The 72,089-nt window shown below is 37.8% G+C and overlaps 1 protein-coding gene and 2 pseudogenes across 1 annotated transcript; 1 reads left to right on the forward strand and 2 right to left on the reverse strand.

Moving 5' to 3' along the window:
* Positions 1-12,720: 12,720 nt before the first annotated feature.
* Positions 12,721-53,841, reverse strand: LOC140872701 (chorismate synthase 2, chloroplastic-like). Its single transcript, XM_073275571.1, has 12 exons — positions 53,565-53,841; positions 15,654-15,804; positions 15,273-15,349; positions 15,094-15,152; positions 14,824-14,919; positions 14,647-14,727; positions 14,341-14,472; positions 14,111-14,213; positions 13,870-13,967; positions 13,707-13,772; positions 12,986-13,067; positions 12,721-12,858 (listed from the first exon to the last, which is right to left on the reverse strand). Exons 1-12 carry the CDS (start codon positions 53,839-53,841, stop codon positions 12,791-12,793), a joined length of 1,290 nt encoding a protein of 429 aa, XP_073131672.1. The 3' UTR covers positions 12,721-12,790.
* Positions 53,842-61,263: 7,422 nt separating this feature from the next.
* LOC140872702 (protein UNUSUAL FLORAL ORGANS-like) lies at positions 61,264-62,551 on the forward strand (annotated as a pseudogene).
* A 481-nt stretch (positions 62,552-63,032) lies between these two features.
* LOC140872705 (protein CHROMATIN REMODELING 4-like) overlaps positions 63,033-72,089 on the reverse strand; it is a 13,562-nt pseudogene continuing 4,505 nt past the window's right edge.

A 72,089-nucleotide genomic window follows, 5' to 3' on the forward strand; every position in this document is an offset into this window, starting at 1 on the left:
TCAATCCTTGGCAGTGGATACTTGTTCTTCACAGTGACCCTGTTGAGCTCTCGGTAATCGATACAAAGTCTTATGCTACCATCATTTTTCTTCACAAACAACACTGGAGCTCCCCAAGGAGAAAATCTAGGACAAATAAAGCCCTTCTCCAACAACTCTTGAATCTGCTCATTCAACTCTTTCATCTCAGTAGGAGCAAGTCGATACGGTGCCTTAGAGATAGGCACAGTACCTGGTATCAGATCAATACTGAACTCCACCTCTCTAGCTGGTGGGACTCCCGAAACGTCCTCCGGAAAGACATCTGAAAAGTCACAAACCACCTCTATATCTGACAATGATCTGCTAGGTGGTTCTGATGAAGTGACTACACTGGCGAGAAACCCTTGGCAACCACGTCTCAATAACTTCCTCGCACGTGTATAAGAGATAACAGGCGAGATCTCACTGCTCGAAGATGCATAGAAAACAAACTGGTCACCTACCACTGGTTTCACTGCCACTGTCCTCTGCCGAAAATCAATCACTGCTCCGTTGACTGACAACCAATCCATACCCAAAATCAGATCGAATCCAGTCAATGGTAAAACCACAAAATCTGCTCTGATAGTATGTCCCTGTAACTCCATCTCTAAATCTCCGCAGACGCTAGTGGTAGTAAGAATCTGACCAGACGGCATAGTGACATCGTAACCTGTAACAGCAACCTCAGTCTTGATGCCTACCCGCATGATAAACTCTAGGGAGATGAACGAATGTGTGGCTCCTGAATCTAGCAACGCAAACGTGGAATTTCCTCCCACTAGAATTCTCCCTGCACGCAAAAATCCCAACAATCGCATACTAAACTTACTTTTCTCCCAATACAAGTTAAAAAATATTTCTCTTAATTAAACACGAATAAAATGAACATCCTACTCTAACCAAACAAACAGATAATTCATGCAATTTAAAATCATGAAGTAAATTCCCAAAAATTTCTTAAAAGAAAAAGTTTAGGAAATACCGGTGATTAAGGAGGTATCTGGGTCTGCCTCCTCAGCCTGCATGATGAACACCCACCCAGTGGTGTTCTTCCTCTTCGGGCAGTTATATGAAACATGCCCTGGCTCCTTGCAAACATAGCATACATTGGACCCCACTAGACACTTCCCGATGTGCGGCTTCTGACACTGCGGGCAGATCGGAACTCCGCCAGTATTAGGGGCCCCTGCCCCTCTGCTGCTGCTGTGGCTGACGCCCATGAGGCCTCTGCTGCTGTCCCTGCTGATTCGGGCCCTTAGATGGCCCAATATACGGCTTCTTCGTAGGAGGCTGCGAAGTCGCCCTCTGATACCCTGGCTGAAACTGCCTCTTACTCTGCTGCTCTCGCTGCATCTCTCGCCTCCCTTCCTCAGAACGTAATGCTCTGCTAACTGCCGCCTCATAAGTAGTGACATCCAACATGCAAATATCATGCTTGATGTCAGCCCGCAAACCATCCACAAATTGCCTCAACTTATCCGGAGCACTGTCAGCAATAAGAGGCACGAAACGACACCCTCTCTCGAATTGGGTGATGTAATCCACCACAGACTTGTCTCCCTGGCGTAGACTCATAAACTCCCGGATCATGCGACTGCGCACATCCTCAGTGAAATACTTGGCATAGAACATGCGTCTGAACTCTATCCAAGTTAATAAAGGTAGATTCACACCTCGAACCGCACCTTCCCACCAAGAGGCTTCATCACCTCTCATCATATACATTGCACACTTCACCTTGTCAGCATCAGTGATCCCCATGTAGTCAAATATGGACTCCAGTGATCGAATCCACCCCTCAGCAATGAGTGGATCAGTGGTGCCGACAAACTCCTTAGGTCCCTTATTCTGGAACCGCTCGGAAACATCCTCATCATGTGTGAGCCTAGGACGTGCCGCTTGCTGCTCCAACAGAGCAGTAATCCCAGCCATCATATTCGCATTGGCCTGCTCCATGACGAAAGCGGATTCTGCGGAGGTGGAGGTGGAGGTCCCCCGCGTCTGTTAACCTGTCTCAGAGGCATTCTGCACCACCACATATTTCTTTACGTAAATCGCAATGCATAAATTAAGGGTTCTAAAACTTTTCTAACATGAAAATCTTAAATCATTACATGTGCTCCTTATAATTCATAAGAAAACATTTAAAACTTACAGACCGGTAGTAGGATTTCTGAGCTTCACGTGGCAGTAGGACACCCTCCAAGGACCGCGCTTTGATACCAAATGAAACGCCTACTACTAATAAATGCGGAATTTTTTTTTTTAAAATAATACTACTATACATACATGCCCATACATATATGTATATAAAAATAACATACTTTTTCTTAAATAACCTGAAAAATATTAAATAAATAAATCCTTAAAAATGTTTCATGCATCAATTTAAAATAATAAACAAAACTGCTGAAAAATCTCATATGCGGAAACAATAATAAAATAAAACATGTTTCAAAATTCAACATAATAAACTAAATAGCTGCGACGGTCACGGGGTCCACTGCTCCGTGAGCTCATAAGTCCTCATCACCGGTAGGAGCTACATAAACGTCATCATGCTCACCTGCACCATATAAGCGTAGTGAGCCTAGGGGCTCAACATGTCTAATCCTTTATAACAAGGTTAAAAATAATGCATCATATAATTACTAATACATATACATGTACATGAGCATGCATAGAAATATTTTCATCACATAATAAAACTGCTGAATCATAAACTAAATCATAAACATATTATTTTTTCATCATATATAACATAATTGAGCAATGCTTTTGAAACCTGAAGATGGTCCTATCCATAAGTGTGACGCTCATGTGTCGACTGATCAGTCTCCTGAACCAACGTACGATGGCGGTGATAAATCACCTCCTATGGTAGTAAACTACCGAATCATATGGTGGATAACCACCCCTATGATAGTAAAACTACCGAATCATATGGTGGAAAACCACCCCTATGTCACACATACTTCAATTTCCACCAAAATATTTTATTGCTCATCATTTACATAATTATATACATAAGAAATTTCATGAATGCATGGACTAAAAAATATGTCCGTAATATATATTTAATTAATTTTTCATAATATAATATACTTATACTTAAAATAGACTTTATGCATAAAAAAATAATTAAATATATATTCCGAACTTAGTTAATTTTTCATGGGTTGGTCCAGACTGCTGATCACTCACTCTAAGCCCATTAAACTTAAATAAAAGCCCAATAATCATATCTGTGCCCAAATAACTTAATTAAACCTAACTGGGCCTAGCTAAAATATTTAAGCCCATTAACTTAATTAAACCCAATAAAATTCCAGACTGGCCCAAAAATCCACTGACTGGCTCAATAATTCTCATGGGCTCCCAAGCCCATAAAAATTATTAGGCTAACTTAAATAAATTATTTAAGGTCCAAATTTTCTAACTAATTTTTAAAGCCCACAATACACTAAAACCATTAAATACTTAAAAATTAAAATACCCGAGCCCGGCCCACCTAACCCGGACTCGGACCACCTGACCCGACCCTAGACACTACGGACCCAACCCGGACCCCCAAGGCCCGACCCAAACCCAGCCCAGCCCAAAAACCCGATCCCCCTTGCCCAGCTCACTTCGGCCGAGAGCAGCAGGCCTTCTTGGCCTGCTGCCGGCCAGCTCCGGCCACCCCTGGCCAGAGCGCCGCCGCCCAGATGTAGCCCACATTTGGGCGGTCCTAACCCACCATGGCTCAGCCCGAGCCATGGCCCCTAGCCCTGGACCGATCCCCTCTTCCAAAAACCCTAGTCTGCGCGCCTCTAAGACCCCCAACTGAACCAGCTTCAAACTTAGCCCAAACCAGCCTGAACCAATTGACCTTGCTCGATCCTAATACACCCTAGGACACCCCTTGACCGAGCCATGCAACAAGAAAACGTGAATCATGACTGAAACCATCAACAAACATGCATCAAATCATACATTCTTGCATAAAACGAAAAGTTCCTGATAAATTCTGAAATAAAAACCATCATGCATGATTAATAGCTTATATGGTGGCCAAGAGAAGGATTTAGACATGCCTTAGACGAAGATAAACGAAGAAACGAGACAATAATCGCGTGTACGGCGCTCCGGGACGACGAACGGATGACTAACTCTCAAAATCTCTGAAAGATCGGCTATGGAGGCTCTAATATTTCTGGAAAATGGCGTGAAAAGGTTGAAGGAGATGGGTGGAGGCGGCTAAGGGAGTTGTCGGCTGATGAAGATTTGTGTAGGGTAGGAATTGATTTGTTTTTGGTTTAATTAGAATAGATAATGGTTTAAATAAATAATAATAATCAAAATAAAGATAATATACCAACAAAACTTTATTTAAAACTCCTAATAATAATAATAATCTGATACTAAAACTCAAATCCCGAAATTAAGACTTAAGGGATTTTTAAATATTAATAAAAATCATTAAAATGACTTATTTTGGCTAAAAATTAACCCTTAATTAAATATATAAATAAATACTAAAATTTTCTTGACAAAATACCTAAAAATATTATTTTAAGGCTCATAAAACTCATAAAATATTTTTGGCTAAAAATTTTGGTATCTCGTCCGTCCACGGTCCCGTCTACGCGATCAAAACCAATAATTCCTTAAAAATCTAAAAATTCTAAAATAGCGGGTTAAATGCTAAAATAAATTAAATCGTGCATATAATTCACATAATAACACATAAATGTAATTTAACCCAAATATAAATTTTAAATAATTATTTTCCTTAATTATGCATGCAAATTTACGTATTAAAAATTTCCGGGTGTTACACATGTGACTCACTCTACCCCGCTCAGCTTCTATCTCAGTCCAGAACCTACTCTCTGATGCCACCTGTTGTGGGGACCTCGTGTTGCTAATCTCATTTTAGGGCAGCTAATGATTAATTAAATAATTAATCAAACAATTAAAGAATAATAAATCAAGAGCAGAAAAAAAAATTTAAAAGTTCAGAGCCTCGCTCGATCGGGCAAAATCAGCCGATCGAGCGAGCAAAAATACAAAAGTCTCGGGTCTGCACATTTTTGGTCTCGCTCGATCGGTCAAAACCTACCGATCGAGCGAGCCCAAAATGCTCGATTTTCTGCCTTCAATTTAAGGGCCTCGCTCGATCGGTGAACTTCACCCGATCGAGCGGGCACCATTTCCAGAAAATACCAGAAGACATTTTCTGTTGTCAAGCTTGGAACAATGGCATGAATCAACCAACAAAATTCGAGTCTAAACATATAATAAATTCTGAGAACATGCATACTTTCATATACCAAGTTCCTATCATCAAAACATGCATGTATTACATCAAATGAATAGCTTAAAAGATATAAAACTACAAGCTATTCAACATAGCATAAACAACTTCAAGTCTTAAGTTCTTGCTATGTTTGATGCTATCACTATACCAAGCTTTAACTTATAAACCCGAGTCCATACTTGCTACATCTCTCTCCCGAGCTATCAATGTCGTCTCAGACCACCTCCTGCCCCATCTGTTGTGATGCACACATACAAAACAAAACAACAGTCGGATAAACTCCGGTGAGAAATCATTCTCAGTATAATCGACATATAATTGCGTTAAATAAATTCATATCAACTCTAAACATATCAAATCAAGAATAGAGTAAATATAACGCATAATTCGAATCAAACTTCAAATCAATACTTCAATATATATAGCGCGCTAACTCAAGAATTGATTCTTATCACTTCGTTGCCATCAAGATTCTTAACCGATCTTGACATGGATATCCATCTATCGTCGTCTCATCAGACTCGAAAATAAGGTCCATCTGACCTTGGCATTAGAATCAATTCAATATCATCATATCATATCAAAAGCAATAAAGATCCACTACCTGTGATGGATCGACAAGAACAATAACAAGTTCATAATCAAAATAAACATAACTAGTATGTGATTTGGCGGACTACTCAAGATTCATCAATCTTGAGTATCATAGTCCTAAATCTCGATATCGTCTTATACCTTTCATTCTCGAGTTTGTCATGTTCCCCATCGCAATAGGAAGTAACACAACTCCTATATGAATCTGATCATTCAATCATAATCCATCTTCAATCACATTCACTTCAATATTGATCACTTCTTCTTTGGTTTCAAGTTGAGGTTCTTGAGTCAATAGTCTCCTATTAAACTCTAAAACATATCATCAAAACATTCATATCAATCTTCATTCTATTCAATCATTTCAGAATTGAATCAAAATCATCCATATAGATTCAATCAACATCATTTCAAACTTCAACTTCTTCTTATTCGGTATAACTTGGAGTCTTGCATCGTTCGTCTTTCAAACATGACTGAAACTGAGAAATAAAAATGCTATATCATTGCTAACATTTCACTAACATCTCAATTCAATCTTTGGTTATCAAAACTGATCCTAAAACATCAATCGGTGTTGTAGCGATTGAAAATCAGGAACCGACTCGGTATCGAATTCATTATGAACTTCTTATCAACTTCTAATCACTTCATATCATGCATACTTCACATATCAGCAGCTATAATCACATGTTAACAAGTCAAAAACATGCTGAAATCATGACAAGTTCGTTTCTTAATTCATTTCCAATCCGACTGCGATATCGAACGGCATACGAACTCAAAAACACAACATAGTTTCATAAACTGATCTCTGCCATATTTCATTATTCAAAACATGCCGAGATAACAAAATACTTACATCAAATCGAAACCCTCGTCGCAAGGATTCCAGAACATCTTTCGGAATTGAAATCGGACGAGCGAAACAAAAGTTATCAACGTTTGAAAATCGAAAAGCAAAGGAAATGGAAGAGGGTTTGAGCTCCTCTGTTCTCATTCTGAATTCCTTCACAAACATACACGTGAAATGATGATAATAAAGTTAATAATCTGATATGTATTGCATAAATTGCAATTTAGTCCCTCAAGTCTTCAGTAATTGCAATTCAGTCCTCGGCCTTCGTTTTAATTCAATTTCAATCCAAAATAATTTAAGAATATTAGAATTAAAATCGAAACTCTAAATATTCCCAAATTAAATATACTTGGATTAAAATAAATTAAATTCGGATTAATTAAATAATCCCGACCATTTGCACTTTAGCCCTTGCAACTTTGATATTTGCAAATCAGTCACTGATCGGGTTGTATCTTCAAAATTAATCTTCGTTAATTCCCGAAACATGGAATTTAATCTTAAATCCCATAAATATTCAAATCGAATATTTATTATTTTAATTTAAGAATTCTCGGGATTTAATTCTCAAAATCCGTAAATTCTCAAATTAAATATTTTCGGCTCGGAAATTAAATCTATCATTTCCATAAATTCTCAAATCAATATTAGCCCTTAATATGGAATTTAATTATCAAATCCCATAATTAATAATTTAATATTTTCGGGTCTTACAGCTGCTTATCTCGTAACGTCTGTAAAACAATCCTCAAATGATGTGCATGCTCATCCTTGTCATGTGAATAGACAAGAATATCATCAATGAAGACGATGAAAAATCTATCCAGATATTCTCGAAATACCTGATTAATCAGATTCATAAAGACTGCTGGTGCATTCGTCAAACCAAATGGCATAACCAGAAATTCATAATTCCCGTATCTGGTCCTAAAAGCAGTCGTAGAAATATCTGAGTCTCGTACCCGCATCTGGTGGTATCCAGATCTCAGATCTATCTTGAAATAAACAGAAGTACCCTGTAGTTGATCGAATAGATCATCAATCCACGGCAAAGGATACTTATTCTTGATGGTGACACGATTCAACTGCCTGTAATCAATACACAATCGTATCGATCCATCTTTCTTCTTGACGAACAAAACAGGTGCTCCTCACGAAGAAACACTCGGACGAATATATCCCTTATCAAGCAGATCCTGTAACTGTGGTTTCAATTCCCTCATCTCTGATGGTGCTAGACGATAAGGCGCTTGGGATATAGGCGTAGTTCTTGGTACTAAATCAATACCAAATTCAACCTCTCGCACCGGAGGAAAACCAGGAATCTCATCAGGGAATACATCAGGAAACTCACTGACTACTGGTAACTAATCAATACCCGTACTACTCATGGACATATCAACTACATAGATAAGGTAGCCCTCCCCACCTGACTCCAAGACATGACATGCCTTCAGAGTCGAAACAAGTGGCATCAGAGGTCGCGCACCCTCACCATAGAAATACCAGTTATCACCCTTAGCAGGATGAAACTGTACCAGACGCTGATAACAATCCACAGTAGCGTGATACAAAGTCAGTATATCTATTCCCAAAATACAATCAAAATCTGCCATCGCTAATATCATCATATTAGCTGACAATACATTACCCTCAAATTCTAGAAGGCAACCCATCACTAGACGCTTAGTTACTATCTCCTGCTCCAGCGGAGTAGATACAACTAAATCCATATCTAATGATACATAATGTAATCTATGTCTCTTAACAAAGCGACTAGAAATAAAGGAATGCGATGCTCCAGTATCAATTAAAACAAGTGCAGGAATACCACATAACAGAAAGGTACCTGCCAACATGCGATCACTTCCCTCAGTATCCTGTTCTTGAGACAAAGCAAATACCTGCCCTTGAGTCTGTGGACGGTAACCAGAAGAACTCTGTGGTGCTGGCTGCTGTCGTGGAAAAGTAGAAGCCTGAGATCCAACCTGTGATCCCGATCCACTAGCAGAACTCATGTGCTGATGACAATCTCTCCGCAGATGTCCCTGCTGACCGCAAATATAACAAGCACCAGTAGCTCTCCGACATGAAGCTGCAGGATGCTTTCCTTCACAGTGACTACAAAACTCCTCCTTCTTCTTCTTCTTTCCAAAACGGAACATACCTCGTGAACCACGAGATCCATATGAAGTAGTAGGAGTAGAAGAATACGTAGGTCCAGATTGCACAACATATTGAGCTCTAGGCTCAAATGATCCACTAAGCTGTGCTGGCATCAACAACTGTGCACGTCTGTTGCTGGTCTCCACAAGATGGAAACGGTTCACCAAAGTCTCATAAGATACTGGGTCATCACAGACAACAACCTGTGAGTAGATATCTTGGTTCAGGCCTTGTAGAAAGAGATCATACTTCGATGCATCACTCTCATTAATATGAGGACTGAAAGGTAACAGATCAAGAAATCGTTGCTGATATTGATCAATAGTCATTGATCCTTGCCTCAGAGTAAGCAACTCCATCGATCGTGCTTGGCGAACAGCTGGAGGAAAATACAGTTTCTGGAACTGCTCACAGAAATCTCCCCAAGTCACCTGTCCTCTCTCAGTATGTGCCTGAGCAGCTTTGGCATCCCACCAAAAATGTGCTCGATCCTCTAGAACAAATTCTAGAACTTCCAATTTCTGATCCTCAGTACAATCGAAAGCACGAAAAGTACTCTCGAGTTTAGACATCCAACTTCTTGCTTGTTCAGGATTCTCGCCTCCCACTAAAGGTTTCGGTCCTACTTGCATGAATTTATTGATAGTGTAGCAACGTATACCCTCATGAGGACGATACTGATCATCACGATGGCGATGATGACGATGATGACCACCTCCCTGACCAATACTACCGTGACTCTCGTCAGCCATATCCTGAAAAGAATTGCACATTAAAATCCCAAATTTGCAAGAATTACTCAAGACTAAACTAAATCTCAAGTACTAATTCCCAAAATCTATGCATGCTCTGATACCAAAAATGTAGTGACCCTGCATGGAATCACCTACTAACTGAAAACTAATAGCATGCATTAAACTTAATACAGCAAAATACTTAACAGAGTAAAACGTGCGGAAACATAATCCATAAATTACATATCAGCTTAGTAAAATATATCCAGGCTTAATACTGTAGTGATACAACCATATCGAAAAACTTAAAAGTAAACATTATACAGTTATATCGAATCCTGCTGTATAATTAACTCCTCAAGGCCTGCTCCCTAATCCTGCCTTGAACCACCAGCTCCGTCCATCCTGCGACCTGCCCCATGGGATAAGGTGTCCAAGATAACAACTAGGACGTGAGCGCTAACGCCCAGTACATAAACATGAGTACACGTATAAATATGATGCATGCAACATGATGACTGGTAAAGGGTCATCTGAAAAGTCATGCTCAGTATCGGCGCCACATGAGTGCTGCCACCGCACGGATCAACCTCTGGGTGCAACCACACTCGTCAAGTACACAAGAGTAGTCAGACATAAATGCCCCCGCCGTCGCAGTACTCTCAGTGATAGACTATCGAGTATAGAGCTGAGCTGCTCTATAATCAGGTATATCAAGGTATAGGCTCAACGTGTATATGCACATGACATATGAATATAGAAAGCGGTAAATCATATATCATGCCATATAATAATGCCAAATAAATGCAGCATATAAACATGTATACTCGCTGGCAATCTCAGTCAATGTGTACGTACCTCTAGGCTAGTTCAAGTATAGTAGGATCCTAGGTTCCAAGCCTATATTCAAAAGTTCACCGTATCACTACATAAATTCTATAAGCCTTAACTAAGCTAATAAGTACTCCCAAAACTTAAATAGATTCCCGGACCATACCTTCGTCCGTAGATAGCCCTTTGGAGTCGCTAGTCCCGGATTACTATAACCACTCCTTGGTTATTCCAGAACCTCTATTATAACCGATAGGGCCCTCAAGTGTATAACTCACACTATATAACTGAAGAAGAAAACTCGGGAATTCGTATTCAAATTATGACTCCGAAGAGCCCTATTTATAGGAAAAGTTTCGGACGAGTTCGGGCCCTCCGAACCTGAGTTCGGATCGTCCGATCCAACTCACTGTCTGCATGCGAGACACGTCGAGTTTGGATCGTCCGATCTCTACTTCGGGTCGTCCGAAGTGCTCTAAGTCCGACACTTGTCAAAATTCATTTCTTGCTTGGATCCTGCCTACTTGGCACAAACAAGTTCGGGCCGTCCGAACTTGAGTTCGGATCGTCCGAACCAGCCTTAACTCCGAAGTCAACAAGCTCACCTTCGGAGCCCCCTGTGGTCAAGTTCGGGCCATCCGAAGTCCTCTTCGGATCGTCTGAACTGGCTCAGACAATGAAATTTCATTTCTTGCTTGGATCTTCTCTTCCAGCTCCATCCTGCTGGGATCCACATAATACGATCCTCCGCTGCCAACCTTGGCAATGACGATCTTGGAAAAGCTTAGACATCCTGCTATTCCAATTCCTGATACTGCTATCGTTATTGAATCCAACTTGTAATCCTACAAAGGATAACCCAAAATTAATACTATGTCCCAAAAAATCTTATTGCATGCTCTGATACCATAAATGTAGTGACCCGCACCATGATCACCTACTAATCAGAGCACTTAAAATTACATAACTATTAATTAATATATTTTTTAAAGAGTTTTTTAAATAAAGTGGATGGATAGGTTCGTAATTTCAAGTGCAATGTGTAATCATTTATGTATATATATGAGTCTTTATAGAGCTTTAAAGGGCAGCTTAAAAAGTAAGAAGAGTAAGGAGGGAGCCCCATCTTTATTCTTAGTATAGGTTGGGGCCCCTCCGCTCCTTGCCCTTGATTGTACGAGGGTCGAGGGGGAAGCTATTTCAACCCACCACCGTAATGGAACTGGGCATATAGTATTTTCCTACTAAAATTTGATAATGGGTAAAATTACAATTGGGTAAGAGGCATACCAACCCAACAAGGTAGTTATTATGATAGGCACGTCATTAATAAAACTTTGAGTGTGGGATGATAGATCTAATTATAACAATCTCTTCTCTAACTAAAAAATTGTAATAGATAATTACAATATTATTATTATTATTATGCAATCTTATTTAATACATGTATTACCTTAACAATTTTCTAAAATTATTTAATAATAATACATGTTATTGTTAGTAATTGATTTAATACAAAATTTCAATAAAAATGAATATTTCAAAAATTAATAATGATACTGTTCATATTTAATACATGTATCACCTAACAATTTTCCTAAAATTATTTAATAATAATAATAATAATTTTTTCTTACTTGTAATATATTATTTTTTTTAATCTCATGATGTCACGCCGTGACTTTATGAGCTTTTTCAAGTCTCGCCCTTTCTGATTCTATTTTTTAAACACGCCGACTTAGTTGGCGTGTTACATTAGAAACACAAATTCTTCACAATTGCTTTAATTAACCAAATGATATTTTGGATTTTGCTGTAAACAATGAAAAGCCCCAATTTGTTATGAATCCACATCATGAATCTCACCCAAGGAGGGTATGTCTATTTTGAATTTGGGGCTTGGAGATAACCTTTTGATTGTTTGATTTGAGGCTCGTTGAGAGATAACCTCAAATCATTGTGAATAATTTTTTTTTTTTTTGATAATTTTATTCAAAATACTATCGCCCTAAACAAGATTATATCAAAAATCAAATCCCTAAGAATCTTATAGATTTATAATTCCAAATCTTTTGTTTGTTCAAATAAAAGATAATTCAAAACTCTTAAAATAAAGAAAATCATATCCTTCCTAAAATAGAAATCTTATTTCTAAATCAAGGATGAAATTAGAACAATTCATTGGGTATGTATAAGGCACATGACAGGAATCTAAGCCTTTTCACTTTTGGACGATTCGAGGGGTTCCTGAAATGCAGGATTAATCTGAAACATCATACATTATGCATCTTGCGCCATTAATTGATCAACAACCACGAGTGCCACCATTGATTCCACCATGGGAACAGCTACATAATGGAAGCAATTTATGAGAACGAATAGAAATTTTGGGGACAAAGACACCATAGTAAAAAGAAGTATTTGTTCAAAACGAAAACGATTTAAAAACAAAAAATTTGAAGAAAAGTGACCAACCTCGAGGAACACATGGATCATGGCGTCCTCGTGCTATAAGTTCCATCTCTTGTTTGTCCCTACTCACGGTATTCTGCCTCCTCTGCACACACGGAACATCAAATATCAATCAAAATGAATCAATCACATCTTCAAGAGTTCATGGCTTCCCAAAGAGCATTGAAAAAGTCTCCATAAGCCCCCTTGAAAATTCCAGAACTTGTTGAGAGAAAAGCAAAACAAAGGTTTGAATATAGAACATGATTCCAGGCAAATAGTGAGATAGCTGAAGACATCATTTTGCTTCCTCTTCGACACAACAGGCAGTTCCATTTTCAAGTTACATCGACAGGGCATATAACCTACCCAAAGTCAAACAATATTTCTTTATGTATTTTAGATGCAATTCACTAGGCTTACATTGTAATTGGCAACTGTTGTTGGCAGAGCCATTTATAAATTTGATATGATAATTAGAAAAAATAGTGACTCGATGGCTTGATAGCACGGTCGTGCAAAGTAACATTTAGACTCGCAGATTGCTAGCATGGCTCGCTTTGACCTTAAAAAATGCACAGACCCAGTACCAGGTGATATAAATTGTTCAAGAATTCTTAATTTTCAAAGAAGGGATGACAGAGACACACAACGCAGAAAAAGATATTAAGCAAAGGCACGTCCATGAGAATGGAGCCAAAGCAGGGAAACCATGAAGGCAGGAAGAGAAAAAGAGATAACATACAGAGATTGTGGTTGTTGGCTTGAAAGCTATTCTCATGATAATAATTTCTTCATTTGACATTCCACCCTGAAAATGTATTGGGGAATCATAAACAGTAAACTTAGAAAGATGACAGGTATAACCTATACATTTAGTCCTTCAGAAAAAAAAAAACACAACATACCTGTATCCCACCAGATCGGTTGGTTTTTGTCCTAATTCGAACAGATTCGTCCATGTGGAACTGGACATTATGCTCCCTGCCAGTCATGAAGAAAGTACCTGGTAGATTTCAACAAAAGATTATTAAACTTGGGAGAAAAATGTCTCCACGTTACGTTAATTATTATACAACACACCTGCAAACTATCAGCCGGTCATCAAATAAAGGAAACTCTAGATCATAAACATATATGATTTTGTACCTGCGAATCTTTTGCCAAACTCAAAGCCCTTCGTTCCAGGTAGTGACAAAACAGCTTTGCCCAACTCTGCTTCAAGTTTGTTGAAGACCGGATAACAAAGCCCCTAGAAATATGCAAATGGGTGCTCAGACAGCTTTTTTGAAGAATTTTTAAAATCTACGAACGACTAAAAGACGAGTATTGCAGTAAATTATAAAACACATTCCAATGTGTTGCTCGACAGTGGGTACCCGTGGAACATTTCGAGCAATGCAAGTGACAACGCCTTCGATAGAATCATCTCTCACTTTAACAGTATCAATAGCAGTAATCATTTTCTCAGCATACTCCGGATTTGGGCGCCTTACAATATTACTCTCTATCTGCCAAAATTTGAATGATAACAAACATTACACCACCAAAATGGGCTAAAAGATGACCACATAAAATTAGAGGAATAAAAATATGGACAAAATTTATAAACAAAACACACATGTGCAAGAGTTTCTCCACTATCATTTACGATATGTCGAGGAAAAGTAGGTAAATTCATATACCTGATCAAGTGTCACGGTGTCATGATCAACCAAACCTTCAGGAAGTACGACGTTGTGCACTTGTGAAACGTAAGCAAAAATCTGAAAGAAAAATTATCAGAATAAAAATGGTAAAGATAAACAAAAGAAAAATATAGTAGTTGCATAATCAACTAAACATGTAAACACAAGACTTGCCTCAGTTCCAGAATGTAGTTTTAAAATTTTCTTTGCAGCACCTCCTGCAGCAACTCTTCCAATTGTTTCTCTGGCAGAAGATCTCCCACTGTAGTCCTGAAAAATGAAATCACAGAAATGAAACTAGCCCCATTAATCCTATGGGTCTGCCTACCAGTCTTTTCGAAAATCAATTCTAGGCAGATTTCAATATCTTCATATGTACATTGATGAAATTGCACCATTAAGTTCTAAATTAGACAACAAACAAAGACCTGTTTATGTACTTACATGCCCTCTTTGATCAATATTGGGCACTTCTATATTGATTGGAGATCCAGTGGTTAACCCTGGAGTAAGTACATGATATGTTACTACATTTTCAAGAACATTACAAGCATTACACGCCTCAATAATAAGGTCACGGAAAGAAAAACATAGAGTTCAAGATAGACTAATGAAGAACGAACCATCAACAGTTCCTGAAGATATTTTGCATGTGTCAGTCTCCTTTCTAGGAGTAGTTATTCTGCTCTGACCAGGCCTCCTGAAGACACTGAATCCATCAATAAAGATTAGCCAATTGGAACTGAATATAACTCTGTGATTTCAAAGAGCAAAAGAAAGTTACATCTAACATGTCTTATCTCCAATTCTTTAATGATATAAGAACTGTTATCTCTGTTTTTGTCATCTACCACATCCAGTTACATACATTTTACGGCGGTGAGGCAAAAACTGGTAAAATCAAGACAAAGCTGAATAAAAAAAAAATTGTTCCCTTTTCCGCTGTTCATAGAAAGTAGGTTGCACTCGCACCAAAAAGAACAAAAAAGAATCTTAAAATGCACCTCCTATCCAGATCAACTTGCAAATCAGCTTCTGGGAGGGGAATTCCAGGAGGGCATCCATCGATCACACACGCTACACCACCGTCATGAGATTCTCCAAAGGTAGTAACACGGAAGTAAGTTCCGAATGTGTTACCAGAGGCCTGTATTTCTGTTGAAATTCAAACACGTTGTAAAAAAGTATCCAGATACAACATGATTGGACTGTGCCAATCATGAGGATGGAATTTGGAATCATTCAAAACATTCTGTCTATAAAATGCTCGAAACAATTCCACAAATGTGATCATAGACTATAATATGTAACTTGACACTTAATAAATTCACGACATTAATGTAATAATGTTGTAATTTTATCTATCTTATTCTCTTCATGCAACAATTCGAAACAATAAGGTTTCCATGAGTAAATATTATTAACTCAATGAATCAAGCTGGTTAATTAACCACAGCAGTCAGCACAAGCAATCTCGTTCAAAATTCCCAAACATTAAGAAAAAATAGGAACGATATATATATATATAGAGAGAGAGAGTTTTGATATGATGTCCACCTCCATGCCCACCTATGAGGTGTCACTCATCCATTGGATGAACCATTTGTATATGATTAATCTCATCCAATGGATGAGTGTCACCTCATAGTTGGGCATGGATGTGGGCACGGGAGGTTGGCAGCATAGCAAAACTCTATATATATATAGATTTATTGAGTTAATTATATATATTAATTATTATTTGTAATTGGATTTTTTAATTTATTGATACATATGAGTTTTATTTCAAGTTATTTAGGCTTCTAAATTTTGTGTATATATAGATTTCATGTAACATTCAATATATTGAATGTTATATGCTATTGAGTAGAAAATAACATCAAAGTAAATATATAATTATGTACATTATCAAATTTAAAAAATTATACTTTATAAAATATAAAACAATTATTCAACTTATTTTAAAAAGAAATTTTTTTGATTCATTAACGCATCAAATTTAATTTTCATAAAAAAATTTATAAAATATAATTTAATTATCGAAATACATTCACTGTTGAATATAGAAAATATTTATAAGTACATTAAAATTTTATGTCATTATTAGCATTTCAAACTTTTTTTAAAATCATAAACAAGTTGAAAGACATATGAATACCGATCAAGACTGGATCGCCACATAAATTTTCAAATGAATAACAAGCAAGGCGAGAATTCAAGTAAAAGGATAAGAAAAACAGTGAGTATATATATATATATATGAGTTACTAGGGTTGACTAAAACTTATATGTTTTTTTTTAAAAAAAATAATGAAACCAAATTTTTTTTGTTACATTTATAAAGTAATTAAATAAAATGTGTTAAAATATTATTGTGGTATATATTTTTTATATTTTATGATACTCTAATATTTTTATTCTACTTGTCTCGGTTAGCCACAAATTATATGTTTAAATTAAATTTATATGTCTTTATTAAATCTTCTAATTTTCTAATTCATTTATTCTCTTGTGGTCATTAATACAAAATTAAATATTGATTTCAGATATCTAATTATTTATTTATTTTAAAAAAAATTTATGGTTTTTATTTTAAAACTACTTAAAAATATATGATCAAAAAAATTAATGTGACTTACATTTTTATGTCTAAAATTTTCAATTTTATAACAATTATATCGTGATATTTGATGTTATATCGTGAGATTTTGTTTTGACTGTATCATGAGATTTGATAAATAAAATTTTTGTATCGATTTTTTATGGTTTAAGGTGTGTTGTACAAATTCGGTTGTACATGTAGTATTAAATACTCTAAAATTTTTGTATCAAATTTTTTATGGTATAATAATTATTGTATAAGTTTCGGTGTACCTTAAGCTTAATCTCATATCTTGTGGTAGTCGAAAGCAAATTAATAATATTAATCAAAAATTCATTTCATGTTATTTTCAAGACCGGCACCATACATCAAATATTCAAAATTTTAGCTATCTATTCTAATCTAAAAATTTAAAATTATAAATAAGATGTGATACAAGTTAAAATTACATATAGAACTAATATCAAATATTCAAAATAAAATATATTATTAGGAGTGACAGACGTAAATATTTTAAAATATAGATAAAAATAATTAAATTTAAAAATATAGATAAAGATAGTATTGAAGATTCAAACATAATTGATAATTGAGAAATATTTTATGTTGATATTTTACTTCTTCGATAGATTCTTAACATATCTTTTATCTGTTTTTTGTACATAATTTATCAATTTTTTTCTAATTAAAATTAAAAATATTTTTATTTTTTAACATATGTTTAAAATTTATGATAAATTTAAAAATATTTTTGTATATATATTAATATTTGCATTATTTTCGTAATATTATACTTTTTTTTATTAATTTTGACATTAATAAAAAGATATTATAATATGAAACACATTCAAATAAAGATTTGATATGTATTAGACATTATGTATTTAATTTGTTGTCATGACCCCTTTTTTCTATTATACCAATAATAATATTTAAAATCGAGAACATAGAAAAATCAGATCCCTGCAAATCATCAAGGGAGCTGGAGATCACAAATCTATCCATATATGCACTTCATGGGTGAAGATACCGATGGCTAGCAAATTGTATTTGTATCACATCCTTATATAAAGTCTTAAAGTCACCCTAAAAATATTAATTGATCAATATCCTCGGTTTTTTTTAAAAATAATAATAATAATAATAATAATAATAATAATAATAATAAAGCGAGTTAATTTGGCCATTTTGTTAAAATAACTCACCCGAAACTTTTTTTTATTATTATTTATTTATCATATCTTTTTACATGATATTTACAACATGAGATTTTGTTATTAAAATCGTGAGATTTTGTATTCAATGTAGGATGAAATTTGATAAATAATATTTAATTTGAATAATGCTAGAGGGTACAACCAATATTATCTCCTACAAAGATATTTACAACAATTATATCGTGAGTTTTTGCTATTATATCGTGATATTTTGATATTATATATCATGAGATTTTGAGGTTATATCGTAAGATTTTGTTTTGAATGTATCATGAAATTTGATAAATAAAATTTTTAAATAAGATAAGTTGTACAATTTGGTTGTACATAGTATTACTCTAAAATTTTTGTATGAAATTTTTTATGGTGTAATAATTATTTTACAAGTTTCGTTGTACATAAAACATTACCCTCATATCTTGTGGTAGTCGGAAGCAAATTAATCATATTAATCAAAAATTCATTTCATCTTATTTTCAAGACTGACATCAAATATTCAAAAGTTTAGCTATCTATTCTAATCTAAAAAAATTTTAAATTATAAATAAAGATATGATATAAAGTTAAAATTAAGATTACATATACAAATAATATCGAACATTCAAAAGAAAATATATTATTATTAGGAGTGAGAGACGTAAAAAAATTTAAAATATAGATAAAAACAATTGAAATTAATTAAAAGTATGGATAAAGATAGTATTGAAAATTATAAAATAATTGATATTTTAAAAAGATCTTATGTTAATATTTTACTTCTCTGTATTATCTTTATATATTTTATTAAATTCTCAACATACCATATTTCCGTTTTTTGCACATAATTTACCAATTTTTCTAAATTAAAATTAAAAATATTTTTATTTTAACATATGTTTAACATTGTACAAGTTTCGTTGTACCTGAAGCAATGCTCTCATATCTTGTGGTAGTCGGAAGCAAATTAATCATATTAATCGAAAATTCATTTCATGTTATTTTCAAGACCGACACCAAATTAATCATATTTATCGAAAATTCATTTCATGTTATTTTCAATACCGACACGATACATCAAATATTCAAAAGTTTAGCTATCTAATCTAATCTTAAAATTTTAAAATTATAAATAAAGATATGATATAAGTTTTTATTTTTTTTTTAGAAGTGATATAAGTTAAAATTACATTTAGAAATAACAGCGAACATTCAAAATAAAATATATTATTAGGAGTGACAGACGTAAAAATTTTTAAAATATAGATAAAAATAATTGAATTTAAAAATATTGATAAAGATAGTATTGAAGATTACAAAATAATTGATATTTTAGAAATATTTTATGTTGATATTTTTTTTGAAAGGATTTTATGTTGATATTTTACTTCTCCGCATTATTCTTACATATTTTATCAAATTCTCAACATTCCCTTTGTACGTTTTTTTACATAATTTATCATTTTTTCTAAATTAAAAGTAAAAATATTTTTATTTTAGTACATATGTTTAACATTTATGATAAATTTAAAAATATTTTTGTATATATATATATATATATATATATATATATATATTAATATTTACATTAATTTCATAATATTATAATCTTTTGTTAATTTTGACAATAAAAAAATCTTATAATATCAAACAAATTCAAATAAATATTTGATAAATTATTTCTTGTATTAGACATTATGTATTTAATTTTCTGTCATGACCCCTTTTTCTATTATACGAATAATAATAATTAAAATCAAGAACATAAAAAAATCACCACTAATAAATATTTGCGTTGACGAAAATTCCACGCCAAATAATATTATGTCTAAAAAATTGAACAAATTAGGAGATTTTTCTTCTCTTTTATATCCCCACAAATAAAATAAAAAAGTATATACGGATATTCGAATCAACCTGACTTGTAATAATATAATTTTTTAAATCAAAAATATTATTTATCAATCTAAATATTCGAATTAACTCGTTTCAAAAATATAAGATATATCTGACAAAATATTTACTCATAAAATATAATAGATATTAATCACATAATTAATAAAGTGGTGTATTCGGTATCCTTTTGTGCCGTTCCATCTCAGTTATTGATAATATAATATAATAATGGGGGCTAATATCATTCGGATCCTTGTGAAAATTCAAATTCTCACAAAATCCCCTATAAATATTTAATAACTAACATGTCCTTGAATTTTTAAAATTCTTTCAGACAGCTCCGAGGCTTCGACCCATGTTGTCATTGCACGCGCTGAAGTGCAAATATGTATGGTTTTTTACACCTGATTTGACTATATTGCCCTTCTTTTTAAAAATAAATTATCCTTTTATTTTTCTTGCCAATAAAAGTTCTATATTTGGGAAAACAACTTAAAAAATGTGAATCAATTTATTAAAAAATAAACAAAAAAAATGTCAAAAAAATAATAAGAAGAAAACGAGAATTACATGTGAATGAATATTTAATTCGTAAGTATATTATATGACAAATATTCATGTTAATTAAAATAAAACGAAATAACTAATAGGTGAAATAATTTAAAATAACTTGAGACAAAAATTTTAGATATAAAAAATTATATATATAACAATAAAATATTTTTTTGTCCTTATAATATTTTATATGCATCAGTATTATTAATAATACTCAATTTTAATTAAATTATTATATACAATATTTTCTTTGCAATATCACTTCTGTTGGGGATCGAATATGTATGTAGAGGGGGAGGGGGGTGAATACACACTTAGTAAATTTTATGATATAATGTAATATGATTAAGCAATTGTTAATCTGCTCAACCGATTTTTCTTAGCTTCCTAGATGAGTAAAAGCTAATAGAGTAGTGCGAAAACAGCTCTCACTAAACTAGATGATAATAATGAAGTGTAATGTGATGTAGTAATGTAAATAGACACGAAGATATTTATGGATGTTTGGAGATCAATCTCCTACGTCACCCCTTCTTTCTCATGGAAAGGATACACTAGAAGATTTTGGCTATTACAACGTCTTGTAATACACCCGATCCAAGTTAGAACTTATCAATCGCCTAGAATGGAACTCCTAGATTTACACTGATAATGGTCTAAGTTTTTATCAAACTTTTTTCAGTTGATGATGATGAATATCTAAGCTGTTTGAGAGTTCAGAGTCTCAAAACTTTGTATCAGTAGATGTTCTTTAGACAACAGTTTGGATCTGAGTAATCCATGAGTAGATCTCTTCGTAGATCAGATATGCTTTGAAGCTAAGGGTTGAGTAGGCGATAGAATTTTCAGAATAGTTTCAAGTGCTCGAGTAAGTAAATCTTCGTAATGACTACTTTTTTCTTCTTGTACGCTCTGATATTTATATCAAAGCCTTCAACGTCTTTTTCTTTTTTGTCAAAGGTAGGAAACGCCCTGTATGTCAGATAACATTCCTTGTTTTGCGAAGTGCATTATGTTTTCTTCAAAAATATTTGTACTAGAGACTTTTTAGTAGTCTATTCAATGTGTCTTCACATTAAATGCTATTAATGGTCTTTCATATTTTGTCAGACGGCTCCTTAAATGCTTTGTCATTTCTCATTAAATTGTCTTGTCAAGGATCCGTTACTAGGAATTCGTGACTTTATGAAGTCGGTAGGCATCCTTGAAACTTGCGAACTTTTAGTTGACCTTTATTCTGATTGTCGAGATCATTTGTACAGTGGTTAGTTGATATGCAGAGATGGGTTGACTATAAGCAGTTGATATCTTCTATTTTCGGTTGTCATGCTTAGGTAAGCTGATATCTTGAATCTTCAGTCGATATCTTCCAATGGTAAGCCGATGTGCTAGAATCAGTTTTTCTGTTGTACAAGTGAACGACGGTTGTACTATAACAATGATGTATTGTTTTGTTATCACCAAATTAAAGTTAGGATTCAACAACTTCTTATTTAATAAATTGGTTAATTACTAATCCTTAATCATGTTTAACATATTATTATCTTAAAATGAGTTCTGGGTTACTACAGCATCACTAGAAACTCGTAATGCCCATAGCGAGTACGGAATGCAGTCTTGGCTACGTCCTGATCTCGGACTCTCAACTGATGATACCCAGATCTCAAGTTAATCTTGGAGTAAACTGAAGTGCCCTGCAGCTGATCAAACAAGTCATCAATACGAGGCAAAGGATACTTGTTCTTCACAGTGACTCGATTCAGCTGGCGATAGTCAATGCACAGCCGCATCGACCCATCCTTCTTCTTCACAAAGAGAACAGGAGCTCCCCAAGGAGATACACTAGGACGAATGTACTCCTTGTCCAAAAGATCCTGTAGCTGATTCTTTAACTCTCGCATCTCTGACGGAGCCAGATGATACGGTGCTCGAGAAATAGGAGAAGTACCAGGCATCAACTCTATGTCAAACTCGACTTCCCTAACAGGAGGAAAACCCGGAATCTCATCAGGAAATACATCTGGGAATTCGTTCACAACAGGAATACTCTCTATCCCGATGCTCTCAGCGGACAAATCAACTGCAAAGATAAGGTAGCCTTCCCCGCCAGACTCTAGAGCTCGACAGGCTCTCAAAGCTGATACAAAAGGCATCGGGGGTCGCGCTCCCTCACCATAGAAAAACCAGCTATCACTCCCCTCTGGATGAAAGCGTACTAATCTCTTATAGCAGTCCACTAAAGCTCGATAGGTAGTCAACATATTTATTCCCAGAATGCAATCAAAGTCGTCCATCGCAAGAACCATGAGATTCGCAATCAAAATGTTACCCTCGAATTTTAAAGGGCAACCCATCACTAGAATCTTGGCCAAAGCAGACTGACCCGTCGGAGTAGAAACAGAAACTACTACGTCTAGTGCAATGTAAGGTAACTTATGCCTCTTAACAAAACGTGAAGAAATGAAGGAATGAGATGCACCAGTGTCAATGAGTACAAGAGTAGGTATACCATAAAGCAAAAATGTACCTGCGATGACTTTCTCATTCTCATCCACTGCCTGATCATGTCTCAGGGAAAACACCTGGCCAAAAGCTCGTGGCCTCAAATGAGAACTCCCAGCAGGCTGTCCCTGCGACCTCAGCTGAACGGTGGCCTGAGAACCAGATCCTGAACCAGAACCAAAACCGCCTCCCCTAGATAGTGGACAATCCCTTCGGATAATACCCACCTCACCGCAACGAAAACAAGCTCCAGAAGCTTTACGGCACTTGTCGGATGGATGGTTCTTCCCACAGTGATCACACTTGTCCTTCTTTCCGAAACGGACAACACCAGCAGAGCTAGAGGAAGAAGAAGTAGATCCAGACTTCTTGAAAGATTGGGCACGGGGACCCAAAGAACTAGCAAGTCTCAACTGAGAGAAAGACCTGTTCGTCGAATGTTGTCCTCCGCCAGGTGACAACGGCTTACCAAACCCTCGTAGGACATGTCGTCACCAACCGCCACACGGTCATGGATCTCAGGGTTAATGTAGTAACCCAGATTCCATTTTAAGATAATTATATGTTAAACATGATTAAGGGTTAGTAATTAACCAATTCCAGGGCATAATTGGACTTCAGAATTACCAGAGGGAGCGCTGCATATAAGGGTGATAGCCAAGTTCCACTTTCCATGCTATGATATGGCATATAATTTTAAATGTGGCAAAACATGATTAAGGAGTCCTTATTTGGTAAACATAAGTGGAAAATCAGCTCCGGAACGTCCGAAAATGGTAGGAAGGGTGTTGGGGGTCTCGAACAATTCGGAGGCACCGAAATGAGGTCGGACCATCCGAACTCAAATACAAAGTTTGGAGGATCCGAACCCAGCACTTAGGAGGGTCCGAACTCCCCCAGACAGCAATTCTAGATGACTAATCCGCGATTTTTGACAAGTGTCGTACATGCAGGTTCGGAGGGTCCGAACCCAGTTCGGAGGCTCCGAACTCCGACGGATTTTTGGCTATAAATAGGGATCTTCGGAGTCATAATTTGAAATACGAATTCCCTAGGTTCCTTCTTCAGTTATTGTAATGCCCCGTTTTTATCTTAAATGAGTTTATTTGAGTTAATCGGAGATTGCAGAGTTCTTGAGCCGGTTTGATTTTGATCAGGGTCCTTTTTGCAAATTTTGGAAATTTTAGGGACTAAAACGCAAATATTGATTTTTATATATTATCTACACTTGGATTTGATTGGAGAAGCCTTCTCCTCCTTCCTCAAGCACGCCTCCTCCATTGTAGATGCCACTTTTGAGCTTTTGAGCTTTGTGATTTCATTCCGGGCTCGATCCGTCCGTTGGAATTTATTTCTGAAGGCAGTTTAGCGATCACTGCAGCGAGAGCTTCGTTCTATCGTAAGTTCTTCTTCGATCCGACGTATTATAGTTTTTGGATGTTGTTAGAATCGTTCTAGATTCGAGTATGTTGTTCTCTTCAGTGTTCTGATCGTTTATTATCTATCGGTTTTGAAATAGAGCGACGTTCGGAATTGTTATGATTTTTGGAAGCCATTTTCGAAAGTTTGAGTTTTGAGATTTGTTGGGATTGCCTTTTTGTTGTGGTATTAGCATTGTTATGAGATTATATCGTTATTGAACTGCTGTCTGCATTGTCGGTTTGTTCAGTTTATAGCCGTTATGCCGTCGATTTGAGTTTTGGGGATTTCGAACCGTTTTTGAGTTGTGATTTTGGCTTGTAAGTTGATCGTGGTTATTGATCATTTATTGGTATCTGAACAGATTCGTTTGGAGCTTATCAAGCCCAAGATTAACAGCAATTGTTCGTTTCAGAGTTTTGGACGAAGAACGGTATAGAGAATTACCTTGAGCCTTGTTGTTGTTTAGATTGGTTAGACTTTGATACAATATTTTGTTGTAGCTTTCCAGAAGTTGGAACTACTGCATTGAAAAGTAAAAGCAGTCATCGTAGCGGGATAGCATACTCGGGACTGTTGGTTCTCGAGTTTCCCTTTTTAAATTACATATTGCATTGATACTTGTTCTAGCATGTGGAACTTGTATTTGTTGATTGATTGAGTTTTTGTTATGTGGATTATGTTTATGTTTCTGTTATGCATTCATCTTGAGCCTACTTTGATTTCAGCGGGCAGAACCGCCCTTTTTGTTAGATGTTTGGGAACTATGATTGAGTGGCCTAGGTTGTAGTAATTCGCCTAGTGCTAGCATACTCATTATGGTTGCTCAAAGTCTAGAGGAGTGGGATACGTGGCACCACCTCGATTGGGAGAGTCGGTGAGTCGTTACGTGATCTCATCCTCGGGATCCCAAAAGCAGAGCAGTACTCCCTTGTTTATCAGAATAGATATCTTGGTTTTAAAGACATGCATATCATTAACTTCGACTTGAATATGTGGTTTGATAGCATGTTGTATATTCATTACTTGATATGTTGCTTTTACTGGGATTATCATTCTCACCGGTTATCCGGCTGTTGCTTTGTTTTGTATGTTTACTTGGCAACAGGAAGGGCATGATCAAGTCAGCATAGACCTGGTTAGCGTCCAGAGCAAGAGATAGAAATGAGACTCGTTTAGAAGTCGAATCAGCATGTCAACCTAGTTATGTTTTGCGATCATGTTTAGTCATTCGAACTTCTCGTATTTGTGTTGTAAGCAAGAAACGATGTAGGTACTATCGAATTGAATGTTTCTCTTCCCTAAACATTTCTTGTATTGTTATTGGAATGCCAAATACTCTTAATGCAAGTGTTTAGGTTTTGATTGAGTGTATTTCAATGCCTTAACTTGTCTGGGCGAGGGGACGGCGCGGGTGCGCGGTTGTTGGCGCGGGCGCGCGGCCTCTTTGTGAGGTGTGGGCGCGGGCGCTCTTAATTAGAGCACGGGCGCGCTAGTTTTTGCGCAGTATAAGCGCGGGCGCGCTTCCTTAGGCGCAGGAGCGCTGGGTTTTGCGGGGCGTAGGCGCGGGCACTCTGATGTCAGCGCGGGCGCGCGAGCCTCCTTTTAAAAAAAATATATATATACTTTGGGTTCTTGTTTACATATCGCTTGTCGTCTGATATTAGTTGATTAGAAACGAGGTCTCACATTAAGTGGTATCAGAGAGTTAAGATTCTTGGTCGAACTAGAGTGAGCGGGTAGATCGAGTCTGCGTGTATTGACTCCTCGCATGTGTTTGAATTATTTTAACTGTGTACTTAATTCCATGCGAGCATGCTTTATTATTTAGAATTATTGAATTACATGGTTATGTGATTTAATTTATAAAGCATGATCTACTTGAGATATAACTGTTTTTGTTACCGACTGGTATCCGGTATTCCAAGCGGTTGTAAGGGCACTGATTGTAGCGATTGAGATATCTCGTGTCCTAACCTTTGATTATCAGATGGGTCTTCGTTGAGTGATAAACAGAAACACACATCCAGTTATCCCTGCGACTGAGCAGGCTAGCACTGAAGTTGATCAGTTGGATGCTTCAGCAACGCCTATGGAAACCTTGCTGAAAAGGTTTCAGTCGTTCAATCCGTCGTTATTGATGGGTTCAGAAAATCCAGTTGACTGCGAGAGTTGGTTGGATGATATTGATCAGCTATTCGATTCCATTGATTACACAGATGACCGCAGAAACAGGTTAGTCATTCATTAGCTTCGTGGGGTTACTAAGAGCTGGTGGATCATGACAAAGAAAGCAATGGAGAGTAGAGGTACGGAAGTTACTTGGACTCTTTTTAAATCTGAATTTTATAAGCGGTTTTTCCCTATCTCGTATCGTAAAGATAAGGGAGCAGAGTTTGCCAACCTGAGGCAAGGGAATCTGAACATTGAAGAGTACGTATCTAAGTTCGATAGTCTGTTGCGTTTTGCACCGCTAATTGCCGGAGATGAAGAAGCTAAGGCAGATCAGTTCATAAATGGTTTGAACCCCGACGTCTTCATGTTGGTAAATACCAACAGGCCTAACAACTTTTCGGATGCTATGAATTACGCAAAGGGTGCGGAAGCAGGCTTGTGGAGGCAAAGAGGTAGCCAGGTAGCACCTCAGCAACAGAGACAGTATCAGAACCCACCATCTCAGTATCAGAATCAGCCACCGCAGCATCAGAACCAGCAGCAAAGGTATGAAGTTGGAAACAGTGGGGGAAACAGAAAAGATCAGTACAAAGCAAGAGGTAAACATTTCAAGAGGCAGGGGAACAGTTCTTCAAGTTCCAGTGGTTCGAAGCAATTCGGTTCAGGACAGAGTTCTGGATCTTCAGCCATGTACTGCAGCAAGTGTGGGGGAAGACACTCATCGGATCAGTGTGTGGGAGTCTTCGGTAATTGTAACACATGTCAGCAACCGGGACACTTCTCTAAGGTGTGCCCTCAACGTAACAGAGATAGAGCTCAGAGTGGGAGTTCGTCTAGACCTGCAGTTCAGCCGAAGAGGCAGTCATCTGTAGTGCACTCTTTTTAACCTCAGCAGCAGCAGAACAGACAGGGATGTAGTACCAGTGCAAATCAGCCTCCGAGACAGCAAGCACGAGTCTTTGCTCTGACAGAGGATCAGGCTCAAGCAGCACCTGACGATGTTATAGCAGGTAACTGTTCGATTTTCGGTTATTCTGCTTATGTCTTGATAGATACAGGTGCTTCCCATTCCTTTATCTCTGAGAAATTTGTGTTATTGCATGCTTTGCCGACTGAATTTTTGCCTACAGTAGTAGCTGTTACTTCACCTTTGGGTGGAGGAATTGTTTCTGTCAGACTAGTCAGGAACTGTGAACTTTGTTTTGAGGAAAATTTGTTAGAATTCGACTGTACTGTGCTTGGGTTGTCAGATTTTGATTGTATTGTCGGTATAGATGTTTTAACCAAGTACAGGGCAACAGTCGATTGTTTTCTGAAAGTTGTCAGGTTCAGACCTGAAATGGCAGACGAGTGGAAATTCTTTGGTAAGGGTTCTCGATCTAGAATTCCTTTGATTTCAGTGTTATCTATGACTCGTTTGTTACAGAGAGGTGCAGAAGGATTTTTGGTTTATGCGGTTGATGTACTGAAATCTAACCCAGCTTTGGTTGACTTACCAGTGGTTAGAGATTTTGCTGATGTGTTTCCGGAAGATGTTCCTGGATTGCCACCCATTCGAGAGGTTGAATTCAGCATTGACTTAGTGCCAGGTACTCAACCTATTTCAAAAGCTCCTTATCGTATGGCACTTATTAAATTGAGAGAGTTGAAGGAGCAGCTTGAGGATTTGATTGCCAAGGGATACATCAGACCTAGTGTATCGCCTTGGGGTGCTCCTGTGCTTTTTGTTCGGAAGAAGGATGGTTCTATGCGGCTCTATATCGACTACCGCCAATTGAATCAGGCTACAGTTAAGAACAGGTATCCTTAACCCCGAATAGATGACCTTTTTGATCAACTGCAGGGTTCTTCTGTCTACTCTAAGATTGATCTGAGGTCAGGTTATCACCAGTTGAGAGTGCGAGAGGAAGACGTTCCTAATACCGCATTCATAACGAGGTATGGTCATTTTGAGTTTATAGTCATGTCGTTCGGTTTGACTAACGCTCCAGCGGTTTTTATGGGTTTGATGAACCGTATCTTTCAACGTTATTTAGATGAGTTCGTCATTATCTTTATCGATGATATTCTTATCTACTCGAAGAACCGTACTGACCATGCAGAGCACTTGAGGACCGTACTGCAGATTTTGCGAGTTGAGCAGTTGTTTGCCAAGCTGTCTAAGTGTGAATTCTGGTTAGATCGAGTTGTCTTTCTCGGTCATATCATTTCGGGAGATGGGATTTCTGTCGATCCCAGCAAGATTGAAGCGGTTATGAATTGGCCTAGACCTACTTCAGTGCCGGAGATCCGAAGCTTCATGGGTTTAGCTGGTTATTACCGTCGTTTCATCGAGGTTTTCTCGTCTATTGCCAAGCCTATTATGTTGGAAAACTGTGTTCAGATCAATTAGAATTGATACCCGGTGCAGCGAAAGTTTAAAAATTTATTTTATTAATATGGAACGATTCCATATCTGGGTATCAAAACTTTACGATTAAATTGTGTAAGTAAAACAAATAATCACTATTAAATATTTTACCTTAAAATCTCGAAGCGAGATTATGGACACCAACAGAATTTAATCTGCTCTTGTTGTATATCCCCGGAACTGATGAACGAACGTTTCTTCAATCAGGTCCACGAATAGAAAACAAAACCCTCTGATTGACTGCACTAGAAATCAATCAGAAGTTTGCGTAGAGAATAAACAGATATGATCTGTTAATTCAGATTGTAATTTTTCACAAAAATACAACCCGAATTTTCTCCAAAAGGGACAGAGGATTTCGAAAATCCCCTTGAATAATATAGGCTGAAATTCAAAAATTGCAATATACAATGTGTGTGATTTTCGAACCCAACACCTCTATTTATAGATAATTTCTAGTTATAATTGTATTAGGACTCTAACTCCTTAAAGCCCACAATCCATAACTTAAGCCCAACAAGCCAAGCCTGTTGTTATAAAATTCATCGTGACTCCGATTGATAAACTGATTTCACCAATGTGCACAGAAACCATTTCTGCATCTTTTAGAGTCAAGATAATTTTTCTGAATCCGAATTCAGTGATTTCCAAAAATATCCATCTCTATGTCATTTTAGGAAATTCCACTCCCTTTAGTTAAGAAGTCCAACTTTTCTTTCATTAAATTTAACTCTTTAAATTTAACTATCTCTACGGGGTTTTAGTAATCCATTACTTGTGTAACCCTCAATGGTTCAGGAATACAGCTAGTCGTGGGCTCACAACTCCTTGTGACTCGGAACAACAATTTCCGACTTACCCATCGAATCATGGTAAGAGCGCCTAGCAACATCGCCCCATGATTCCCTAGGTATTACTGATAGTGCCTGCAAGAACCAGTAGATTTTGGTTAGCATACAGTACGGTCCCTTCAACCAAATATCCCGATCAAATCAACAACCATTGGTGCATCGAGAGTCGTTCGAGATTCGATAACTATGCATAACATCTTGGAGATCTATTAGTGACATCGCATGTGTTACTAGGAACACCAAGTAACCTAAAACACATCATGTACTCTGGCCAGAGATTCGTCACACTAATATCTCCTCAGATCGCATAGGATATCCACACTCGCAAGTATGTGGTGAATCCTTGACAACAAAGCATCAACTCCTATATGTGTCGTAACTGTACCCAATCCCGACACCTGATGACCCAATAGAGTCGGTAAATGAGTCAAAGTACAGTACTAGCATATAGAGTCTCAATGATGTTTCAAGTAATAAGGACTAATGGTGTACAACCAAAACCGCGGACTTTATCCACTCGATAAGTGATAACCACTTGGAAAGTCCGAATAGGGTAGTTCGATCATTCATCATATGAATATCCATTTGCATGCTTTGAACATCTCTATGTTCCATACCAATGAAACGTGGTACTCGGCATCGCAAATGCTAGTCTCAATCTCGAGCGATCCTTATCCTTATTTGCGGACGGCTCAATTGACTAGGAACAGTTTAGAATATACAGTGACTATAAGATGTGTTTCATGATAGCCATCCCCATGTGCTACCACATCTTACATACACTATAGTATATTCAAGGTCTTTATCAAAACAACAATAGTATATCATAATATAACAATATGAAGAAAGATAAAGTCAATGCCATTATAAAAGTGTAAATTATGTTAAACAAAAGATTGTTTTACATAGAGTCATAAAAGCCCTTAGCCACAAGTTGGCTAACCTGGCACCCACTCTTTCATATTACCCAGCTGACTCAGAAGAATGCGCCTTTTGTTTGGACTCCAGATTGTGAGGCTAGCTTTGTTGATCTGAAGAGGAGACTGACCAGTGCTCCAATTCTTTCTATTCCGAAGGGTACTGTAGGTTTCACAGTCTATTGTGATGCTTCTAACTGAGGCTTGGGTTGTGTTCTTATGCAGCATAAGCATGTGATAGCGTATGCATCGAGGCAGCTGAAACCGCACGAGACTCGTTATCCGGTTCATGATCTTGAACTAGCTACGATCGTCTTTGCTCTGAAGATCTGGCGTCACTATCTTTATGGTGAGTCTTTCGAGATCTTTTCTGACCATAAGAGCCTTAAGTACTTGTTTTCACAGGCAGAGCTGAATATGAGACAGAGAAGATGGTTAGACCTGTTGAAGGATTTCGACTGTGAAATCAAGTATTATCTGGGAAATTCGAATGCAGTTGCAGATGCCTTGAGCCGAAAGCTTTGTTCTTTATCTCTTTCTACTATTGGTGTTTCTCAGTTGATCGATGATTGTTGCACTTCTGGTTTAGAGTTTGAAACAGATAGGGAGACTATCAGAGTGTTTGCTATTCAAGCCGAACCGGAGTTGTTTGTTGCAATCAGAGAAGCACAGAAGTCTGAGCCGAGCATTCAGGTTTCAGAAGAGAAAGTCAGATCTGGGCATTAGTCTGAATTCCAGGTTAGAGATGATGTACTGTATGTGAATAACCGTATTGTTGTGCCTGATATTTCGGAGTTGAGGCAGCGTATTCTTCGAGAGGCTCATTGCAGTCGGTTTAGTATTCATCCTGGAGGTCGTAAGATGTACAACGATCTGAAGATGTAGTTTTTGTGGAAGAGAATGAAGAGCGACGTAGTGAGGTTTGTATCTCGGTGTTTAAATTGTCAGCAGGTGAAAGCAGAATGGAAGCGACCAGGAGGTCTGTTGCACAGTCTATCTGTTACTGAATGGAAGTGGGATCACATTTCCATGGATTTCATCACGAAGCTACCACGATCCGTTCGAGGATGTGATGCCATTTGGGTAGTGATCGACCGATTGACGAAGTCTACGTGTTTTATTCCGTACAGGATGACGTATCGTCATGATCAGATGGCTGAGTTGTATGTTAGCAATGTTTTGAGACTGCATGGTGTGCCGAAGTCGATCGTTTCAGACAGAGATCCTAGATTCACTTCTCACTTCTGTCACAGTCTTCAGGGGGCACTTGGTACTCGATTGCATCTGAGTACAGCTTATCATCCTTAGACCGATGGACAGTCAGAGCGGACTATCCAGACGTTAGAGGATATGCTGCGAGCGGTAGTGTTAGACTTTGGCACTAGTTGGCAGGATTCTTTGCCTCTTGTCAAGTTTTCTTACAACAACAGCTTCCAAGCGAGTATCGGTATGGCGCCTTTTGAGGCTTTGTATGGTAGAAAGTTCCGATCTCCGTTGTTTTGGGATGAATTGTCCAAGTCACCAGATTTGGGACCGGAGATGCTTAGAGATATGGCAAAGCAGGTTAAGATCATTCAGACCAGAATGAAGTCAGCTCAAGATAGACAGGTGAAGTATGCGAATGTCGGGCGTAGACCTCTGAGTTTTGATCAGGGAGACCGAGTCTTTCTGAAGATTTCACCTTTCAAAGGCACTGTTAGATTTGGGAAGAGAGGAAAGTTATCTCCGAGATTCATCGGTCCGTACGAGATTCTCGAGAAGATAGGCGATCTTGCCTACAGACTTGCACTTCCTCCGTCCTTATCTGGTATTCACGAAGTTTTTCACATCTCTATGCTGCGAAAGTATCAACCAGATATTTCTTATATCCTTCAGCCTGACGAAGCCGAGTTAGACGAGACCCTGAGCTATTTTGAACGACCGATTCAAATCCTTGATCGGAAAGAAAAGCAACTCAGAACCAAGTTGATTCCGTTGGTGAAAGTACAGTGGAGCCATCACGGAGTCGAGGAAGCGACTTGGGAGACAGAGTCTGACATGAGACAGCGTTTTCCAGAGTTATTCGGATGACGTGAGTTCTTCTTACTGTCTTTAGTTCTTTATTCTATCTTATGATTTGTGGTTCTCGTTGATTTCGAGGACGAAATCTTTTCTTAGTGGGGGAGAATTGTAACGCCCCGTTTTTATCTTAAATGAGTTTACTTGAGTTAATCGGAGATTGCAGAGTTCTCGAGCCGGTTTGATTTTGATCAGGGTCCTTTTTGCAAATTTTGAAAATTTCAGGGACTAAAACGCAAATATTGATTTTTATATATTATCTACACTTGGATTTGATTGGAGAAGCCTTCTCCTCCTTCCTCAAGCACGCCTCCTCCATTGTAGACGCCACTTTTGAGCTTTTGAGCTTTGTGATTTCATTCCGGACTCGATCCGTCCGTTGGAATTTATTTCTGAAGGCAGTTTAGCGATCACTGCAGCGAGAGCTTCGTTCTATCATAAATTCTTCTTCGATCTGACGTATTATAGTTTTTGGATGTTGTTAGAATCGTTCTAGATTCGAGTATGTTGTTCTCTTCAGTGTTCTGATCGTTTATTATCTATCAGTTTGAAATAGAGCGACGTTCGGAATTGTTATGATTTTTGGAAGCCATTTTCGAAAGTTTGAGTTTTGAGATTTGTTGGGATTGCCTTGTTGTTGTGGTATTAGCATTGTTATGAGATTATATCGCTATTGAACTGCTGTCTGCGTTGTCGGTTTGTTCAGTTTATAGCCGTTATGCCGTCGGTTTGAGTTTTGGGGATTTCGAACCGTTTTTGAGTTGTGATTTTGGCTTGTAAGTTGATCGTGGTTATTGATCATTTATTGGTATCTGGACAGATTTTTTTGGAGCTTGTCAAGCCCAAGATTAACAGCAATTGTTCGTTTCAGAGTTTTGGACGAAGAACGGTATAGAGAATTACCTTGAGCCTTGTTGTTGTTTAGATTGGTTAGACTTTGATACAATCTTTTGTTGTAGCTTTCCAGAAGTTGGAACTATTGCATTGAAAGGTAAAAGCAGTCATCGTAGCGGGATAGCATACTCGGGACTGTTGGTTCTCGAGTTTCCCTTTTTAAATCACATATTGCATTAATACTTGTTCTAGCATGTGAAACTTGTATTTGTTGATTGATTGAGTTTTTGTTATGTGGCTTATGTTTATGTTTATGTTATGCATTCATCTTGAGCCTACTTTGATTTCAGCGGGCAGAACCGCCCTTTTTGTTAGACTTTTGGGAACTATGATTGAGTGGCCTAGGTTGTAGTAATTCGCCTAGTGCTAGCATACTCATTATGGTTGCTCAAAGTCTAGAGGAGTGGGATACGTGGCACCACCTCGATTGGGAGAGTCGGTGAGTCGTTACGTGATCTCATCCTCGGGATCCTAAAAGCAGAGCAGTACTCCCTTGTTTATCAGAATTGATATCCTGGTTTTAAAGACATGCATATCATTAACTTCGACTTGAATATGTGGTTTGAGAGCATGTTGTATATTCATTACTTGATATGTTGCTTTTACTGGGATTATCATTCTCACCGGTTATCCGGCTGTTGCTTTGTTTTGTATGTGTACTTGGCAACAGGAAGGGCAGGATCAAGTCAGCATAGACCTGGTTAGCGTCCAGAGCAAGAGATAGAAGTGAGACTCGTTTAGAAGTCGAATCAGCATGTCAACCTAGTTATGTTTTGCGATCATGTTTAGTCATTCGAACTTCTTGTATTTGTGTTGTAAGCAAGAAACGATGTAGTTACTATCGAATTGAATGTTTCTCTTCCCTAAACCTTTCTAGTATTGTTATTGGAATGTCAAATACTCTTAATGCAAGTGTTTAGGTTTTGATTGAGTGTATTTCAATGCCTTAACTTGTCTGGGCGAGGGGACGGCACGGGCGCGCGGCCTCTTTGCGAGGTGTGGGCGCGGGCGCTCTTACTTAGAGCGCGGGCGCGCTAGTTTTTACGCAGTATAAGCGCGGGCGCGCTTCCTTAGGCGCGGGCGCGCGAGCCTCCTTTTAAAAAAAATATATACTTTGGGTTCTTGTTTACATATCGCTTGTCGTCTGATATTAGTTGATTAGAAATGAGGTCTCACAGTTATGAGAACATTAAGAGAAGAGAAATTGTATGCCAAGTTATCCAAATGTGAATTTTGGTTGCAGAGAGTTGTTTTTCTTGGTCATGTAATTTCAGGAGATGGCATTTCAGTGGATCCGAGTAAGGTTGAAGCTGTGATCAGTTGGCAGAGACCGACATCTGTGCCAGAAATTCGAAGTTTTATGGGCTTGGCAGGTTATTACCGTTGATTCATTCGAGATTTTTCCTCGATAGCGAAGCCTATCACACAGCTTACACAGAAGAATGCACCATTTATTTGGTCCGAGGCTTGTGAAAGAAGTTTTATTGAACTCAAGAAGAGATTAACTACAGCGCCGATTTTAATAATCCCTACAGGTACTGGTGATTTTGTTGTTTATTGTGATGCTTCTCACCAGGGTTTGGGATGTATTTTAATGCAGAAAGGACATGTTGTCGCTTATGCTTCTCGACAACTGAAATCACATGAAGTCAGGTATCCGATTCATGATCTTGAATTGGCTGCAATTGTCTTTGCATTGAAGATCTGGAGACATTACTTATATGGCGAGAAGTTTGAAATCTTTTCTGATCACAAAAGTCTGAAGTATCTGTTCTCACAATCTGAATTGAATATGAGACAACGACGATGGCTTGATTTGTTGAAGGATTTTGATTGTGAAATCAAATACTATCCGGGAAAATCTAATGCAGCAGCGGATGCCCTAAGTAGAAAGGTATGTGATTTATCCTTGTCTACGATGTTGGAAAACGCGGCTCTCTGATCAATCACGATTGATACCCGGTGCAGCGGAAGTTTAAAAATTTTATCATGGAACAATTCCATGGTGTGGGTATCAACTGTTCAACGATTAAATTATTGTGTGTGTAAAATTCAAATAACAATTAATTAAATTTTACCTTCAATCTCGAAGCGAGATTAATGGACACCACACAGATTTCTCTGCGCTTCTTGTATCTCCCAGGAACTGATGAACTCCTTCAATCAGGTCCACGAATGAGGTTTAAATCCCTCTGACAGATTGCACTAGAAAATCTGTCAGAAGTTTTCTGCGAAGAGATTAAACGAATCTGATTCGTTATTCCTGACTGCGATTCAAAATCACAGACCGAAATTTTCTCACGCAGAGAAGGGAGGGGGCGGCCGAATACTGAGAGAGGGAGACTAGGGTTTTCGATTTTTTTCCTCTCAAATTATGACCTGTTGTGTGTAATTTCTGTACTGCAATAACTTATTTATAATGCAGGCCACTAACACCTTAGGGCCCATTAGTCATAAGTTGAGGCCCGACAAGCAAAGCCCACACGTTCAGAAATTAATATAAAATTCATCGTGACTCCGATTGATAAACCGATTTTACCAATGTGCACAGAAACCATTTCTGCACATTTTATAGTCAAGATAAATTTTCCTGAATCCGAATTCAGTGGTTTCCAAAAATGTACATCCCTATGTCATTTTAGGAAATCCTACTCCCTTACTCTTATTTAAGAAGTCCAACTTCTTTATTCATTAAATTTAACTCTTTAAATTTAACTATCTCAACGGGGATTAAAACTCCATTACACTGTGTGACCCTCAATGGTTCAGGGATACAGCTAGCCGTGGGCTCACAACTCCTTGTGACTCGGAACAACGATTTCCGACTTGCCCAACGAATCATGGTAAAGCGCCTAGCAACATCGCCCCATGATTCCCTAGGTATCACTGATAGTGCCTACAAGAACCAGTAGATTTTGGTTAGCGTACAGTACGGTCCCTTCATCCATATATCCCGATCGAATCAACAACCATTGGTATATCGAGAGTCGCTCAAGATTCGATAACTATACAATACATCTTGAAGATCCAATTAGTGACATCGCATGTGCTACTAAGAAACCATTTCTTAAATCACATCAAGTACTCTGGCCAGAGATTCGTCACACTAATATCTCCTCAGATCGCATAGGATATCCACACTCGCAAGTATGTGGTGAATCCTTGACAACAATGCATCGACTCCTATATGTGTTGTAACTGTACCCAATCCCGACACCTGATGACCCCCATAGAGTCGGTAAACGAGTCAAAGCACAGTACTAGCATACAGAGTCTCCATGATGTTTCAAGTAGTAAGGACTAATGGTGTACAGCCAAAACCGCGGACTTTATCCACTCGATAAGTGATAACCACTTGGAAAGTCCGGATAGGGTAGTTCGATTATTCATCCTATGAATATCCATTTGCATGCTTCGAACATCTCCATGTTCCCTACCAATGAAACGTGGTACTCCGCATCGCAAATGCTAGTCTCACACTCGAGCGATCCTTATCCTTATTCTCGGACGGCTCAATCGACTAGGAACAGTTTAGAATATACAGTGACTATAAGATGTATTTCATGATAGACATCCCCATGTTCTACCACATCTTACATACACTATAGTATATTCAAGGTCTTTATCAAAACAACAATAGTATATCACAATATAACAATATGAAGAAAGATAAAGTCATTGCCATTAATAAAAGTGTAAATTTACATTAAACAAAAGATTGTTTGTACAAAGAGTCATCAAAGCCCATAGCCACAAGTTGGCTCACTGGGCACCCACTCTTTCAATCTCCCACTTGCCCTATAGCCAACTAGTCATACTACGTAGACCCATTGCTTCGCGATGTTTGTCAAACAATGGTCCTGGCAAGGGCTTAGTAAGCGGATCAGCGATATTGTCTGCAGAGGCCACTCGTTCGACAGTGATGTCTCCTCTTTCCACAATCTCCCGGATGATGTGGTATTTCCTCAGTACGTGTTTGGATCTTTGATGAGACCTTGGTTCCTTTGCTTGAGCAACGGCACCCGTGTTGTCACAGTACACCGGGACTGGACCAACAAATTCAGGAATGACGCCCAACTCTTGGACGAACTTCCTCATCCAAACGGCCTCTTTAGCAGCAGCTGATGCTGCAATGTATTCAGCCTCAGTGGTGGAATCCGCTGTGGTGTCCTGCTTGGAACTCTTCCAAGAGACAGCACCGCCATTGAGCATGAACACAAATCCAGAGGTTGACTTCGAGTCATCCACGTCACTTTGGAAGCTAGAGTCGGTATAGCCTTCCAATTTCAGATCTCGTCCTCCATATACCATGAACATATTCTTAGTCCTTCGTAAGTACTTAAGAATGTCCTTCACGGCTTTCCAATGCATTTGACCAGGATTAGCCTGATATCTGCTCGTGACACTCAGAGCAAATGCTACATCCGGTCTGGTAGATATCATCCCATACATGATACTACCTATAGCTGACGCATATGGTACATGTGTCATATTCTCTATCTCTGCATCAGTCTTGGGACACATAGACTTGGATAAAGAAACTCCATGACACATGGGTAGATGTCCTCTCTTGGACCCATCCATTGAAAACCGTTTCAATATGGTGTCGATGTAGGTTGATTGAGTGAGTCCTATCATTCTCTTAGATCTATCTCTATAGATCTGTATCCCAAGAATGTAGGATGCCTCACCCAAATCCTTCATCGAGAATCTACCTGATAACCATATCTTTGTTGACTGCAACATCCCTACATCATTCCCAATGAGTAGGATGTCATCAACATAAAGTACTAAGAATGTCACAGCATCCTTAACTACTTTCTTGTACACGCACGGTTCCTCCGGGTTCTTGATGAAACCAAAATCTTTTATTGTTTCATCAAATTTCTGGTTCCAACTTCTTGATGCTTGTTTTAGACCATAAATTGATCTCTGAAGCTTGCATACCTTATGCTCGCTTCCCATGGATGTGAACCCCTCAGGCTGCTTCATATAGATTTCTTCCTTAATGTCTCCATTAAGAAAGGCAGTCTTCACATCCATTTGCCATATCTCATAGTCATACCATGCAGCTATGGCAATAAGGATTCTTATGGACTTGAACATTGCAACTGGTGAAAAGGTTTCATCATAGTCAACTCCTTGTCTTTGAGTATAACCTTTTGCCACCAATCGTGCCTTGTAGGTCAATACTTTACCATCAGGCCCAAGCTTTCTCTTGTAGATCCATTTACACCCTATTGGAAACAATTCCATCAGGAGGATCTACTAAAGACCAAACTTGGTTTGTATGCATCGAATCCAATTCAGACTGCATAGCTTCAAGCCATAAATTTGAATCCGCATCAGAAATTGCTTCCTTGAAGTTTCTTGGATCACATCCAATGTCGGGTTCATCTTGATCCCCTTCAAGAAGAAGACCATATCGAACAGGAGGTCTAGAAGTCCTCTCGGATCTTCTAGGTTCAGGCGTGTCCGGTAATGGTTCCTGAGGCATAGGATCGTTATTTTGTATTTCGGGTTCTTCTCGAACTTCTTCGAGTTCCATCATCTCGCCTTTCTTATCCAATAAGAACTCCTTCTCCAAGAAGGTGGCATTCCTAGAAACAAACACCTTTGTTTCAGCAGGATAATAGAAATAATATCCGATTGAATTCTTCGGATACCCTACAAAATAACATAAGCTGGATCGACTATCCAACTTATCTCCCACTGTCCGCTTCACGTAAGCAGGACATCCCCAAATCCTCAAGTACGAATACTTAGGAGCTTTGCCATTCCATAACTCGTATGGTGTTTTGTCCACTGCTTTAGTGTGGACGTTGTTCAACAACAATACCGCCATTTCAAGCGCATAGCCCCAAAACGAAGGTGGAAGTTCAGTGAAGCTCATCATGGATCGAACCATGTCCAACAAAGTTCGATTACGACGCTCCGATACACCATTAAGCTGTGGTGTCATAGGAGGAGTCCACTGAGAGAGAATCTCATTCTCTTTTAGATAGTCCAAAAACTCGGTACTTAAGTATTCTCCACCTCGATCCGATCGAAGTGCTTTAATACTTTTACCTAGCTTGTTTTCTACTTCAGCCTTGAATTCTTTGAACTTTTCAAATGCTTCAGACTTATATTTCATTAAATATAAATACCCATACCTTGAATAATCGTCAGTAAAGGTAATGAAGTAGGTGTGGCCATATTGAGTCCCAACTCTAAATGGTCCACAAACATCTGTATGGATCAAATCCAACAGATTTTGACTACGCTCAGGTTTCCCCTTAAAAGGAGATTTAGTCATTTTTCCTTTTAGGCAGGATTCACAAGTAGGTAGAGAGTTAATATCAGACATATCAAACATGCCCTCTCCCACTAGCTTGTTCATCCTCCTTGAGGAAATATGACCTAGTCTAGCGTGCCAAAGGTTTGCTGGGTTTTGACTATCGATTTTCCTTTTGTTTGTTGTCTCCGGTTTATCAATATAATTTATTGGAACGTCTTTTAGTTTTAAGTTGTATAGATCGTTTTCAAGTTGTCCATTTCCAATCAAACATTCATTCTTGTAAATATTGCAAATCCCATTCACAAAATTGCAAGAATAACCATCTCTATCTAGCATAGAAACAGAAATAATGTTTTTAATTAAATCCGGAACAAATAAAACATCTCTTAAAAATAACTTAAAACCGTTCTGCAAAATTAAACAAACATCTCCAATGGCTGTAGCTTCAACTCTGGAACCATTCCCGAGCCTCAGCTGGGTCTCACCCATTCTAAGCCTGCGACTTCTTGTCATCACCTGCAAATCATTGCAAATGTGAGATCCACATCCGGTATCCAATACCCAAGAAGTAGTATTAAGTGAAATGTTTATTTCAATATAGAACATACCCTTTGCAGTTCCCAACTGCTCTAGATATTCCTTGCAGTTGCGCTTCCAATGACCGGGCTTCTTGCAGTAATGGCAAACATCCTTGGATTTTGCATTGTTTGAAGCCTTTGTCTTGTGCTTCTTCTCGGGCTCGACTTTCTTGGGTGGGGCAGAACGTTTCTTGCCCTTCATACTTGGCCCCTTCTTTGCAGAAGATGAGGAGCCCACCAAGAAAGCTGGCTTATCCTTCTTAAGTGTGGATTCATATGTCACAAGCATATTGACCATCTCTTCAAGGGTGGCCTCTATCTTGTTCATATTAAAATTTACCACAAATCCGTCAAACGAAGAAGGAAGAGACAGAAGCAGTAAATCCACGTTGAGTTCATGCTCCAACACCAAATCAAGGGTCGCTAACTTTTGTATGAGCCAAATCACTCGTACCCCATGATCACGGACCGAAGTCCCTTCACGCATGCGACACGTCATTAGCTCCTTAACAGTAGAGAACCTTTCAGCCCTTGATTGAGCCCCAAAAAGTTCCTTGAGTTGAGCGTGAATGTCAGCAGCATTCACGGTGTCCTCAAATCGCCTCTGGAGTTCATCAGACATCGAGGCTTGCATATAGCATTTGGTCTTGATGTCATGGTCCCACCATGTATCAAGTTTGGCCAATTCCTCCGGACTTACGTCAGCTGGTGCTTCCTTCGGAGGTGATTTCTCTAACACGTAGAGCATCTTCTCCGAAGTCAAGACAATCTTCAACTTCCGGAACCATTCCGTATAGTTTGCGCCAGTTAACTTGTTTTGTTCGAGGATCGAGAATAATGGATTACGCGAATTCATTGTATGAAATACTGAAAAGAAAAACAGACATATATCAATGATTGTTTAAGCAATTTACTAAGACATAAAATAGGCGAATTTAATTTTATGAATCTCACTCCCACTATTTTAACGATTTCACTACCCTCTAGTGAAAACGGAAAACTTTTTTCTTAGTGAGAACATGGAGTCCAATTGACAAACTTATGGTCCCGAATAATATCAGCCAACCATAATTCTCAAAAGGTAGAGCCCAATTGCTTCCAAATCAACCCCCATGTTTTTACCTCATGTCCAATAAGGGCCCAATAATATGATGCCGTTTAAAGTGACATGTCAAGATGACCCATCAATATTAAGTTGTGATGGACGGTCGCCATGTGGATCCCCCAATAATATGAGCCGATCCCATGGGAGTTCCACCCAACTTACAACATGTGTCGATCCAATGTACAGCTTTCCGACGGACGGGCCCCCCCAATAATATGAGCCGGACCGTATCCGCGGGTAGCATCACATACATTGACTGTTGATGGAAGGTAGGAACATTTAAACAAATTTAAATTTCCTTTATTTATCTTGATATCAATTTTAAATCATATTTAAAATGAGGGATTTTTAATTATAAAAATTTGTCTCATCAATTTTTCAAATTATTGCATGCTTGCCGGATTCACGCAATTATGTCTAAAACATGCATACAATCATAATATCATATATTATATAGGATGATCGATTCCATTTCTAATTGACCCGTGGTTGCCAATCACGAGTCTTAGTCCAATCCTAGGTAATATGCAGTATGCAATGCAATCCTATTACATTAGCTTCCAATTTACATTTCTTCGTCTTTATTGTTTGCTGGGCCCACCATCTTCAAATCTTGATCTCCCACTAAATCTAATGTATTTACAATAAATAACAATGACAAGTAGGGGATACATTTTTAGGGGTGGGAACGGGCCATAAACCAAGCCCACTTTTATTACATATGACATTCATACTGGGCCATAAACCAGGCCCATTAATAAAACCAACAACAATAAAAACAAATGTAAATTCCTAACATACACCTACAAAATTGGTCATGGCAATCGATCATCCTTATCCAATAACATTTAATTCAAAATTAATTTATTAGATAACATGCAGTGGCAATTCAAATTTAAACAGGATAAAATCATATTTTATATATAAAATCTCATTTTACATATAAAATCATATTTTATCTCTTTATCAAATAAAATCATATTTTATCTACAAAATCCAATTTTATGGATAAAATCATATTTTACTCAATATATTCATAAGATCAAATCTTATCATCAATTGTACCAAAAATAATTGATTTCAAAATTCAATTTAAGGATAAAATATTAAAATTTTCCAAAAATTCAAATTTATCCAAAAATCAATTTTAAAGTTTACGGACTCGAACAATTCGATCCGAAATCTCGTGAACCAATCAAAAACAATTTTTGACCGGACCAAAAATAAAATTTTAACACATTAAAATTAATTTTAAATAAAAAAATTTAATTTTTTTCCCGCGGGCCGCCCGGGACACTCCCGGGCCGGCCCGCACCCGTGGGCGCGGGCCGGGGCAGCCCGGCTGCCCCTTTAGGGCAGCAACAGTTGCTGCCCTGGCGGCGCCGTGCGCTGCCCTGGGCGGCGCCGAGCGTCGCCCCTGGGCGGCGCCGTGCGCCGCCCTGGGCAGCGCCGAGCGCTGCCCTGGCGGCGCTGAGCGTCGCCCCTGGGCGACGCCGTGCGCCGCCGTGGGCGACGCCGTGCGCCGCCGTGGGCGGCGCCGTGCGCCCCCTTTGGGCGGCGCCGTGCGCCGCCCGGGGCAGCAACAATTGCTGCCCCACCGGGCAGCGATCCAATCGCTGCCCGGGTTTTGCCCCGAAAATTTTTTTTTTTTATTTAAAAATATTTATTTTGTTTCAAAAACCGAGACTCAAAAATTTTTGTACAATCGATTAATTTAATCGTTTGATCTGAGCAACCTGGCTCTGATACCACTGTTGGAAAACGCGGCTCTCTGATCAATCACGATTGATACCCGGTGCAGCGGAAGTTTAAAAATTTTATCATGGAACAATTCCATGGTGTGGGTATCAACCGTTCAACGATTAAATTATTGTGTGTGTAAAATTCAAATAACAATTAATTAAATTTACCTTCAATCTCGAAGCGAGATTAATGGACACCACACAGATTTCTCTGCGCTTCTTGTATCTCCCAGGAACTGATGAACTCCTTCAATCAGGTCCACGAATGAGGTTTAAATCCCTCTGACAGATTGCACTAGAAAATCTGTCAGAAGTTTTCTGCGAAGAGATTAAACGAATCTGATTCGTTATTCCTGACTGCGATTCAAAATCACAGACCGAAATTTTCTCACGCAGAGAAGGGAGGGGGCGGCCGAATACTGAGAGAGGGAGACTAGGGTTTTCGATTTTTTTCCTCTCAAATTATGACCTGTTGTGTGTAATTTCTGTACTGCAATAACTTATTTATAATGCAGGCCACTAACACCTTAGGGCCCATTAGTCATAAGTTGAGGCCCGACAAGCAAAGCCCACACGTTCAGAAATTAATATAAAATTCATCGTGACTCCGATTGATAAACCGATTTTACCAATGTGCACAGAAACCATTTCTGCACATTTTATAGTCAAGATAAATTTTCCTGAATCCGAATTCAGTGGTTTCCAAAAATGTACATCCCTATGTCATTTTAGGAAATCCTACTCCCTTACTCTTATTTAAGAAGTCCAACTTCTTTATTCATTAAATTTAACTCTTTAAATTTAACTATCTCAACGGGGATTAAAACTCCATTACACTGTGTGACCCTCAATGGTTCAGGGATACAGCTAGTCGTGGGCTCACAACTCCTTGTGACTCGGAACAACGATTTCCGACTTGCCCAACGAATCATGGTAAAGCGCCTAGCAACATCGCCCCATGATTCCCTAGGTATCACTGATAGTGCCTACAAGAACCAGTAGATTTTGGTTAGCGTACAGTACGGTCCCTTCATCCATATATCCCGATCGAATCAACAACCATTGGTATATCGAGAGTCGCTCAAGATTCGATAACTATACAATACATCTTGAAGATCCAATTAGTGACATCGCATGTGCTACTAAGAAACCATTTCTTAAATCACATCAAGTACTCTGGCCAGAGATTCGTCACACTAATATCTCCTCAGATCGCATAGGATATCCACACTCGCAAGTATGTGGTGAATCCTTGACAACAATGCATCGACTCCTATATGTGTTGTAACTGTACCCAATCCCGACACCTGATGACCCCCATAGAGTCGGTAAACGAGTCAAAGCACAGTACTAGCATACAGAGTCTCCATGATGTTTCAAGTAGTAAGGACTAATGGTGTACAACCAAAACCGCGGACTTTATCCACTCGATAAGTGATAACCACTTGGAAAGTCCGGATAGGGTAGTTCGATTATTCATCCTATGAATATCCATTTGCATGCTTCGAACATCTCCATGTTCCCTACCAATGAAACGTGGTACTCCGCATCGCAAATGCTAGTCTCACACTCGAGCGATCCTTATCCTTATTCTCGGACGGCTCAATCGACTAGGAACAGTTTAGAATATACAGTGACTATAAGATGTATTTCATGATAGACATCCCCATGTTCTACCACATCTTACATACACTATAGTATATTCAAGGTCTTTATCAAAACAACAATAGTATATCACAATATAACAATATGAAGAAAGATAAAGTCATTGCCATTAATAAAAGTGTAAATTTACATTAAACAAAAGATTGTTTGTACAAAGAGTCATCAAAGCCCATAGCCACAAGTTGGCTCACTGGGCACCCACTCTTTCATACGATAAGTGTATCTAATTTGATTGAAGTTTTTTGTATTTTGGGGTATGTATTTGAGACAGATAGAAGGCCGATGAGAGTATATGCGATCAGTGCTGAGCCAGAATTGCTAATTCGTATCAAAGAAGCACAGAAAGCTGATCAGAATATACAAAAATCGATTGAAATGATCCGATCAGGACATCAGTCTGATTACAAGGTTAGTGACGATGATATCTTGTATGTGAATGACCGAATAGTTGTTCCCAATATTGCAGATTTGAGACGGAATATTTTGAAAGAAGCTCATTGCAGTCGCTATAGTGTTCACCCTAGAGGCAGAAAGATGTACAACGACTTGAAGAGTCAGTACTGGTGGAAACAAATGAAGTCTGATGTGACTGAATTTGTATCTAAATGTTTGAATTGCCAACAGGTGAAGGCTGAAAGAAAGAAACCGGGTGGCTTATTACAGAGTTTATCGATTCCTGAATGAAATGGGATCACATTTCCATGGACTTTGTAACGAAGTTACCACGATCATCTCGAGGATGCGATGCTGTTTGGGTGATCATCGACAGATTGACGAAATCTGCGTGCTTTATTCCTTACCGAATGACTTATCGTCATGATCAAATGACAGATCTCTATATTCGAGAAGTGGTAAGACTACATGGTGTGCCAAAGTCGATTGTATCTGATCGAGATCCGAGGTTTACTTCGCACTTTTGGCATAGCCTACAGGAAGCGCTAGGTACACGTTTACATTTGAGTACTGCTTATCATCCTCAAACTGATGGTCAATCTGAACAAACTATTCAAACGCTTGAGGATATGCTCAGAGCTGTAGTACTTGATTTTGGTGTTACATGGCAAAATTCTATACCACTTGTGGAATTTTCTTATAACAACAGTTATCAGACGAGTATAGAGATGGCACCATTCGAAGCCTTATATGGGAATAAGTGTCGATCGCCTTTGTATTGGGATGATGTTTCTGAGGTACCTGAGTTAGAGTGAGATATGATCAGATAGATGACTGAGAAAGTGAAATTGATACAGCAGAGAATGAGAACAGCGCAGCATAGACAGACGAGATATGCAAATGTACGTCGACGGCCATTATATTTTGATCAGGGGGATAAAGTGTTTCTGAAGATTTCACCGTTCAGGGGAATAGTTCGATTTGGCAAACAAGGAAAATTATCTCCGAGGTATATTGGGCCGTATGAGATTCTCAAGAAGATAGGCAATCTTGCTTATCGACTCGCTCTTCCTATGTCTTTATCTGGAATACATGACGTCTTTCATGTATCGATGTTGAGAAAGTACATATCTGATGCATCTCATGTGATTCGCTCCGATGAAGCTGAGTTGGATGACACTCTTAGCTATTTCGAGCAACCTATTCAGATTCTTGATAGGAAGACAAAACAACTCCGATCGAAGACCATTCCATTGGTGAAGATTCAATGGAGTCGGCACGGAGTTGAAGAAGCGACGTGGGAAGTTGAAGATGATATGAAGCAACGATTTCCTTATCTATTCCACTGATGTGAGTTCTTATTCAGTTTTCAGTTATTATTTATTCTTATGAGCATGCAGTCTGTATATCTATACTGTTTATGAATTCGAGGACAAACTCATGTCTTAGTGGGGGAGAAATGTAAGGCCCGAGATTAATTAGAAATTAATCCGAATTTAATTTGATTTTAATCCGAGTATATTTAATTTGGGAATATTTAGAATTTTGATTTAAATTCTAATATTCTTAAATTATTTAGGATTGGAATTGAATTAAAATAAGGGCTGAGGACCAAATTGCAATTATTGAAGAGTTGAGGGACTAAATTGCAATTTGTATATAACTTATCAGATTTTTATTAGCTTACTCAGCATGAAACGTGTATCTTCTTTCCGAAATCAGAATTTTGAAGCAGAGAGCCGAGTTCTTCTTCATTTCTTTTGAAAGTTTGATATTCAAATTGTCGTAACTTTTGTTCTGGTTATCCGATTTTGATTCCGTAAATTGTTCTGGAATCCTTACGATGAGGGATTCGATCTCGTGTAAGTTTTATGATGTTTTATATAGGTTTCAGAATCAGTTATGGAGCAGATATCAGATTTTGAGTTCTTGATTATGTTTATCAACGTATATGCGATTCTATGTCGAAACCGGATTGAGAAGTTTGTATTACATGTATCCAATCTTGATTCCAGCATGTTAATCAATTTTTATAGCTATTGAGATGAGGATTTGAATGATTTATCAGCTGGTTATTGACTTGAATATACGTATGATTGGGTTTTGAAGTTAGAAATGGTTTCGGGATTACGTCGGTTACCGATTTTGAATCGCTACGTCGTTTGATCGAGTTTTGGAACTGTTTTGATAGCCGATATTTGAGTTGAAGTTGTTGTTGAGATGTTTTGAATGTTATAGTATTTTTCTTATTCAGTTTCAGTGGAGTTTGAAGGCTAAACGACACAAGACGCCGACTTGAACTAATGAAGAAAGAGTTGCGGTTTGAAATGCGATTGATTGATGAATTTTTGATGGTTTTGACTCATTTATGAAATGATAGATTGATATGGAGTTTGATATATGTATTTTGATTATATCTTACAGATTTGAAGAGTTCAGAACCTCAATAAAAGAAGGTATAATGACGACATCGCGAAGTAGGGACTTTGAAACTCAAGAACGACTAATCTTGAGTTGACCCGCAAAAACCACATACTTGTTTATGTTTTTGATTTGATTGTGATGTTGTCGATCCATCTCAGGTAGTGGATCTTTATATTCGAGTTGATATGATGCTATATTGAATCGATTCTATGCCAAGGTTGCGGTTAACCTTATTTACGAGTTGTTTACGAACTCGTTAGATGGATATCCATGTCAAGATCGTTTACGAATCTTGATGGCACGAAGTTATATGAATCAATTCTTATTCAATGCGTTAATTTACTCTATTTGTTGAGTCGAGTTTTAAATAGAGTCGATATGATTTATTTAACGCCTTTTATATGTTGGTTATACTGAGAATGTTTTCTCATCGGAGTTTATCCGGCTGTTGTCTTGTTTTGTATGTGTGCATGACAACAGATGGGGCAGCATCTGGTCATCGACGTCATTGACAGCTGGGAGAGAGTCTAGCACGTGAGGACTCGGGTTGTAGATGATGTCTTGAACTTTAGAAGCAAGGAACCTTGGTCTAGTTTGTTTTGGGACTACATGTATGAAGTATGAAATAATTGATGTCGTTTACCGATCTTTAGCGACTTGTTGATGTAATGAAATGCATGTATTGATGTTCAAGATGTCAATTATGTATGTATGCATATTTCCAGATTTTATAGCATGTGTAGAATCCATGTTGTTGAAGATTTATGCTTTGAACCAAGCCTTGACAGCAAAAACTCTTCTGCAGAATTTCTGGAATTTGGAGGCCGCTCGATCCGCAGAAGTTGACGGATCGAGCGAGCCTTGTAAATTGCAAATAGAGGATTTGAGTTTTTGGCTCGCTCGATCCGCAGAAGTTGACGGATCGAGCGAGGCCAAATTATATTTCCATCCGAGAGCTGAGCAATTGTGCTCGCTCGATCGGGTGTTTTTCACCGATCGAGCGAGACACTGAATTTTAAAAAAAAAAAAAAATTTACTTGGCTCTTGCTTTATTCATTTGATGTTTAATGAATGTTATTTGTTTAGTAATTGCCCTAAATGAGATTAGCAACCCGAGTTTCCCACAACTAGCCTAGAGGTACGTACACATTGATTGAGATTGCCAGCGAGTATACATGTTTATATGTTGCATTTATTTGGCATTATTATATGGCATGAGATATGATTTACCGTTTTCTTTATTCATATGACATGTGCATATACACGTTGAGCCTATACCTTGTTATACCTGACTATAGAGCCGCTCAACTCTATATTCGATAGTCTGTCACTGAGAGTACCGCGACGATGGGGACATTTATGTCTGACTACTCTGGTGTACTTGACGAGTGTGGTTGCACCCAGAGGTTGATCCATGCGGTGGCAGCACTCATGTGGCGCCTGTACTGAGCATGACTTTTCAGATGACCCTTTACCAGTCATCATGTTGCATGCATCATATTTATACGTGTACTCATGTTTATGTACTGGGCGTTAGCGCTCACGTCCTAGTTGTTATTTTGGACACCCTATTCCCTGGGGCAGGTTGCAGGATGGACGGAGCTGGTGGTTCAAGGCAGGATTAGGGAGCAGGCCTTGAGGAGTTAGTTATACAGCAGGATTCGATATAGCTGTATAATGTTTACTTTCAAGTATTTCGATATGGTTGTATCACTACTGATGAATAAGCTTGACACTTTTATACTAAGATGATATGTAATTTATGGTTATGTTTCCGCACGTTTTACTATGTTAAGTTATTTTGCTGTATTAAGTTTAATGCATGCTATTAGTTGCCAGTTAGTAGGTGATACCATGCAGGGTCACTACATTTTTGGTATCAGAGCATGCTTAGATTTTGGGATTAGTACTTGGGATTTAGAATTAGTTTTGAGTAATTCTTGCGCATTTGAGATTTTAATGTGCAATTCATTTCAGGATATGGCTGACGAGAGTCACGGTAGTGTTGGCCAGGGAGGTGTTCATCATCATCGTCATCACCGCCATCATGATGATCAACATCGTCATCATGAGGGTATACGTCGCTACTCTATCAATAAATTTATGCAAGTAGGACCGAAATCTTTGGTGGGAGGCGAGAATCCTGAACAAGCAAGAAGTTGGATGTAACCCAGTTCGGAGGCTCCGAACTCCGACGGATTTTTGGCTATAAATAGGGCTCTTTGGAGTCATAATTTGAAATACGAATTCCTGAGGTTCCTTCTTCAGTTATATAGTATGAGTTATACACTTGAGGGCCCTATCGGTTATAATAGAGGTTCTGGAATAACCAAGGAGTGGTTATAGTCATCCGGGACTTACGACTTCAAAGGGCTATCGACGGACGAAGGTATGGTCCGGGAATCTATTTAAGTTTTGGGAGTACTTATTAGCTTAGTTAAGGCTTATAGAATTTATGTAGTGATACGGTGAACTTTTGAATATAGGCTTGGAACCTAAGATCCTACTATACTTGAACTAGCCTAGAGATACGTACACATTGATTGAGATTGCCAGCGAGTATACATGTTTATATGTTGCATTTATTTGGCATTATTATATGGCATGAGATATGATTTACCGTTTTCTTTATTCATATGTCATGTGCATATACACGTTGAGTCTATACCTTGTTATACCTGACTATAGAGTCGCTCAGCTCTATATTCGATAGTCTGTCACTGAGAGTACCGCGACGGCGAGGACATTTATGTCTGACTACTCTGGTGTACTTGACGAGTGTGGTTGCACCCAGAGGTTGATCCGTGCAGTGGCAGCACTCATGTGGCGCCTGTACTGAGCATAAATTTTCAGATGACCCTTTACCAGTCATCATATTGCATGCATCATATTTATACGTGTACTCATATTTATGTACTGGGTGTTAGCGCTCACATACTAGTTGTTATCTTGGACACCCTATTCCATGGGGCAGGTCGCAAGATAGACGGAGCTGGTGGTTCAAGGCAGGATTAGGGAGCAGGCCTTGAGGAGTTAGTTATACAGCAGGATTCGATATAGCTGTATAATGTTTACTTTTAAGTATTTCGATATGGTTGCATCACTACTGATGAATAAGCTTGACACTTTTATACTAAGCTGATATGTAATTTATGGTTATGTTTCCGCACGTTTTACTCTGTTAAGTTATTTTGTTGTATTAAGTTTAATGCATGCTATTAGTTTTCAGTTAGTAGGTAATACCATGCAGGATCACTACAGTTAAGGCCCTGAAGGAACAGATTATACTTCATCTTGGAGCTGTCGGCAATCTCCGGGCAATAGGATAGAAGATCAAAGAACTTCTGCTGGTACTCGTCAATAGACAGGTCACCTGCCTTCGCCTGACGGAGTGCAGGAGGAAAATACAGCTTCTGAAAAGGTGTGCGAAACTCAGCCCAAGTAGCAACCCCTCTCGCCGTGACGAACGGTGCAGAAGTGAACCTCCACCACTTTCGGGCTCGCCCTTCCAGAAGATATCCCAGCGTCTCCATCTTCTGCTCCTCAGTGCAACGGAACGTCTGAAAAGTCATCTCCATGCGGTCTAACCAGTTCTCCGCATCCTCCGGAGACTCTCCTCTAACCAAGGGCTTAGGACCCATCGGAAGAAATCGGCGTACACTAAAACGCTGATCATCATGGCGACGATGATGGCGCTCACGACGACGCTCTCAGTCATCGTCTCCCCAGCGTCCACCTACACTGCCATGGCTGCTCTGATCATCACGATCTGCCATCTACACAAATTACCTCACGGTTATCTTATGCAGAATCTAAATCCCAAGAAAACTATGCATGCTCTGATACCATAAATGTAGTGACCCTTACTCGGATCACCTACTAAACAGAACTTAGGCATGCAATTAACTTAATCAAAACAGTAATCAAAATTAAGCTGCGGAAACCATAGACATTATACAATCCCAAGTAAAGGAATCTGTAAATACCCAAATATAATATAACCAAATCGAATAGTTGTATCAATCCAATAACAACAGAATAAAACCTAGGCGAAACTCCAGCTGTCCAACCATTGCCTAGCCCCTCTTGGATCCATCCGCCTCATCCAATCGCAAACTTGCCCCATGGAATAGGGTGTCCAAAACCACAGAGTACGAGACGTGAGCATAAAACGCTTAGTATGAGAGTATGAGTATACATGCATGCAAAGTGAACTCCCTATAACTCGAGGTCAAGGATCAGATACAAAGACAGACCGGGCCCTGGTATGTAGCACGCTGTACCGTCGCTTTAGGAGGTGGCTCCCATACCATAATACCAGTGGATTTACCGGACCCGAAGCCATGGAAGTCCATCCACTAACAGGATAAGGTACAACCCTACTAATAGACATTTCGAAGGAGATAGCTCAGTATGCAAATGAATGCAGCATAAATCAATGACATATAAACCATGCAGTCACATAATACATGCATACTCAGTCAGGATATCTCGAACAGTACTTTCGTACCTCAAATCAGTGCAAGCTCTACCAACTCTAGGTCCACGCCTATAGTCTGCTCTACACTGCCAAATGATACTACTATCATTAAAGTACCCTAAAAGCCTTAACTAAGCTATTGCATACTCCTAAATATTTTTAGAAAGCAAAAGCTATACCTTCGTCCGTAGTTAGCCCTTTGATGTCGATGCCTCCAAAACTTGGGCACAACTCCGCTGCGACTACCGAACGTCTCGACGACCACCGGGTCAAGCCTAGGAAGGCTAAAATGACTCGAATATGACTAGAATGGAAAGGGAAACTCGGAATTGGCAATTGAAAGTGAAGCCTCGGCCTTCTATTTATAGACAACGATCGGAGCCTCCGTTCCTTGATCGGAACTTCCGATCTTTGATCGGAACGTCCGATCCTGCCATCGGAGCTTTTGAACATCGTTATCTGCCATGTGTCAAAATATCAGTGGTTGACTTTGGATAGGGGTGATCGGAGCTTCCGATCCTGATCGGAGCTTTCGATCCTGCCACACGTCATGCCTGACGTAATTCAATCGGAGCTTCCGATCGCTCATCGGAGCTTCCGATCCTGTTCGGAGCTTCCGATCGCGCCTTCGGAGCTTCCGATCTATCCGATACCCAATTTGTTTAATTAGCGTTGATTAATACCTTAATCACTGATTTCGGGTACGGGCTACTACACCGAGCCTTCACAATGGGTTTGAAGTTTCTCCCAAGCATCCCTAGCACAAGTTCAAGTACCAATTAGATTAAACATGTTTATATCAACTGAAGTGAACATAGCATTAAGAGCTTTAGCATTATAAATAGCCGCAGTATTCTCATCGGTTGTCCATTGTGATCTTGGCTTTGGTCCTGGTACATCACCATCTCTCATAGGTGGTGTCCAACCATCAAAAACACGTTGCCAAGCCCTGGACTCAATGGATTGAATGTACATGCTCATCTTTAATTTCCAAGGCCGTAATTTGTTCCATCCAAAATGTGGACGAATTGCGCTTGTGTACGGAGTGTCCATAACTAACATGTAACACAAACCAGGAACTCACTTAGTAAAATCAAATGGTGGCTCTGATGCCACATGAAATAAACGGTGTACGTGGTTGGTTATGTAAAATAGGCAATGTTGTACTTTGTGTTTTAACACTACAAACAACACAGTGCAGCGGAAATTTAAAGCGTAAATAAAACACAAGTAAATAATTTTTCCCGAGTATAAAACTCGTGCGGGTGCCTTAGGGCTAAATATTTCTCCTTCTCCTTTAGGATAAGGTCATCGTTGGGGCAACTATCTAATCCCTGGTCCAATCAATACGAAAAGTCATTAAATCTTAAATTTCTCAACAAGTCGAGAAATCAAACTTGCATACTAAATAAACAGAGTATAAAAGAAATTGGATGCAAATCCCGTAGCCTAAATTGAAGAGACAGGAAAGATCTTCAACAACACAGTTCCCACAGTGTTGTCTCTGATGTTTTCAACATGAACGGCAACACGGGGACAAGCAACAACGAAGGTTGCAAACCTTGCTTCAGATTCTTCAAATTCTTCAACAGAATTCTTCAGAGTTTGCGCAGAGTATTGTACGTCTGAAGCTTATTCATCTTGTGCGTGAAAACCCCTTTTATAGATTAGCATCCAAGTCTTGAGTATTTTCTTAGATAGAGTCATACATGAATAAGAAAACATGTTTTAGTAGGAAATAAACTCTATCAAATCTTGCAAATCAAATCTTGATAATATCGAATTATATTATATCAAATAATCACCTTATCAAGATCCGATTTAAACTTGGCAAATATATGACTTAACATAATCGTGATATACACAATATATTTACCAAACATTTGATCTTGTCTAGAAAGAAAAATCTTATATTTCCAAATAAAATAAGGGCCAAAAATATCAAAGAATAAAATTTCTTTCAGATTATTTCGACAATAAATATATATGAGAAATAATTCCACAATTAATTTATGTATGTGATGAAACCCAATTAGTTTGCCTCGGGATTTTTTCAAGATGTGAATGAGATGGAATTTATAAAAGATCGAGATTTTGAGAAAGTTTTCCAGCATGGGACAAACCATAATCAAATTGAGAAGTATCAATTATTATAAATGTTAAATCCTACCTCTAAACAAAATTCCTGAAAGAAGTGAAAACTCGGTGTTATCACACGTAGGGATGATCATTATTTCGGTTAAACCGAATTAACCGACCGAACCGAATGAATTCAAAAATTTGGTTCGGTTAATTCGAAAATTCGGTTTTAGTGTTAAGAAATTTCTGTTAAATCGGTTAATTCGGTTTGGTTTTTGGTTTTCGTCTTCGGTTAAATCGGTTAATTCGGTTAACCGAATTATAAATACTTAAATTTTGAATTTTTTTTATTAGGCTTTATATATAATTTATAATATTTTTTAATGGGTTTGTATTTAATATTGTAACTATTTTTTGTTATTATAATTTTTTAAAGCTTAATGTGTTTTATTATGATAAAAATATCATATTTCAATCATTAAGTTTATAAATTTTTTTATTTTTTTATTTTATTTTGTAAAAATTTTGGTTAATTCGGCGACCAACCGAATTAACCGATTTTAATTCGGTTCGTTTAAATCGGTTTAAGCATAAATTCAGTTCGATTCAGTTCGATTAGCCTAAAAATAATTCGGTTTCGGTTAATTCGGTTCGGTTTTTGACCGAATTAACCGAATGTTCACCCCTAATCACACGTGATAGGCTATTGGTGATGAATTGCAGCTCGATCATCATTAATTCTCAAGTGTGCCAATATTTCAGAGTTCTTTAACCAATATATAAATATTAACAAACAAATTAAAAATATATGTTCCGTTTGGATATTTTTTAATAAAATATTTTTTAAAAAAAAATGTTTTTTTTTCGTTTGGATATTTTTTTAAAAAAATGTTTTTTTAAAAAAAATTATAAAATATTTTAAAAATTGTTTGAAGAATAAATATGTGTTTGAACAACTATTTTATAAAAACTTTTTAACATTAAAAACTAATATTTTTCATCTTTGCCTAATATTAAATAATCCAAGAAAAAAAAAATCAAATCTCTAGAGGGACAGTTTGCATATATATAAAAAGAAACGGAATATAAACATACAGATTACTCCAAATAAAACTAAAAAAATTATTATATTTATTTATAATAAAAAAACATGTGTACAACAATGAATGTATACTAAGGTAGTGTTTGAGAGAGCTTTTAGAAAATATTTATCAACTTTTTCTAAATTTTGTGAATAAAAAGCTGAAAATTGCTTTCTAAAAGCTCTCACGAACACTACCTAAATACAGGGAACACAGACTGTTGATTGAGAACTAAATCTTTGAACTCAGAAATTCACACACACTTGATCCCACTTCTTGACTATCCAATTCAGCACAATACACAATAAGGAACAAGAACGCACCAATCTAACCTTTGTGGTCTATCAGACTATCACAGAACACAAATCAATGCACACAAACAATTCAAAGCAATCAAGTAAGAACGCTAGTGATTATGTGGTTCGGCCAATATCTTTTCAGGCTTACATCCACGGGAGAACACCATAACCACCTTATTGATTTACCAGAATGTAGATGATTACAATACAGGAATGTTTCCAGAATACATGCAAGAACAACTATATATCAAGTTTGATCGAACCCTTGATTCCTAGCTAGCTAGTCTTGCTTCTGTATTAATTCTGACTTAGACTCTCCTTGTGAAGTTGATCGTCTTTGTTGATCTTCCTTGTATATCTCTCGCTCATTCTGTTTCCTTCTTCGATTTCATCCCTTTTTATACCTCTGATATTCGCCAGCTCTTGTGATCGACTTCTTGGAGCCCGTAGCATGCAGTACTTCAATCTTAGCATTCCATGCACCAGCTGGTTTAGCCGTTTAGCATCCAACTGTCTCTAGGGCCCAAATGAGAAAGAGGCCTTGATGTGGAGTGCAGCTGGAAGTTATGGAAAAATGAAATCGCCGGAGAAATTGCATGAGTGAATGAGAAGATAGATTGACTGATCATGAGTGAAATTACAATACAACTTTCTAAAACTATATATTATTATTTTTTTGCTAAAAGAATTAATTATATTCTTGTGTGAGGATAATAATGTAGGTAATTAATAGGTATACATTTGACCCAAATACAGTTATTATATGGAATGAAGGTATACATTTAAATGCTAAAGTGTTTGGGATAATTTAAAATGTAAATTTACATACATTAAAAATTAAGATTAAAAATAAAAACATATTTTATTATTTTAAAATAATTTTTGGAAAACATATATATAATACTTTTTTTATTAGAGCATAGTTACGGTAAAGATATTGTTGAACTATAGTCATTTCATATAACTTCACACTAAGTTTTAAAATAAACTTACTTTTTAATTATTTTATTTTTGTTTAGAAGAATATTGTTTCATAGACATATTAACAATTCAAATTTTCATAAGATATTGTGATTAAATTATAGTTTGACTTCTAAAATTACAATAAAAAACTGACTTAAAGTATGAAAAACATAAGAATGAAATATTATTGTTTTCAAAAATTAGAAATATGACATAATCATGAACGGTTGTTTAAATCAATAATTTTTTTAAAAATTTTTTGCATTTTGTATTTAAAAATATTGACATATATATAACTATATATAGGCCCCGTTTGGTTTCAAAAGTCAGGCCAAAAAAGCACTTTTTTAAGTGTTTTTCAGTTAACAAGGTGTTTGGTTGACCAAGCACTTTTTTAAGTCAAAATTAGAGTTTTTCAAAAGCCAAAAATTATAGTTTAAAAAATTTTTTTTAAAAAAAATGTCTACCAAATCCAAACAGGGTTATAGTCAACTATATATAGTCAACTTATAATAAAAAAATAATAAATAAAATGTAGTTAACAAAAAGTTGAGTGTAAATAACACTCCTCGTATATAAAAGGTTTGACAACATACTACACATGACATCAACTATTGGACTTTAATCACATCGAATAGGTCTCGGTGTCACATCAGTAGTGTTCGCATATGTACCCACGTTATCACTAATTAATCATGGGTCAGTAACTGTAGCTCTTTGCTTCAATAGCTTGAGGGGTTCCTTGAAAGAGTGGACAAGTTCCAAATATGGTAAGAAAAACTTTCCTTTTAGGTAGTTTTCTTCAAGGAATTAGACCCATGATTTCCAGATCTGGTCACCCCGCCCTTTCTCCTACTTTTGATTGAAAGTACACTTCCAAGTTCCATCGATTGACAAAAACAAGACACTTGAGCCACCTACTAGCTAGCCTAGCAAATTAGGAACCTTATTCTGCTATAAGTGTTTAAAATGTTTTTCTTTTTTTCTTTTTATGATTTGATGAAGAAGAAGAAGAAGAAACAGTTTCATCCATGCATGAAATTAAAGAATGAAACTAACAATGCCTTGGTATAAAAGTGAACGTTTTATTGGACTAGTGGTTTTAAGTTTTTAACTTTTTGGAGAAAAAAAGAAGGAAAAAATGGTCTTTCGATTAATCTTTTGTGTCTCACGCCAATTGGTCATCAATTTAAATGATATAATTGCCTAGAGATTTTATACTTTATAGGATGTAAAACACTCTATACAAGAGTACAAGTGATCATTAGGCCACTTGAAACCAACTTAAATTTATGTGCCTAATAATTCAGTAATTCAGTGATACCAGCTAGCTATACCATCGACATGAATCACCCCACAAAAATTGAAGGGTGAATTAGCGTTTAGTCTCTAAACCAAAAGTCAAATTAAAAATTAGTTCCTTGTCAGAAAAAAAAGTTGTTTGCACTCCCTGGACCCACATTATTTTTCTCGGATAAAATTGAGTACAAAACATTGAAAATATGGTACAAGTACATGATATTTGAGCACTAATTGTTCAAGATCGAGTGCAAAAAATACATATTTTTAATATAAAATCTAAACATATTTATTAATGTGAACTTGCAACATATGTTTGAGTACTCAAAAATCATATATTTGTACCAGATCTAACACATTAGGTACTCAAATATCATATATTTCTATCCAAATAAGATAAATGTGTTATTAATATCAATATTTTCTTAGTACTCAAAAATCATATATTTGTATCATATCTAACACATTTGATACTCAAAATCTCATGTATTAGTACCGTATTTCTAATATTTTGTACCGATTGTCATCTAAAGAAAACAAATATGTCATTATATCAATATTTGCTTACATATTTGAGTACTCAAAAATCATAAATTAGTACCAGATTTGAAACAATTGATACTCAAATATCATGTACTTGTACCATATTTTTTATGTTATGTACCGAATTTCATCTGAAACAAAGCATGTGGGTCAGAGAGTTTAAATAAAGTTTTTTTTGACAGAGATTGAACACTGATTTAGGTTTAGGTTTGGGGACTGAATTATAAATTACCGAAAATTGAATAACTGGACCAATATTAATACATGAAATATGTGGGGTCTATATATCAAATGATTAATTGAACATATTTTGTACTAAAATATCTAACATAGACTCAACGGTGATTAACTAGCCGGTTCTCAAGATCGAATTCTTAACCTGCCAATTAATTAGCAAAAGTCAAACTACATTTTTATTTTTACTGCTAAAAGCGATAAATCTCTAGCTATATATTACAAATACAACGCATGTCTAAATGCATGGTTGAAACGCCCAGCTAATAATTAAGTGGATCAGTAAGTGTAGCTCTTAATTTACTTTGCTAGCTTGCTAGGTTTCGCAAAACCAATTAGGGCCGGGTTCCTTGAAAGAGTGGACAAATTCCAAATATGGTGAGAAAAACTTTATCCTTTTAGGTAGTTTACTTCAAGGAAACTCATGATTTCCAGATTTGGTCATGACCCCGCGCCTTTTTTTTAAAAAAAAAATTGAAAGTACTAGCCCTTCCATCGATTGACAAAACAAAGACACTTGAGGTACTAGCTATTTAGGACCTATTTGCAGCAACAGCCAACAACTTGAGCTACATCAGATATATTGGTCCAGTTATCTAAATGTCCGTTTGGATAAATATTTTTATTGTTTAATAAGTAAACAAATTTAAAGAATGTGTTTGAATAAGATTTTTCGTAAAACGTTTTTTAAATATATTTTTTTAAAAACAATTCAGATGTGTTTTTATGATGTTTTTAGAACTATGAAAGCAATTATGGAAAAGAAATATACTATTTTTTTAATTGTAAAAACGTTTTTATACAATATATAGTAATTGTCTCAACGCATATTTTTTTTTAAAACTTTTAAAATATATCAAAAAAACACTTTTATAAAAAAAAGTGTGATAAGTATTCAAACAAAACCCAAATCTTTCTAAAATGTTTTTTTCCCCATCTTTTTCTTTTCAGATTTTGGTGGTGGGAGAGAAAAAAGAGACAGTTAATTTCACCCACGCGAAAGAAACTAACAGTGCCTTGATATAAAAGTGTGTGTTTCACCTGTGGTGGGAAGAAATATATAATGTATATTTTGATATTTTCCCATAGATTTTATGTGTCTAAAAATTCCCTGATACCATTTATATATACCATCGCCATCACCCCACGAAGATTTGGATATAATTGGACCAATATATGGCATATTCGATGCAGGAAGTTATAAAATATTGTCTCAACCCTAGGATCATTTTTATCATGTGTAGGATTAAAAAGTTAGTACATATAAATATATAGTTATAATAACCAAAATCAAATTGTAGCTAGGATATGGAATCGGTGATACGTACACATGAAATAAGCTTTCAGTATTTTTTTTAAACCAGAAAAAAAACCTAAAAAATTTGCAGCTATATAGACAAATTGATAAACATATCAGGAAAAATAATTTTTTTAGTTCAGTAACTTTATCCCTTTTGGGTTTTGGTCTATTAACTTTTTTGATGTGGGTTTTGGTACACTAACTTTGCATTTTTTGTGTTTTTTGGTCCAACTGCATATGTGTCAGCTTCTGATTGGTCCACGTCATCATTTTGGACCAATCAAAAGTTGACACGTATGCAGTTGGACCAAAAAACACAAAAAATGCAAAGTTAGTGTACCAAAACCCACATCAGAAAATTTAATGGATCAAAACCAAAACATGGACAAATTAATGGACCAAAAAACTTATTTTTCCAACATATCATCCATAATTTGATTACATATATATATATATACTGATAATTTTAACCTAAAAAAACCAGCAGAATACGGAGTATGTAGACTTATTATAACACACAAACACACACACATATATATATATATATATATGCTACCTAACTCATCATCATCAAACCCCAATGGATGTCATGCACCAATTACTAGCTAGCCAAGCTATCTAATAGATAGATATATAAATCTACTGGCTACTTGAGAGACTTTGCACAAATAAATTCATGGAAGCTGCATTAGGACACACCACTATCACAAGCACCACACCTTATACTTCATTTAACACCGGTATTACAACACCAACTCCATGGATGGACAGCAGAATATGGAGCAGACTTCCTCAAAGCTTGATCGATCGTATTATATCCTGTCTCCCCCCACCCGCCTTCTTTCGAGCTCGAATCGTGTGTAAGAGGTGGTATGCTCTCATTTTCGCCAACAGCTTCCTTGACTTGTACCTTCAAGTGTCGCCATCCCGTCACTGGTTCTTGTTCTTCAAGCAACACCCACTTAAAAATTACATCTACAGGACCAGTACTACTACTACTACTACCTACGGTGTTCACAGATATGAAGAAGGCTACCTTTTCGATCCCTTGGACTTGAAATGGTACCGCCTCTCCTTCCCTTTGATCCCACCTGGATTTTTCCCAGCCTCTTCTTCAGGTGGCCTAATTTGTTGGGTATCAGAAGAAGCTGGTTCTAAGACTATTCTCCTCTGCAATCCACTGATCCTTGGTACTAACTCCATAATTCAGTTGCCTTCAACGCTGAGGCCTAGGCTCTGTCCTTCGATTGGTTTGACCATCTCCGACTCTTCCATAGACTTGGTTTTCGCTGGAGACGACATGATATCTCCTTACGCGGTCAAGAATCTGAGTTCAGAAAGCTTCCACATCGATGGAGGTGGATTCTACTCCATATGGGGAACAACCTCTAGCCTCCCAAGGCTATGTAGCCTTGAATCAGGACGGATGGTTCACGTGGAAGGTCGATTCTACTGCATGAACTACAGCCCTTTTAGCGTGTTGAGTTACGAGACGGGGATGAATCAGTGGTGCGAAATTCAGGCACCTATGCGCAGGTTTCTGCGTTCTCCGAGCTTGGTTGAGAGTGGAGGAAAGCTGTTGTTAGTTGCGGCAGTTGAGAAAAGCAAGCTAAATGTTCCAAAGAGCTTGCGCTTGTGGGATTGCAACAAAGTATGTGGGTGGAGATAGAGAGGATGCCGCAGCAACTGTATGTTGAATTTGCGGAGATTGAAGGAGGGCGTGGGTTCGATTGCATTGCACACGGGAGTTTGTAGTGATAATGATAAAAGGTTCATCATCATCACATCATAAAGCGTTGTTGTATGAGTTTGGTCGGAAGCGATGGATGTGGATGCCACCATGTCCTTATAATATTCATCATGGAGATGAGTTGCTTGGTTTTGCATATGAACCGAAAGTTTCGGTACCCATTGCAGCTCTTCTTCAGCAACTCACTCTTCCCTTTCAATCTTTTACTTCCTAGGCAGAGCTAGGCTTGATGTTATTCAAATACCCTGCTAGCTAGCTAGCTACTTCTAAAATCAATGTATTCATTATTATCTTTTATATATAGCTGCATGCGCGCAGGTGTCCTTAATTTAGTTCTCAGTTACTCAAATGCAACAAAACATATCAAAATGATGCCCCGTCATGCCATGCAAAATCTAACAGCATGCAACCACCACAATTACAAGTCGAAATTGGATCCCCTGCAACATCACCATATGCTGATGTTTAATATTGAGAATAATGCAGAAAATATAAATTTTGAGTTGGCTGAGACTTCATTTTGAAAAATATCATATTAGAACGGTTTATGTCAATATATAATATCCATTAATAAAAAAGAAGAAGAACGGTACATATCAAACAAATGAACCCATAATTTTGAGATTTTGATTACAGTACGTGTGTTACACATGCAGGGAGGGGTTCCACCAACGCGTGTAAGTTTGGATAAAGACTGAAGAAAATATTTTTAATGTTTTAAAAATATAGTGTATATATACAAGGAAAAATAATAATTTGAAAATAACAAAAGTTTATTGCATTTGATCCAACAGAGCATCGCAGTACCCCGACGACAGAGAGGGTATGGAAGCTGAAACTCTGGTTGAAGCTGCTAAGCTGTCTTGCATTATTATGATGAAGAAGGTGGTATGAAGGAGATGCCAGCATTTAGTATCATCAAAGCAGGTGCTGCCGTGCTGGTGGAGTGGCAGTGAAGATGTCAACAGCGACGTCCAAGCAAGAAAAGAGACCCGAAAAGCTGTTTCCATGCACAAGTATTTTTGACAAGAAAGATTTATACACTTTACATCAAGTTGCTTATCTGACCTTAAAACCATCGATGTTTATATGTGAAAATTTTCCGCCTGTGGTTCCCAACTAAAGTATGTACAAAACATCATACTAAATACCAATACCCGCATTCTGGCAGGCCTCGCCAACATCTTCATGCTATTACGTCGTCAGGAAATTTTGCAGAAAAATTTTGCACAATTTCTACGAATCCATTTATATTTCATGACCACAGACCGCAAGCGTTGCCAGTCTCACGCAGGTCTTTTAAAATTCAACAGCAACCATTGCACATCACTGATTCTTCTTCATGTGTTTGTGTAGAGATGCATACCTGGTATGCAAATATGACGGAACATATTACACATCATTATATGATGCAATACATAGTAAATAATGTTGAAGTTCTTCTATATTCATGACATAAAATGTGCACTACAAAAATGAGTTCATTGGGTTGCCTGGCACATAAAAGGAACCAGAACTCCAATCAACTGGCCGCATCCATCTAGTCTTGATCATCTGACAGGGTACCTTCAGAAGATATCGTTTCCTGATGTAACTGTCGTGCCTGCAAACTGTCAGGCTGTGTTTTTGTCGAATCCCCACTTCTGCACTGCTCTTCTACAACAGAAGATCCCTCCTCCTTTGCTTCCTGTTCCGTTCCTTGTTGGCCAACAGAAATTGACTCTGGGACCAAGCTATTAACCAAGCCTGGTGGTGTACCAGGAGGTGGACCAGGTGCGACACCAAAGCCAGCCGATTCAGGGACTTCGGGTGAAGGAGACAAGCATACAACTGCTTTCTTTAAAGGACTTGGCATTACGGATGAGGAAAAAGGATTGGTATTGTCATCATGAAGAGGCAAGTTAAGATTACCATCAATCCAGGGGAATCCCGAACCCCCCGATTTTGGGAGCTCCGGCACTCCTGCAACAGAAGTTGACCCAACATGTTCTATATCATGGTTAGTGGGGAAGCTACTAACAATACCCTGACAGGGCTTATTAGGAGCATGCAACCTCTTCTTCTTCTTCTTCCTCTTCTTCTTCAAAACGCTCAGAGGATCCCGGGGCCTTGGGGGAGGTGGACCAGGAACAAGAAACGGAGGTATTTTGGAAGAACCTTCCCCGTACAAAACTCGGACAGATTGTGCTATTGCAGACACAGCGGGAGGCAGCTCAGGTTCGAAGACTTTACCCGGAGCATTTACAGCTTCTCGAAGCCAGTGAGGTAAATTGTCTTTTGGAGAAGTACATCTAGCCACTTCTTCCTTCCCCTTTGACTCAGACAAATTTCGAACCTTCTCACAGTCAGTAATTTGAGGAGAACCAACAGGCTCACTATTTCCCAGGTTATGATGGTCAGGCATCATCCCCATCCTAGTTGCATTCTTTAGTTTCTCCATTTGCTGCAATCCATGAGTATCCAAGTGAATTGATCCTAATGAGCTCAGAATAAAGGGTGACTCATTAGGAGTGCTGGAGGAAGCAACTGATCCCTGAATGGTTCCTCCAAAAAAGTCTCTGGAAAAAAAAGTTGGGAACTTATCTGCACCCCAAGTTGGAAGGGCTGGATCAGATGGTTGTAACTGTGGTGCCCCAGACGGTAGTCCACCAAGACCAAGTCTCATGTCAGTTAGATGTGCATGGAATTTCAAAGGCTCATTGTATTTTGTTCCGTGCAACACCTGTGTCATCATCCCATCTGAACAAGCTCCGTGCAGTGCTCGTGCCATCATTCCTTCTGAAATTCCAGAAAACAAAGGATTTACAGATTTCGGAGGCTTCAGAGAGTTTGGTCCCAGAAGTCTTGGCCCATCCAAGATCTTGAGTTCCTCCTCCTCCCATCTAGTTGACAAATCTTCAGCAGTTCTAACTTTTGAAAACTTCAACCTTGGATCACGTAACATCGCCTCCCATCTACCCTTTCCATGTCTACGAACACCTATCCATAGATGATCAAGTTCATCCTCTAACCAGATATCTATTTTAGACGACTTCATCAGCAAGCTATTTGATCCAGATCCAGTCCTTAGAATGATGTTCTCAAGAACCTTCCTATGGTTTTCAGGAAATGATGCAAATGCAGATGGCATCTGGCTTGAGCCCAATGCTGGAGATATATGTTCTTGTTGAGTATACTTGAGTGGATCTGGTGGAAATTTGAGATTCGGCAGCATGGGCAGATGAAGATCATGGACGCCATCATGTGTGTCTGCAACTCTAGATCCCAGTGATAAGCTTGGGAACAAGTCGGGAGTCATATTTGGCAAATTTGTACCGGGAAGGGAATATCTAGGCATCTGCTTCTCATCAAACGGTAGTTTGGGCAATAGCATCTTTTCTTGGAAATCAGAATTAATTGCACCAGAGTTCCTGGAATGATCTGCAGATGCTTTACCTTTCAGGACATTCAATGAATGCTGCAAACGAATGTTAAAAGTCAAATCTATATTTTTCAGGATTAAATATATGCATGGGAGTGACGTAAACAACTCACGGAGTGAATGGTAGATGCATATCCGAGACATCACTCCGTGGAAATTGAAAAGTTCCGGATGAAAAATCAGGAAATTTAAATCGTGGTGAAATTGACTCGTGACCATTAACAGTCGTTTCATTTGACATGCCAGATGGAGAAAAGGTACGTGTCACTGGGAACTCAACTCCAAGCCCTTGCTTGGTTTGTCTTCGGTAGGATTTTGACATTTTCCTCTGCAGGGGATCCATTCTTTTAGGAGCATTTGGGGCACATAATCCTATTACTGGTGGTAAGTTATGACGCAAAATATTAATGGAGCATGTGTCCTGTAACTGGTCATTGGTCGTGGAAACTTCAGACATATATCGACCAGTGGAGATCACAGGAGGTGGCATAATAAAATAAGATTTCTGCTTGGACATTCTTCCTAGCTTCATGTTTGAGTCAGTCATGCTATTTGGTTCCATCATTTGACCATGACTCTTATCTTCCAATTCAGTATCTGGAGCTTTTTCTTCAACAGGTTGAACTGACACCTCCGCTCTTTTTTCTTCTTGAGAATGAAATGGTGGAAACTGAGGCATCAACTCTAGCTTGTACGGTCCCCGAAGCTGTGCCAATGACCCCTTCATATTCCTTTGGGCCAATCTTTCTTTTTGTCTAGAACGAAGCTTGGTACTGTTTATACAAATAACACAACAGAAATATATGATTTATCAAAATCTGGAGCACAAAAAGAGAGTCAATCGCTATTACTAAAATCTGTGGCAAATCTCCAAAAGTGGAAATAGCACATAGTATATCTGAGCAATTACCGTGCAAAATACAATTAGAGCCAACAGCCAAGAAAATTCATGAATTTTAACGTGTAATCCCAGAAATATGAGATGCAATCTCCATTAACAATCAAAGAGAATACATAAGAATCCACGATTCACGAAAATATACACTTCTCGACAGTTTCAAATTTGTAACGACAATCTTTATTATTTTTTTTCCTTTCATTTGGCATATTTTAGCTCAAATGGAACTCCATAAATATTTTCAGATCAGTAAATCAGATACTTAGTATAAAAATGCATGCTAAAATAATTGCACCAATAAGCTTATCTTGGCAAAATCCTTTTTGAGGGACATGAGTTGATTTAGTATTGTCCTAATTATTTCAGACGGCGATAGCTTTCTTACAAAAAATAAAATTTATTACTTCAGGAAAGGGTTCACATAATTCATTATCTGGAGTTTGTGATAAAGACAATGATATTCCTGTCCATTTCTGATGTGGGGAACACTAAATCTTACTATTGCTAGAAAACTTAACTAAAAAATGTGAAAAGTGCAACTCACTATTTTTCTTTAAGAGCTCGTCCAGCTGGTGTATACTCGCGCTCAGGCTCTGGTTCAGGCTCTGGTTCTTCCCCAGTAGCATTCTTGTCACGTAATAACAAATACCATTCAGATATGATTAAATCTGCTATATATCTCAGTACAACATAAAACATTTGACACAATTCAAGTTATAACATGAAATAATATATCCTAACAGAAGATAAATAAGAGATGAAACTAACGTTGATAACACTGAGGCTATCAAAAAACCTCGCAATTTTCAGTTTGCAGCATTCTCATTTTCTTTTCTTTTTTTTAATAATTTCCCTTTTCTTTTTCAATCAAAACAGTCCGTCCAAACAAGGTTAAATGAACAGAAAGGCAAACATAAACAAGATGGAATCAGATCAAAAGTTCTCAAAAAAGACAACACAAAAGAGACGTATCACCGAACCGTAACAAAATAAGACCAAGGCAATCTTGTTTCAAAAGTACACAAATATATGATTGAGGAATTCCGTAGAAATATTAAAAATCTCAATCCACAAATGCCCAGTTTGGATGGGTTACTGGAAGCTGTCTCCCAATTGACAAAAAGCTATAAGCCTATAATATGTTGAAACATATGCAAAGCAACAATAAATCAGATACCATTGTAAAGATAACTCACAGACAGTGAACTTGTTCAACAACTACTGTAAATTTGTCAGAAGATGACAAAGTACAAATGTATCAGAATTTCAAGAATTTTAAATAAACATGACGTCTATGTGCAGAGGTTGTGAACTAGTACAACGACGCTTCAAAACACAACAAAGGGTAGATTCCCAACAGACAAGTGATAGACGGATGGTGCATGGATAAAAAGAAACATTATAATTATAATTATATGATAAATAGATGAATTGTTAGAAAGAAGGGTGAAAAGAGAGAGAAAGAGGGAGTACTGCAGTCAGTGCTTCAATAGGATGAGCGGCATATGCCTCCCTATATGAAACAGCTTTTCTTTGGCGTTTGCCTCGACCAAGAGCTGCTTCCTCCTCATTTTGATATTTCTCCCATCTACAAAACCCAGGAGCAACAACTAAGAAAAGACCTGTCTCAGAATGTAGGGAACTCTAAGTTGTACACATAAGTCACATCTACACATGCCACCAAACTATAAATATATTTTTTAAAGGGTACTTATAATTTATAAAGGCTATAACATTGTCAATAAAGAAAGAATAAGAATCAAACTCATACAGGGAACCACAGAAATCCATCTTCTTTCAGTGTTATCACGGCTGAATATTGGTGACAAAGTTAACACAATACAAATAAAGCAACCCTAAGGATAGATAGTTTTTATCCCTACACAAATGCAATTCACGTGGCTCGCATAATTTAACTTATACGAAGCTAAGAAACATCTCTCTAAAGCCTCACTTCATTAATATTTCTACTAAATTCAAAACATCAAACATTTCTTTCCGCTAAAGTATGAGATGCAGAGGTTTTATTAGCACGATGCAAAACGATTAAATAGGTGAGACAAGATACCCACCTAACTCGCAGTAGCCTATCCCATTCATTTTCTTCAATGATGCCAACAGAATTATCATCTTTATTTTCAGAGATTGGTGCAGTTGTGTTGATATCAGTCACAGGTCCTGACCCCATTCCAGTCTGTTCTTCTGTGGACTCATCATTCCATTCAAATGACTGAGAGGAAAAAGGAGACAGTGAGAAAAAAGGGGTATTAGTTAAATCGAAACTCCATTTCCCGTGATTAGAGAGGCTATCCTTCGTACGTGGGTTCTTTTCAAGAGCACTTTCAGTTTGATCCAAAAAATATCAAATGACACGAGCTTTATTCACATATAATAAAGAAATTATAAACGTGAAATGTATCAACATTTACAAATGATAGAAGAAAGAGGACAAAAGAGAGCAGAAGAAAGAAAATCATTATTCCAAATATGATACTAAAGTACCATAAAAGCATCCAGAAAAATGATCCAACTCTTATAAAGCCATATCCTATCATATGTGGTAAAGCACATATACTCAATTGAACAGTAATGATTTCTAGAAACAAATTGGGATTCTAGTTTTACCAAAAGGGGAAATGTGTGAGATCCATACGCCTCCATGAGAAATACCAAATAAGAAAACCTACAAGGATCATAAAATCAGAAAACAGTTGTCACCTTCACTGAACCAAGCATGTCATTCTCCAGCTCGGTTTCAGTATTATCGTCGGCTGAACCAGACTGCAGGTCTGAACGGTCCAACAATTTCAAAATGGCATTTTCATCCCACGTGATCTTATTGCTACAATCAGCACATTTGTCTTTGTATACATCCCCAAGCCCACCAGTCCTCTTCCTATTATTATGCTCCATTTCTGTAGGTGAATCATCTTTATTGATGTGGTTGTCACCGTCTTTTCCAATAATCGAAGATGAATCGCTAAAAAGTTCTTCCGTGCCCCATCTTAAGATGTCTTCCACCTCCTTTTGTGATCCAGACTTGTTCACAAAAAGTTGGTCTAGCATCAACTTCTTCTTTGCAAGCTGCAATATACGCTCTTCAACACTAGCGCGGACAACAAGCCTGTACACAAGAAGTCGTTTCGACTGCCCTATTCGATGTGCTCGGTTCATAGCTTGGATATCTGCATGTGGATTGAAATCTGAATCATAGATGATTACAGTGTCAGCAGTTGCCAAGTTAATGCCAAGGCCACAAGAGCGCGTGGATAAAAGAAACACAAATCTACTCTTGTCTTGATTGAAACGTGTTATTGCCGCTTGCCGATCAGCTACAGAAACAGAGCCATCAACTCTCTCATATGTCTTAGGCCCAAATTCAATAGTCAGGTAATCTTCAAGGACATCAAGTAACTTGGTCATCTGTGAGAAAATAAGGACTCTATGATCTTCTTTGTGCAACAATTTGAGCATAGAATGCAACAGAGTCAGCTTAGCTGAAGCTTTTATTCGCATTTCATGAAGAAATTCCAATGATCCAGATTCCGGCTCAGTGCCTGGTATGAGATAAGGATGATTGCAAACCTTCCTCAACTGCATCACGATATTCAGCATCGATTGTTGAGGAACCCCTTTCCCTAGGTTACGCAATATTTGGTAGTTCTTTGTGAGCATGGCACGGTAATATTCTGCCTGAATTGATGATAGCTCGACAGGAACCACTCGTTCAGTCTTAGGGGGAATATTCTGCATGGCATCCTTTTTAAGCCTACGGAGCATGTGCGGAGCAACAAGTTTCTTCAGTTCCTCCACCTTTTCTGCGGTAGTTAGATCATTAAAATTCTCCTCAAATGAAAATAGAGAAGGAAAAGAATCTGGCTGCAGAAAATTGAGCAAATTGTACATCTCGCCGATATTGTTCTGAAGAGGAGTACCAGTCAACAGTACTCGATGGTGGAATGTAAATGTATTCAGTAAGCCAAATAACTTACTGCCAGAATTTTTTAGGCGGTGACCCTCATCAACCACAAGAACTTCCCAGGGAACTCCGCGTAGATGTGTGGAATCACATAAAACCATTTCATAAGTAGTTAAGAGAACATTGAATTTGTAAGCAGATGGTTTGTTTTTTCCTTGGGGATCACAGGCATGCCATTCATATTGGCGAATTATGGCTCTAGCTCTCGTGTTCCCATGATATTCTACGGCATTGAGATGGGGAGCCCACAGCGCAAATTCTGACATCCAGTTGCGCATTGTCGAGAGAGGAACCAAAACCAGACAAGGAAGTCTAGCATTAAATTCGAAATACAAAGATGAGATGAAAGCACAAGCTGACACTGTTTTTCCAAGCCCCATTTCATCAGCAAGTATCACATTTCTTGATTTATGCCAGCTTTTTCGCAACCAATTCAATGCTTCCAACTGATGTGGAAACAAATAACCTCCAACTAGCTCTTTAGGCTGTTCTGTGAGATTGATTACCTCACTTGGTGGAAAGGCATTTTTGTCTTGCGTCGAGCCAAGCTTGGCACTCACATTCTCCAAGGTTTGCTGTTCAAACCTCAAGAACATATCAATTAAGTGGCGTGACTTTGCAATAGCAGGTTCATCCATTCTTTCCCAAGTGCATTCATCATAAGGAAGACCTTTCCATTTTACGTAGGCTTCGCTTGAACCATCAACGGAGGGCCGGGTAGAGATTACTCGATGTGGCATCTTCCATTGTTCCTCGCATAGATTCATTGAAGCTGTTCCATACTTTGACTTGTAATTCTCCAATTTTCGTTTCGCCAGAGTTTTCAGCTCGGATTCGGGAATCCAGCTGTTATGAAGATGAGATTTCCCAACCCACTTCACCAAAAACTCATACGAGACAGTGGTGGATCCAGCTTCAACCAAGCGAGACTCTGGGAATTTTGTTTTGGGAGCAATGCCCAACCTCGTGACCCTTTTTTTCCTCCTTTATGTTTCCATTTTCATCAAAACAATGAGTTAGAAAATTCTTCGAAGTTATGGAGGTGTGACTGTCCTTCAAACCGCCATTAATGTTACCAGTCTCCAAGATTGTCACACTCTTCTCAACCTCTGAAACCACCTCTTCAGTTGGTGTACCAATACACAAGTCACTGTCGCTCTCTTTTTTGTTATTCAGCACCATGGAATCAGAACTCTTACTGCCTCTCCTCGAATAATCTGTCAAAATTTTCTCTTTACATTCTTTGGTTGCCGATCTTCTGTAAACTTGTAGCTTGCTTTTATTCATATTATTTTTTAAGTTTCTTGTTCCATCAGAACAGCTGGCAACATCCTGATGGTCCTCTTCTGAGTTTCCATCGCCAACTGCATCCAAAGGCATCTCACAACTGGGAATTCCCATTGAGAGTTTACTAGGATCTTCTGCAACAAATTTCTTCCCTAATAGGAGCGCCT

This window comes from Henckelia pumila, unplaced genomic scaffold (assembly GCF_033568475.1).
Source record: "Henckelia pumila isolate YLH828 unplaced genomic scaffold, ASM3356847v2 CTG_472, whole genome shotgun sequence".
NCBI lineage: Eukaryota > Viridiplantae > Streptophyta > Magnoliopsida > Lamiales > Gesneriaceae > Henckelia > Henckelia pumila.

Coding starts and splice junctions, on each gene's coding strand:
- LOC140872701 (XM_073275571.1), bottom strand. CDS start 53,841: ATGGACACTCCGTACACAAGCGCAATTCGTCCACATTTTGGATGGAAC. Junction 13,068..13,706: donor AGCCAACAACCACAATCTCT/GTATGTTATCTC, acceptor CCGTGTGTGCAG/AGGAGGCAGAATACCGTGAG. Junction 12,859..12,985: donor TGATCCATGTGTTCCTCGAG/GTTGGTCACTTT, acceptor TCCATTATGTAG/CTGTTCCCATGGTGGAATCA.